The following is a 60948-nucleotide window of genomic DNA, read 5'->3' on the forward strand; positions in this document are numbered from 1 at the left end:
CTCCTTATGACCTCTTAACATCTCAGAGTCACTATCTACGGAGCCCCCCTAGTCCCACTTTGTCAAAAAAATTAATTATAACTATCTCGTGGCCTCAAGATAGTAACTCGTGGCCTCAAGATAGTAACTCGTGGCCTCAAGATAGTAACTCGTGGCCTCAAGATAGTATCTCGTGGCCTCAAGATAGTAACTCGTGGCCTCAAGATAGTAACTCGTGGCCTCAAGATAGTATCTCGTGGCCTCAAGATAGTAACTCGTGGCCTCAAGATAGTAACTTGTGGCCTCAAGATAGTAACTCGTGGCCTCAAGATAGTATCTTGTGGCCTCAAGATAGTAACTCGTGGCCTCAAGATAGTAACTCGTGGCCTCAAGATAGTAACTCGTGGCCTCAAGATAGTAACTCGTGGCCTCAAGATAGTATCTCGTGGCCTCAAGATAGTATCTCGTGGCCTCAAGATAGTAACTCGTGGCCTCAAGATACTATTTCGTGGCCTCAAGATAGTAACTCGTGGCCTCAAGATAGTAACTCGTGGCCTCAAGATACTATTTCGTGGCCTCAAGATACTATTTCGTGGCCTCAAGATAGTAACTCGTGGTTACTATCTTGAGGCCACGAAATAGTATCTTGAGGCCACGAGATAGTTATAATTAATTATTTTTTGACAAAGTGGGACTAGGGGGGCTCTGTAACTATCAATTCAGGTGAGGTAAGCATCAATATAAACATACATTGTATAACTATACAACTATAAGCATATTTTAAATGATTAAATATTGATTTTCCTGTATGAAAGTGTAGCATATGACTTTTTGATTTTCTAAAAGTGAGCTGTTTGTTTACAAATGTGATAATCTTAATATATCTACAAGTCAGCATGCAGAGAATGATCTCTTACTTTTGTAAATATGTTATACAAAAGGAATTTGGTGCCCCTGCTTAGGAAGAATAGATCAGTTTTGCAGATCGCTTTAAGAAAGAATTGTATTGGGTTGAAAGAAACTACTACTTAAGAGCTGATAAAATTTTATTCTAAATGTTTTCAGTAGAGATTTTGATTTAATTTACACCTATAATTAATAATACCTTGATTAACACTTAAGTAATTGTTTATTTATATAGCTCAAATGTAAAACACCACAATAATAAAAAAAAACCATAAGCACCACAATAACAGGAAAAGTTAAGGGAGAAAATGGTATAATTATACATCTTATACAATTGATATTTCATCATTAAACCTTCCTTCATTTCAGACATTGGTGCAGTTTGGAATCTGTCTGGTCCTTAGCCGCTCTCCAACCCCAAGGCCTCCTAAACACACACACACACACAAAACAGAAATTCACAGTAATTGCAACCAACAGGCAAGGGCAACTCTGGAATCAATGCTTTCCACCTCAGTGTCATGGGACCAGTCCTTGATTACTGTGAATCAAAAACACTCATAAGACAATCACATTCCCTGACAGCACAGTAATAAAAGTAGAATGAATGAATTGGGGTCCATCCACTGACCTCACGCTTACAAACAACAGATAGCCACAAAACAAGCATGTCTCTCTCCATGCTCCTTGAGCACCAAATCGCATCTTTATAAACATTAAAGTGACAGAAAAGGACTTAAAAGTATATTTGGTAACACTTTATTTTACAGTGTCCTTGTTACATATGTTACATGTACTTACCATAGTAATAACAGTAAATTATGTATAATTACACGCAACTAACCCTCAACCAAATCCTAATCCAACCCTAACCCTATAGTAAGTACATGTAGTTGCTTAATATTACTTAGTACTTAAATATATAATTACACTGTAACAATGACACCTTAAAATAAAGTGTAACCGTATATTTTTTAAAAACTGTATTTTCAGATGATATATTATAAATGAAATAAAAAAAGCCACTCAAGTGTACTTAAAGAGAGCACACTTTCATGACTGTTTCTGAACACACTTACAGTAAGTAAACTTTAAAAAAGTGCACTTTGTAATAATGTCAAGTACATTGTTTTAAACATTTATCATGCTTTAAAGAAGAACTCTTATTCTGATGTGTTGACTAACATACTAATGCATATGTAAAGTATTTGATTATAATTTTAACTGTAGTGTGTTATTTGATATTACATTTAAAGTTAATATAATTTAAATGTACTACATTGCAAATTCATCATTACAAATATGTAATTACAAATATGTTTAAATACATGACATTCAAGTTTCAATAGAAATTACATCAAAGTAAATTTTAGTGTCCAATAAATGCTTGTCAGTTCATTCGGCAGTACACTTTATCCATATTTTTTAAATAATTATGAAATTACTTTGGTGGGTCAAAAAGCACTCTTTAGCTTAACTAATTGTATTTAATATATGAAACAATAATACATTTTAATTTAATTGTAAATAAAATGCAATTAAGTGCCTGAAAATGTTACGTTGAGTTCACACAAAGTGAAGAAATACTCTTTTTAGAAGTATGCTAAAGTGTACTTTTTTTCCACAGATAGATTCCACAGAGTAGATAAATTTAACAACAACACAACAAAACCTAGAACAGTGCTGTCCAAACTCGGTCCTGGAGGGCCAGAGTTTGCCTCAACACACCTGCCTGGAAGTTTCAGGTGACTTTAATTAGGGTTGGAGCTGAACTCTGCAGGACAGTGGCCCTCCAGTAGCAATATTAGACATGACCTAGAACATGCGTTGTGTATGGTTTGATCACTTCACCTCACCTGGGTTTTGAGCCTCCAGCTCTTTCTCCATCAGTTCTCTCGAAGGTGGCAGATGGCTGAAGCTATTGTGTGTTCCAGTGTTCGTGGGAAACAGTGTGTGTGTGGTGTGTGTGCTGCATGACGTGAACGAAGCGGCTGTTGTACGTGTGCCGTTCTTCTCCTGTTCGACAGCACTGATCATCTCAGGCTCCTTCTCATGGGTATCCTCGGTCTCCACATGGATCCATGGGATTTTACTGAGCACACAGAACCAAAAGTAGTGTTGTGGAAAAAAACTGGATGCACTTTTTTGTTGCTAATCCAAGTAGAGGAAACTGTTACTGATGCCAATAAATTAAGGTGATGATCATTTGTCAGCATTGGCTGGTTTTGCCAGAGCATTTGAAAATAACAGTCCGCCATATGTATGCCTAGATTTGTTGAGCAGAATTGGAGGATTTGGGAGAGGTGAGGCTTACCGTTTGAATTTGTAGATGAAGAGAATGGCCAATCCCACCAGGCCCAGAGAAACCAGTAAAAGCATGGCAGAGCCACTGGGGAGAACACTGGAGTCCACCAGAGGCGCTGCAGGCAGACAGCATAACTTTAGTTAGTCTCAATGTCTCATCTCACAGTGTACTTGAAGTCTGTATATAATGCATATATATATATATATATATATATATATATATATATATATATATATTCATTATGTATAATCTATGAAAAATGCATTTTATGTACTTCATATTTAATTGCATGTTCTTGCAAAAAATGTATCATTTTAAATGAGTGATGGTTTCTTATAATTTGAATAGGTATTTTAGCATACAATGATGTATGCTTATTTGACGGATAGTGTTCTAAGGCCTCAATACTGTCCCCAAAAACCTTTTGTATACAATCTAACAACTTTCAATATAATTTCCAAAATGTCCTCCTTCATGTGACAATGCATATTATATTTATTTGTCAAGGAAAACTTGTCCGATTAACTATATGTAACTATGTAATTATTGATATTATAAAATGACTAATTACTTTGCTTAATCTTTCATACATTGGTTATATAGACTAATCATATTGAAACTGCTGTATCAAATACGATATGGCAAGTACTTGAATACATTTATTTCAAGAATTTTATATTTATATGTAATGCACATTTCATAATGTATTATGCCCATTAATGACAATCAAATCATTTAATCATTGCGTGAAAAAAAAAATCATTTTCTTTGAGATTTAACTGTTCTGACATTTTTAAAATCGCAGGGATTTTCACAATAACTCTTTCTAGCAAAGATTCTAAATCTTTCTTTTCTCAAAAATAATCTCTAAAAACAGAAATAAAAAAAGACAATGTGTATATGTTACTGCTATAACAACAACTGTGAAAACAAAAAAACTCGGTTGACCACAAATCTCTTTACTGTCTCTCAGAGCGTGTCCATTTCAGTAATTCTAAAAACTGTCTCACTCATTCACCACACACACACACATACACACACACGCGCACTGCAGTCCATCCTTCAGCCCTTTGAGGGTTGACGCATGATGATTGTGACCTTTCGGCAGAATGCAGGAGGCAATCTGAACCTTTTCCTGTTCGGAGCAATGAAGACAAATGGCCGTGTCTGAAAAGGGTAGAATTATATGTGGCAGAGAGACACTCTTTATGATCCTGTAATGTCATTTCCAACTCACTATATTGGTCATGCTCAGACAGGCTCCGTATTATCAATATTAATCTAAAGTCCAGGGTAGAGTATCTGTTCTCTAGGATTTCTAGCACCAAGAGAAGTTTGAAGGATTTGACACAATGGAGCGTAAGCAAAGTAATCATTTAGTGTACCTTATATAACCACAGAAGCGTAAAGTCACCTCACATAACCACAGGCAGCGCTGTAATTTACCACAATGAGGCTGCAATTAAATGCAGAACACAATGCGGTAGACAGTTTAATGTAATTCATAACAAAAGACAACAAGCTCTATAACCACAGACAGAACCAGTGAAATGCATTTTGTGTTCCTCTGGAAGGGTCATCTGAGAACATGGGTTGTCCTATTAAATCCTTAGGAACAGAAACTTGTGTTCAGGTCTTACCCAGTGTGAGCTGAGACAAAGACACAGTGACCCGCGTGTCAGGCTTCAGATCAAACTGGATCAGGTTCTGATTTAAAGCGTTCATGAAGACCTCCAACATCTGAAACAAGAGGAAGATGATGGTGGGTGATGATGATGATGAATAGGAGGGCTAAAATAGAGAAGTGCTAATTGAAACCTGTTATTTTTCTAAATGATCTATAATGAAAAGCCTTGTATTAATCGACCAGATCATTATATTAAATATTTAATACGCAATGTTACAACATTAAAGCAGTAAATGTGTGTAAATTATTACTAAATTGATTACTAAAATCACGGTCATTAATTGAACATACACTACCGTTCACAAGTCTGAGGTCGGCAAGTTTTTTAATGTTGTTGAAAGTCTCTTATGCTCACCAAGGCTGCAATATTATGAAATATTATTACAAATATTATTGAAATAACTGTTTTTTATTTTAATATATTTAAAAATGTTAATTTATTCCTGTGATGGCAAAGCTGAATTTTCAGCTTTTAATTTTCATTCCTCCAGTCTTCAGTCACATAATCCTTCAGAAATCATTCTAATATGCTGACATCTTATCATTATCAATGTTAAAAACAGCTAGACTAATATTTTTGTGTAAATCAGGATTCTTTGATGAATTGAACGCTTAAAGAACGACATTTATTTGAAATAGAAATCTTTTGTTATAACATTATAAATGTCTTTACTGTCATAAATGTATTCATTTCTGTCAGATTTTTTTTACAGATCCCAAACTTTTGAACGGCAGTCTATTTGTGTTGAGTTTATCAAAACAATATTTATAAAGGCTGCAAAAAGGCTTTATTTGTGAATATTAATCATTCGTAAGCCACTTAAAATGTCTTTAAATGATCATATAAAATTTTTCATTCAGAAAGCTGTACCCTGTAGGTCATCACCCTATATTAGCTGAAAATGCAATCAAAAAATAGTGCTTGTTTTAGCATAAATTTGAATTATTGTCAAGTATTAATTTGACAGGAGTTTTTATTTCCCTTTATGGTTGCTAGGCATTACAAATTCAGCCCATGACATTTTTAAAGTAAGTGCATGTATTTTTCAGCAGGTTTATTCGCTAGTAATAAAGCCTGTTTTTATTGCCACTATAATTTATTTAGCCATCAGAGAATCATAATAGGTTATTTTAACAGATTGTATCAATCATCAGACCTTGTCATTTGAGGAGATCATAGCAAAGCATTTTATTTTCAATATGTGTGTGTGTGTGTGTGTGTGTGGTTCTTACCTTATCAAGCTGCTCCTCTGTGTGTGATCTGAATGCCGACTGGTTCGTCTCAGGTAGGATGAAGAGCTCAGCGGCAGTTGGAGATCCAGGAAACACAGACACCAACAACTGGTCCTTAGGGAAGCCACAAACCTAGAAAACACACACCCACACACACATATATTTTTCATCCACTAATAAACATTACATTTATCAGCATGCAACATTCATGACGGGATCTAATTCATGCATAAAAGCTAGTCAATCATTTCATGCCCGTTTGCACATTAATAATATCTCAGTTAATGTTTGCAAATCATAAGTCATTCTAGTGAATCTCGAGATGGTTGTAATATTTATGATATGATGTTGTGTAACCATACTGAAAGCACTGTTCAAGTTGAAAATGCAGAGGTATTGGGAGACCATTATATTTGTGCTTGAGCGACTCATTGTAATGGAGTTCTGCGGAGCAGTTCTTTGGCTCTGTTCTTTAATTGGCTGACTGGCTTTAGAGTCTCTCAGTTGCCGCATCAATATTCACTCTGAACTCCTGTGATTCACTCTTGCCAGTAGCACTACATTACCCTATCTCTCGCTCTCAGACTGAGGGGAAATCAGATGGATGCGTGAGAGCACGTAAAGCCTCTCAGCCAAACACAAACCTCGCCAGAGAGCCCAGAAAGAGCCATCAGGCTTAAAACAAGCAGCGTTTGAGAGAAAGGAAAGAGAATAGCTAAAGAGAGAGGAAGCGTGGTGAGCTATCAGCAGCCTTTCAAGAAATTTCATGAGTTCTTTTCAGCGACATGAACAGAGCACTCTAACAGGAACTGATGATGGACTTTAAGCTCAGTATACCTGAGAGAGCGTTGCCCTGACAACTCGCCCCACGTCCTGTCTCCACTCGGTAACCGACGGGTTGTGCTCTTCCAGGTTAGAAGAGAACGACAGCAGTAAAGAACGGAAGAAGTCTAGGAATGAGAGAAACAAGATGGAGGGATAGGAACACGGTTTATTCTTTTGCAGAGAAGCTCTGCCTAAAATTTCAATTCTCAGTGAAGCTAAAAATATCACATTCTGTATCTCAAAGAACACTGCAGTGTTCATGACTACAGGAGGTCTTCACCTTTGACAGTGATGATTTTCACATCCTGTAGGACTGTGCCTCCTGCCGACACCTGTACGGTGACAGAGTTAGGTCCCTCTCGTGTGAATGTGTGTGAAACACTTCCTTCCAGTGTGATCAGTGGCTAAAAACACACACACACACACACACATGTGAGAAGTTCGGCTCAGATTTAGTTAGGCAGAGAAACAGGAAAGTAAATCACAACTCTGACTGATTTGTGAGTGGCAGAATCATTTATAGCAGAAACCAGTTACAGCCCTACATGACCAAACTCCCGCTGTGTTTCATGGTTCAGTAGTCATGCTTTTGATCTCGGGGTTTTCCGTAGATATATTGGTCTTGGAAATCTTCATGCTTTTTCGTAGTATTTCTTAACATGCCACTCCGTTTGTGAAATGTATTTGTAATAATATGGAGGGATTTGCTGATCTATTTTTGCATGTTCTGGAACATGATGTTGGGCAGCAGCACTAAAATAGAATGACATTTATAAATGGCTTTTTAATATTCACATTCATTCAAAACAACGCGGTAACACTTTAATGCTGCCTAGTATTCCATGAAAGTAGTGAATACAAAAACATTGTACTTTTAGTATATAATGGGTTAAGCTAATGCATTTACTTCACTTAAATTATTCACAAGTATATTCTTTTTTTAATATCCCTAACACACTGGAGGCTCTGCTTTTTGACTGGCTGCACTCTTTGGTGTATATTATTACTTTATTAAACATTAAATGCAACCACAAACAAAAACAACTGGCTTATAAAACAAATCTGGACTGCAAAACTGGGCAACATTTTGATGCTTTTCAATGGAACATCACTCTAAAACAATCCTGATAATCAAATAAAACGATGCATAACCATTAAAAGCTGCACTACCACTTTTTGTGTTTCATATTAGAAATGTTAAGTAGACCTGAACTGAATGATTAGAAACATAATTCAGTGATGTTTGAAAGCATAATTAAATAGTGATTCATATGCCAATAATAAATCTACCCTAATTCTGCATGAGACAAGAAACCAGAATAAAGTATGTGATAATCTTGAGAACATTAAGCAATAATTAAAACGGAGGCAAAAACTAAGTGCCAGCAATATTGACAATATATTCTACTGTACAAAAGTTTGGAGTCTGTAAGATGTTTTCATGTTTTTGTAAGAAGTCTCTTATGCTCACCACAGCTGCATTTATTTGATCAATACAGTGAAACAGTAATATTGTGAAATATTATTACATTTAAAATAATTGATTTCTTTTTCAATATATTTTCAAAAGTAATTTATTTCTGTGATCACAAAGCTGAATTTTCAGTAGACATTACTCCAGTCCTCAGTGTCACATGATCCTTCAGAAATCATTCTAGTATGCTGATTATGTGCTCAAAAACATTTCTTATTATTATTATTATCAGTTGAAAATGCTTGTGAAGCTTGATTCAGTGTGGAAACCGCAATAGTTCCCCCCCCCCCCCAGGACTCTTTAATGAACAAAGCTGGAAAGAACATTATTTATTTTAAATAGAAATATGTTGTAACATTATAAAAGTCTTTAGTCTAATCAATTTAATTTGTCCTTGCTGACTAAAAGTATCAATTGCTTAAAAAAAAAAGAAAAAAAGAATCTAAATCATAGACTCCAAATTTTGGAACGGTAGATTAAATGCCCAATAAAACGTTGCCTTATGACAAGAGATCTTAAAATTCTATCTGGGCTTTTTAACTGCATGGGAGCATTTTCCGCTTGTGTTTTCCCAACTATGCCTGTCATTCAACAAAAATTATTTTGACAGAGTTAGAATTTAGTTATTCTGTTTCTTTTGGTAGCAGGTGTTCTGCAAAGGGGAAAAACAGTGTACCTCCCCCACTTAAACGTGGCTTTGCTTTTTACTTATTTGACCTCAATCCGAATCCATCCTAAAACAGGTTTACCTCTCTGACCCTGGCAAGCACAATATCTTTTGCAGAGCCTTTGCTTTGTTAGAGGTCAAAAGTAATACTGGAATAGCTGCCTAACTGATCTGGGCCTCTGGGCCACATGTATACAAATACTCAGCGTTTGAACCTCTGTGCTGTTATTGAACCACCAGTAGAAGGTAGTGGTCTTGGGCTGACTGGGCCACAGCACTGCTGTCAGGTTGGCCTCTCTTCCTCTGATGACGACCACCGGTGTCGAAAGAAAGATACGCTCCACGGGACCTAACACGACACATCGGACGTGATATCTCATCAGACACAATATGAAGTCAATAACGATCACATTTAGCACCGTACACAACAGCAATTTCTGCTTCTACACATCCTTCATTGAGAGCTGGTTCAGAAATAGATTGTCTAGATGTGCAGTGAGTGGCATAGAGGTAATTTAGTGTGACAGCAGTCATTGTGACAGATAGTGTTTTTTTCTTTACAGTGATGGCAGTGGCTTCTTAAAGAAAATTCTAATTCTTAGAAATATATGAGTGTGATCATGTACATACTAGTGATGTGCAGATAGACAGAGCTGCTGTCAGACCCCTGACTGTTCTGAGCATGTGCGGTGACCCTGAATATCCCAGCGACCCTGTACGTGTGTGTGATGCTGTCACCAAGGCGACTTATATTGGAGTATGACACTGAGATGCCATCTCCAAAATCCACATGGAGACTTGTAGACAACGAGTCACCCTACAAAAAAACAAAAACAAGAAAAAAGCAGATATATTCTATGTTTTCGAGAGACATTGAGGCTAATTTAGTGGTGCACAAACTGTGGTCCGTGAGTTGATTGGCACATAAAAAAAATTAGACCTAAAAAAAAAAAAATAATAATAATAATAATAACTGACACTAAATAACACTGAATTAACCAGCTCATTACAATGAAATAAACCAGGTTCACTGTTAACATTTATTTTATGGTAAATTAATAATGTAAGTCACAGTTACTGTAGTCAAGTAAAAAAATTATAACACAATACACATTGTTTCAAAGCAGTTATGTTTATGTTCTGTCAATAATGCATTAGTGCTTTACCATAAATAAAGTTTTACACTACCGTTCACGTTTAGATTGACGTAAGATTCTGTAATGTTTTTGAAAGAAGTCTCTTATGCTCACTAAGGCTGCATTTATTTGATCCAAAATACAGAATGAATTTTCGGCATCATAACTCCAGACTTCAATGTCACATGATTCTTCAGAAATCATTACAATATGCTAATTTGCTGCTCAAGAACATTTCTAATTATTATCAATGTTGTGCTGCTCAATATTTTTCTGGAAACCGTAATGCATTTTTTCAGGATTCTTTGATGAGCACAAAGTTCAGCATTTAAGTGAAGTAGAAATCTTTTGTAACATTATAAATGTCTTTACAATCACTTTTGGTACATTTAATTCATCCTTGCTAATTAAAAGTATTAGTTTCTTTAAAAACAAAATTAGTTAATTAGTTAATAGTTCATTTAATTGAAAAAATAACAAAACAGCAGTCTAGCAAATTGTGGAATGGTGGCTCAAGACAAGACTGATGAATGAGACTCCTTTATGAGATTTAAGGTTTTGGTTTTACTCTTGAAGTGGTCTCTCACGTAAAAATGTTTGAGAACCATTAATGCAAAGCACAACACCGTACTAAATGAATTACTTTGTGTGTGCAGCTGCTAACTCACATTTTGCAAAGCTACTCTGAAGGTGATGTTTGTTCCCAGTACAGCAGTGAGCTGAGAGTTGATGGTGCTCAGTTGTAGGCCACTTGGTGCTATGGGTTTACACTGTTGCATCCTAGGACTCAGTGTATCCTTCAGACCTTCTCTACAGTTATTCAACAGCACTCTCCTGTACCTGCACCGCCATGCACAAATACTTTAGAAAACATCTCTGTTACCAGCAGAAACACAAAAAGGGACATGTAGTTGATACACAAACAAAAAAAGTTTTACTCAATCTTATGCAGGCTATATATGGTAATCTAGGGCAGGACTGGTATTACTTCATAAGCTAAACAGAAGATGTCACAAAGAGATTCATTTTGCATCTATGAATCATGCTGCAATGTGTGTGTGTGCCTGTGTATCTCTGTGTATCTGTGTGTGTGTGTGTTACCCTGTGCTGTTGCGGAAACGCTGTCCGTGGCTGCAGGTGTGTGCTGGTAAATTGACATCATACCAGAATGCAGGTGCACATTTTCCACTGGCCTGTCTCTCAAACCCATAATCACTGCAAGGAAATCATAAAAACACATAAATTATTCAGTTTGGTTAAGCTCCTCTCTATAAGGCCACAGCAGTCTATAGAGAGAAGTGGCTTGAATATATACTATACAGAATGTACTTTACATACACTGCAAAATAAAGATTTTTCAAGGTCTCTCTCATGCACCATAGGATTCACTAAAAACCTATTTTAAAATTTTCACTGTATTATTCGTGTTGTCTATATGAAAGCTTAAAAAAATATATTTTTTTTTATCTGATTTATCTGTTTATACCGCAGCAGTTTAAATCACTAAATTGCACTCGGAACAGCATAGTTTTTAGTATGAATTATATACTATTGTAGTATTTAATCATATTTTGAATTAGCTTTTATTTTTTTATATTTTTGATTTTGCCATTTGTATTCATTATTTAATATTTCTATTTTGGCTTTATTTTTAATTTTAGTATTTTTTGTAATTCAACACAACACAAACTTCAACTGTTATTTAAGTTTTTCATCTAATAGTTATATTTTATTTTATTTCAGCTATATTTCAATTCGAAAACTATTTTCAAAAGTTTTAGATACCAATAACAACACTGACTTGGAATCAGACTGTCAACCCTATTTTGGTATTTAATTGAAGTTATTATAGTAAATGTAGTGTAGAATATGGGAATAGAAAGCCTAAATTCAATCGGTTCATCATATAAAGTGATCGTGTCTCTTCAGAAAATTTGGTCTAAACCGCTTAATTAATATGGATTAGTTTTAAGATCTCTTTATGAACTTTTTGAAGCGTTTTTGTAGTTTGTAGTTGCTTAGAGACAGGAATCGCTCAGATTTCATCAAAAAAGTTTGTGATCCGAACATGAACGAAAGTCTTAGACTTGAGTTGCGGGTTTACAACATTTAAACTGCTGCTGCGGATCAGGGCTAAACTCAGTAACACCAGCTCCTTCAGGCTAATCAGATCACTGCCACATTTATCATCCATTTAAATATTCATTACTTATTCATTTGGAGATAATTAATCATTTGACATTATGCTAATTTTGCGCGCCTCTCATTCGTATGTGTAATTTGCCTAAGAGCAGACGACTCTAATGGAGCCTGTGTGCGGTACAAGAGAGATTTATGTCGTCGTTATGATCAGCGCAGGAGTGTCTCTCCATGTGCATCATGGTGGGCTTGTAAAGACATATCCATCAGTATTGCGATATGATTATGAAAGACCGATGTAAAACCAGGCTTTTACCTTGCCGCCTCAAGAGCAAACTAATTTAATGTAGCGACTGCAGCATTATCATAAGCTGGACTGAGCAGACGTTTGACGAAGGACAGATGAAGAGAAAAACCTTGTTTTTTTACATTCAAATACCACTTAATTAATCTGTATAATTGGTTGGATCCCTGCAGCTTTTGTTCTCTGCATGCAACACTGAGTCCTTTGATCCGCAAGAGTTACTGTCACTCATTTCCTCCATTGGAAAAGCAGCTGCTCTGCATTTCCGCGTGTGTGCACGTATGCATGCCTGTGACTCACCACTCAAAGTCATAGAGGGTGCAGATGCAGGGCTCAGCTGAAACGACTCGAGAATACTCCCGACCCAGAGTGCAGCGTGTGCCAGGCTTCCTCTTCATATACACCTGTCTCTCTCCCATCACACACACCTCGCCCTTAAATGCACATAAATATGTCACTTATTCACATGATTTCCTCCAAAATAGGCTCGCAGTTTTCCAGTTACATTAGATGTTACACTCCTTCTGCTTAGCTAGTTTGTATGAATTTTAAAAAGTGTATTGTGCTTTCCAGAAAACAGATTTGACATGCAATTTAGGCTGACTCGGTAAAAACACAAGTGAGAGTCAAAGCTGATGGACAACATGTCACCAACATTATGGTGGTGGCTACTGGCTAGATCTGTTGCAAATCCATTACGACCATTAATTTCCATTCTGCTTGGGCATGAAACCCCAGATATGAAAATAGTCTAATTACTAGCAAATTCAGTGCCAAAAGAAACTAATGTTGAATGTTGAGAGACCGAACAGCAAGGCTTGCTGATAAATGTGAGGTGACAACCTTGTTATGGAGGTGCCATGTCTGAAAGTCTCCGTCTGTGCATTTCCGCCCAAACAGGGAGCTGTAGTCAATCTTTATCAGCTGCCAGTCGGAGTGGTAACTAAAGTGCCCGAAGAATCTACGAGGACAGAGGTGCTTAAGTACAACAGGATCTGTTTACTTTTACATTCTTTACAGTTGCTAAGGGACCAAAAGGACACATTTTGCTATGGCAAATCTGTAAAGGACTAATAGGAAGTGTCAGTAAAACTACATTGCTGTCAGTACAAGTAAGTGTGCAGGATACTAGTCCAGACCTGCAAAAGAAAAGATTTAATCTGATAATAATGATCGCAATCAAGTGAGGGTTCATTACTGACACCTCCTGGACTATTTAGATACGTTTGTCTGAGAAGATGAGGTAAAATGATTCTTACGTAATGATGCGATTCTCAGTCTCTGGAGTCATCAAAACCCCGTCAACAAATAGAGGTGTAGATGAAAAGCTGAGTTTGTCCCACTGCCGGCCTTCATCCAAACTAATCCTAGACACACATACACAAATCTTTTTTCATTTAACTGACAAAGCACATTAGGTTCATATTCTGATTAATATAATGTACAGTGCACATTTGACAAAGACATAAAAATAGAAGATGCATTTGTTCAGCCATCTGAGAATATTTAGCAGATCCACAAAAACAAGTAATTGCGGAGTCGCTGCATTAACATTTAATGTGGGCTGCATCTGCATAATTACATTAAAATCAAATCTAATATATGCTCATTGAAAAATATCAAGACAAAATTATTCACCATACCCCACTTGTGTTTACATTACACTCTAATCATTATTAGTCATGTATAATGTATATTATGTCTCATTACACATTCAGTCCATTTTGCATTTCATTGTTCTGTTGCATCTCCTTATTCTGCTTTCCTTCTGTCCTTTGCATTACATTTATTATTTTGCTCTGTGTAAGTGCCTCTTCAGTGTGTTTTGTTTTCAGATCTTGTTCTTTCTATGAATATATTGTACTTTAAAGTCCCTGATTGTGTCAATGACATTTATTCTTGTGTGTTTAGAGCCCTCCTGTTTGTCCTATTTTCTGAGCGTTGAATGTTTAAACATTACACATTAGTTATGCGCTATTTGTGTTCTTGGGGATCTTTGTTTAGATCAAGTTAATTTAGGAGTAATTTGGTTATATACTTTCAATAACAAACTGCAACTACCTGGCATTGCCGAGTCTGCAGAAAGTGCATTTCTGCATTCATGCTTTTAATAGTTAACAACATCTATTGTTTATACACTCCATCATTCAAAATTTTGGAGTCAGATTTATTTTAATGAAAATAATACTTTTATTCAGCAAGGACACATCAAATTGATCAAAAGTGACAGTAAATATATTTATATGTGAAGATTTCCATTTCAAATAAATTCTGTTCTTTTTAACTTTATATTCATCAAAGAATTCTGGAAATTTGTATCACAGTTTCCACAGAAATATTAAGCTACACAAATGTTTTCAACATTGAGCACCAAATCAGCATATTAGAATGATTTAAGGATTAGAAGGCCATCACATGAATTAATGATATAATAGTAAATATATTTAAAATAGAAAAGTTATTTAAAAATCAAATAATATTTCATAAGATTGCTGTTTTTACTGTATTTTGGATCAAACAAATGCAGCCCGGGTGAGCATAAGAGACTTCTTTCAGAACTGTTGAACGATGTGCATATCTTCACTTCACAATGCTTTTAAAAGCTAACTGTTCTCTGTATTTTACTGTTCAACAGAGGTAACAGTCTCTTCATTATGGCATCTTGTAATGTAGAAAGGAAAGATTTTCTGGTGTGGTGTTTCTGTTGCTGTAGATATGGGTCAAAGTCACCCAAGTTGATGGCTGAACACCCGCACACACATCAGACTACTGTTCTAACATCAGCATCCCACAGGAGGATACAAATTATCTTCCGCAGCCTAATTGATCCTGACAACGTTTCAGAGCTTAGTACATCAAAGCCACGCGTGTGTGACGTGGCAGGAATAACATGTGAACGGAAGCCCACCGAATCCCACCTCTACTTCAAACCATAACCCTCCACAACATGAGCATAAAAGCCTTGGCAAACACAACCACCTGCACTACAAAGCCTTGACAGGCACTTTACGCTGAAAGGATTCCAAATGTTTGATATGATAAGACCTATCGCCTGCTGTTTATATCTACCAGTCCCCGTATAAAAGCTGACGTTTAAGCATGAGGGAACTTCAAAAACTTAGTCTGAATAAAAAATATCCAAAAAGATAGAGATGAACTGCAATGAACTCAAAAATGCATAATCTCTCTAGTGTTCTGTATAACATACATATAATTTGTGAAGGCGGTGCTTTTATTAATCTGTGTGTTTGTATGCATTCTATCTTACCATAAATGGCGTGTAGGTACAGCAGATTGTGTAACAGCTAATAAAGCCCCTCCGTGGTCCAAAAACCAGACACTGTGCTCCTCTTCAAAGATCTAAAGACAGTGTTTACAGAGTCAAAAACCTGCAAGGTAATTCAGCTTCCTGTCTCTTTGTGTTTCAGTTAATTTGACTGGTGATCAGAGACCAGATGCTTTTATCTTAAGACTACAATACAGTCAACAACTCTGAGCAGGTGAGCGGTTTACCTGTCTCCATGTGTTGCCGGCATCAGAGGAGATGAACATTCCTGTATTAGAGAAGGAAAGCTCGGGCCCAATGTTTCCTGAGAGGAAAAGTACTGCTGTAACTCTGACAGATGTATTATTATTAACCATACATATGCTGGAGGAGGAGATTTTATTCTTTTTCACATAATAGAATATAATAGGATTCCAACAGGTAAAAAAAAAAAACTGACACTGAAAAAGAGGTCTGTGATAATCCGCGTATTTGGGTAATTATGCAAACACAAGCAAAGAACATAAAGCTCTATACTGCACTACAAAGGCAAAACTGTTGAATTTTAATTCATACATTTTCTCACATTTGATCAGAAACTGAGCATAGATGATCCAAATTTGTCAGTCACAAGACAGTTCGTTGTCTAAGACAGAGGTTTTTTAATTCCTTGATGCCAAATACCCAAATATGACGTTGCCCACATTATATTGTGTGACACTGTAAAGACAAAAAATCAATTGTTTCCAAAATTAAATAATTTGCTTCTATATTGTCACTGTACTCATGCAAATGTATGTATTTTTGTTTACAGCATTTCTGAGATAAACACAATTTTTGTGATGCATTATATATTTCATTAGTTTCTTAAGTACCTCAACACATTTTTAAATCTCTTTTTCGCCAAATATTTTGAGCCCCCTTTGCCGTCCCCATGGGGGTCCTTGGACACCAGCTTGAAAACCCCATGGCCAACGAGACCTGATTTAAGTCATTTAGGTTAGCTCAATTGTGTAGATACATTTTACCTTTGCACAGCAGTATAATATTAAATAAATAATCTATGATGTCCTGGAGAATTCCTCATGCACATTGTCTGGTGGGGTTAATGCCAGTTGGGTATGAGTGCCCTGACAGACCACAATCTTCATGACGCCTGATGAAAAACATTTGGTAAAGCTGCTGGCATTGACAAAAAAAAAAAAAAAAAAAACCATATTTATAAACTCTGAGCATGGGAAAGTGATTGCGGAACAGCTGTCGGACATGACAGGCAATTATGAATGTGGAAGACACCGGTCATATTTTCTGCGTGATCTGCATGGCTAACTTTTTGAGCGTGCATCTATCTATACTCATGCAGGAAGCTATTTAGGCCTGAGTTTTGAAGATAACTTTATAATGAATCTGACAAGCAAAAGAACAGCGTGAAATGAATTTTTGTTCCAATCATGCCAAACTCTGCAGCTGCAAAACAGAAAGATGTAACAACTTGGAATCTACGATGTGGCCACTTAAACTACATCTGCATTTAAAAGCACGCACATTTATATGCCTTCTTCACTCGAATTTATCAGAAACACTTGGGGGACCGTACTCAAGATGCCACAAGCATAAAAAACAATAGAGGAAGTGGCACAGTTACACACACACCTGTGGCCACTATAATCCCTGGAGCGGAGTGTTTGGTGGAGATAGTGTCAGGTGTGTAGGGGTTTTCAGACATCTGCAGGTGAAGGTGCAGTGAGCACGACGGCTGAAAATTAGAACATTACACAGTATTAAATTATATCTCAATACATTTACATTTATCTACATAATCTCCCCTGCATCAACCGACTGTAGCATCAGCTTTCAAAAGCCGTGCAAATTAATCTGTTTCGGATCTCCGCGGCTTCTGTCCATATTTTTAGTATCCCTTACAATTAGTGTGACCCAGTTCTTGCGGAAACTAACAAAATCAAATATTTGATATTAGAGCTTCAAAAAATCATGATGTAATTACGCCAATTAGAATTCAGCATCAATACAGTGTCAAAAATGCAGTAAAACAAATGCAATCAACCCCCTAGTGATTCAAAACTATTTGCATATGCAAGTAAGCAGCAAACTATTGTTCTCACAAGTTGGCTGTGTGTACAAGCTTCTGAATTCTTGTTCTGAATTCTTCTTGGTTGTTTAAAGTTGGTAATAAGTCCCAAAATACCCAAAGCACAAGGACTGGAAAAAAAATTGTTTCATCTTGTGTTTCTAAAGAATGACAACACATGTGCAAACACAGAACCCACTGTCTTTTGGTGCAGCAGAAAAAAAAGAGTAATTAAGACTTTCTGAGATCTGCTGATAAATCAACTCCAGTTGTTCAATGTATGTCTTAATTGAAATCACCAATCTTCCAGAACAGTGTAAAACATCAGTGAAAGTCATTACAAAGATACAGAGAAGGTAGTGTGTCTTAATCAAACCATCAGAAAGCACTGACTTCAGAGCTATAGTTTGGTAACTGGTGGCCACCCTCATCTCACTGTGAGACTAAAAGAGATCCTCTTTACAGGGCTCCACTGTAAAAATGCATCAAACGTGAAACGTGCATCAACACTAATGTCTTGTTTTCGTCTGACCACAGTCAAGTAGGTGTGTCTGAGTATAATGCAATGTATATAGTGGGTGTATCTTCTTTTAATAAAAGTGGGAGTGGCTGTGGCTGCAGTGGTTGTGACACTGTACCAGGATCAGCATTATTAATGGCTGTTTTATGTTAAATAGTATTTGACATACTTTTATTTTGGTGATTTATGTCCCCTTTTTTGGCAACGTCTTCATGGAAACGTATACCTGCATAAATTTAGTCCAGCAGTTAGTAGTCTCACCAGGTTGCAGTTGATGTCATGTCCTGTAGTGTCTTTAGCCGGAGGCTGTAGTAATCTCCATGTCTGGCCTTTGCTGTAGGTAATATATGTTTTCATCTGCATGTCTTCTTTTTTATTGGCTATGATCAGCCCTCTAACACCTGCCACCTGTAGGACAGGAAAAATAATCGGAACTACTTAGATTTCCATTTCCATTTTCCGTGTTCAATATAATATGAATAAAATATAATAAAATATATATATATATAATAATTATTATTATTATTATTTACATTTACATATATTAGTTGGTGTTCTTTGGCTAGAAGCCAAAAGAGGAGAGCGAAAGGATATCAGGTTCTACATTATTACAGATAACCCTCCTTTCTCTTTGCATTTTTGCTTACACTACAGTTTCTGGATGTTTTCAGTTGCTCTCATTATCAGATTTTCTTCTTTCTTTGTATTTATAGTGTTTAATGTCGTAACTTCAAACATTGTTGTTTTGTGCTGCATTACACAGTTCCCTGTTCTACTTTAGAAAAATTCCTGGAGAAAGCCATGGTAATTGCAAAAGTTTTTCTAATTGCATACAATGGCCTGGTTTCATACACAGGGCATAGATTAACCCAGGATTAGGCCTTAGTTCAATTAGGACATTTACGTAGCTTTTATAAACATGCCATAGAACAAAACATTACTGGTGTGCGACAAAACAATGGCACTGATATATTTTAAGAAATGTCAGTTGCTTACAGTTAAAACAGTTCAAACATGCATTTTAATCTGGGACTAGGTTTAAACCTTGTCTGTGAAACTGGGGGAATATGTATTTGTGAACATTCAAGATGGTAAATTTCTTAATTAGCAAGCACCATCAGGCTACATATTCACTGACCTTGTAGACATCCACAATTAGGTTTCCTGCAAGACCGCGGGAGGTACGGAGGTTTGGGAGCGAGCGGGTGAAGTAGACTCCAGGTGTGTCAGAGATGTACAGACTGTAGGTGTCATTTTCGTTCCATTCCTGAACTGCTGCCAACACTTGCCCCTCATCTGTACTGACAATATGCATGTCCTGCATGGAGAACAGCTGTTAGAGCCACATACATTTCATCTGACAACTTTTTGTGACAGCTAGTGCTGTGTCATATGTCTTACTTTGGGTAGACAGTATTTAGGAAGCTGTATGGTCCTAAAGGGCCCTCGCTGATAGGACACAAAGTATGTAGTTCTTCCTGCTGTGGTTAGCTGATACACACAAACAAGTCACAGACAGCATTTACAAGGACTTACAACAGAGATCAGCATTTTACACCAGTCAGAACTCATGCTTGCTTGTCTATCATAGAAGTGACTTTCCATTGCTCATGATCCTGTCAGTGCCATTTGCTGTGAGCAACACGTTGTCACAGAAACAGCGGTTTTCTGCTTATGAATGCTAGAGGGTGAAAAATTATGACAAACGTATTGTAAAGTATAAGTAAAATAATTAAAATATATATAATAATATATATTTTTATTTTACAGTGCAGTTTACAAAATTACAATAGTAATACATTTTTGTTTTAGAAATATAATAATTGTATAATTATTATTATGCCCTTAAATTCCCCTTAATTTTGTAGGAATGTTTTCCTGTAGTATCGAAAATGTAACATCGATATTATTCAAGCTGTTGTATCAAAGTTAGAAATGCCAGTATTGTGACAACACTATCTCACGCAATCCTTTTTACTTTTTGAAATGTTTTAGTTTTATTATGTTTTTAAGCATATCTTTGTCACAGGTTACTTCAGGTTTCAAAACGAAGATTATTGGAGTACATCTTTTATCTTCAAAATTTCACATTCAAAGTGTTACTTGCCATTTCATTGTAATTATTTGAGAAATATACTAGCAATTTCTGAGTGAAAATTGTTTTTCCTGCGTATCCTTGTGGGGTTCTTTTACATGCACACTTATAATAAAGCTACAGCATTGTTGATTTTTTGACAATGCATAATTGCATATTTGAAGGATTAAATACATAGCTTTCTTTTAAGGCAAACACACAACGTTAATTGTAGTCAAATTGTTGGACGAAGTTGAGACAATTGCATTATCTAGGTCTTTTAGTCTTCACAACATTTTAAAAAAGCAATTTGGTAACAAAATCAAGCACCGCGTTAGTTCAAGCAGGCTATATAGTCAAGCTCGGTTATCAGCTGTCATTAGCCGACTGAAAAAAGAAAAAAAGAAAAAAACGCCCATATCAGCTGATTCAAATTCTAGGCACTCTATTGGCAACGCTCAAACAAGGCGCCTTACTTAAATGAAGCTCAGTCTGCTTGCTTGGCTTCTTTCACTGCATGCTGCGTGGCAACCCACGTCCTCCCCAGCTCCTCCTTTAACTTGTGTTTAACTTAATCAATGTCATTCTGTTGCCATTGATGCATGCTCTGTTCTCAATGGAGATTTTTGCTGAACTCCCAAATTAAAATTTGTTCCCAGTTACATTTTAAAACAAAAAATGTACCCAGAAGCAGCTGCTGTTCCCCGTCTCAGCTTTCACGGGGCTCATGAAAAGTACGGGGAATTTAGAACAGAGCCATACCGCCAAATGTTTTAAAAAATAGCTAAACGTGCAATAAAAATGTTGACTACAATTTTTGTCTTATGTATTTTTGCCTTGTGTATTTTTAGGACAAGTGGTTCTGACTGAACAATTGTTTTGGACAAACTTTTAAAGTGCATTTACTGAATGTTGGTGGACACAGACGTACATGTTTTATACACTCTTATCAAGTAGATAGTTCTTTTAGGTTGTAAACATTGCATTAGGGTCTAATGCTTCGATTGATCCAGTGTCAATATAGCTTAGATGTTCAAAGAATGAGGCAGTGCGTGTGTATGTGTGTGCGTGTCCACTTTTACAGGGTGAGGATGGTGCTACACTGTGTTTTTCCTGCGAGAGGTGTGGGGTGTCGGCCAGTCTCTTGTTCCTGTGCTTTTCGAATCAATATCCTCATTATTCTCTGTCAACTGAAATCCAACAGCTTCAAGCAACAAAAGTCAAAAGAAAGTCACTTGTATTGACAGAGGAGAGTCCAGGTTTGGGATTCTCACTCAAAAACCTGTCCTGTCCTCCCCTGGACCGATGTTAAAGATGGAGAGGCTGGTTTTAGTGGTTATAACTCACTTACACGTCACTGACAGAGATAAAAAGAGAGCTATAAAAAGAGTCACACAGAGATGACACACACACAGACACACACACACTTTTGGTATCTTCCACACCAGTCTAAATCACATACACTTACGGACTTTATGAAACGCACACACTTCTGTACCTGTAAGAAGATGTATTGGTCCTGCACTACGAGGGAGTTGGTGTCAATTCGGCCACTGAATGGATACTGCCTACTCTCCTCTGAACACTTTTGTGCTCGGCAGGTAATATACTGCATTTCTGTGAGACACACACAGATTTATCAACACAGGATACGCTTGTGCACAAGAACGCCTTGATCTACACCAAATAAAAAACAGATGATCAATATCTCTCACTCTCGCTGGCACACACACACCCACACAACAAACACAATCTAGAACCTACACACAAACTTCCCACACATCTCTATGTCTAGCCAAATTAATCAGTGCTCTCCATTATCAGTCTCTCTACTAGCGATCCATCCTCACTCAGAAGGGAGAAAAAGAGGGGGTGGGAGTAAAACTACAGAGAAACAAAGGAGAGAGCAAAGAGAGAAGGGAAAAAAGAGGCCCATACAGAAACAACAGATTAGGATTATTATCTTTTTTTCTGATTATGTATCACTGAACAAAAACCCTCAACATTGCGAGTTAATCACTTACAGGTCACACTTTATATTAGGTGTCTTTAACTTCTATGTACTTACATAAAAAAATAAATACAGTTCATGTTGTATAGCAGTTTTGGTTTGTTTCTTATGAAAAGCTTTGCACAAATTATTTGGACTACTTTTAAGGTGGCTTGACAGTGCCTGTTTTGACAAGATTTTGTGAGTATATTCTGGAACATTTCTTATTTCATGTTTCATGGAAGAAAGAAAGTAAATAATTACAGAATTTGATTTTTTGTTGAACCATTCATTTAACTGTCAGTAGCATGATGTAAAAATGACAACATCTCAAATGTGTAAAGTTTAATTTAAACCAGCGGTGCAAAACTCACAGCCCTTGACAGTTTAGCTTCAGCCCTAAATAAATGCACCTGATCAAACTCATCAAGTCCTTCAGGCTTATTTGAAAAATACAGGTATTTGTGCTTGAGCAGGGTTGGAACTAAACTCTGTGGGACTGTGGTCCTCCAGGAATTGAGCTTTGCACCCCAGATCTAAACCAACAAAGTCTCTGTTAATTGTGCTGTATTTCTCATCAATGCATTGCAACTTTTCTAGTTCAATAAATTAGAAAACTCCTTGGTTTGTAATAAAGATTGAGGTTACACAACTATAAATTATGTGAGCAACTAAAGATTCCATGTTTCACATGTGGAATTTAACTTCTTGGCAAAAATGCAACCAGTATTTCAGACAGTGTTCAGACACTTGAATTTGAATTTAAGTAGAAAATAGGATGCATAGTTCCAATTCAAATTTAAATGCAAGGAAGCCATTTGAAAGTTTAAAAGCCTTGAAGTTTAAAAGTTTATAGGCATACAGACTTCATTATATCATCAGATGTCAATAAATTACAGTGGAAGACGACTTCAGTTCCTAGAATGCATTACAATTGCAATTCACTAAATTCCTTTTCCTGTCATTCCAATTCAGCTTCCTGTGGGGTGTGGTGTGGCCAAATGAATTAAATTTGCAACTTATGAATTGAAAAGCCAATAATTCCACATGACGGCCTATTGTCAAGGCATGAACAGATAAATTGGCCCATTAAATATTTCTGCAGAACAGAGCTTGATTACTACTGGGTTATTTTGTGTCAACTCAACCAGAGGTTTTTGTAAAAAAAAAAAAAAAAAGAAGCAAATCTGAAGAAAGACTAGCATAAATAGTGATCAAATTTTTCACCTCAAATTTAAAGCCAAATTACAGAGGCGAGTAAATGACTTTAGAAAGATAGCAGCATTGTTATATTGGTAGGTCAATTAGTAAATTCTGTTCTTCGTTGCATTATATGCCAATGGAGAATGTTCAAAAATGTATGTGTCTGTAACTGAAGAAGAAATAAAAATATCTCAATATCATTTTAGATTCTGGACAACTTTTCTGGAGGTACCCAGAGTAAATAGACCTAAGTTTCATGTCTCTTATGGCAGTGTGGTTGCTTTCCCCAGGTCTATTAGCTCTTGGTAGCTCCAGAATCAGATAAAATAAATAAAAACCCTTCTTCCAAATTTCCCTTAAGCTGAATAAACTATTGAGAGAAAATGAATGTGCCTCATCTTGACCATTTCAGTGATTTTTTGGCTCTGAAATAGTTAAAATTGTCATGTTCTTTGATAGAAGGAAAAAATATACATTTCTAGGTCAACATTATTTGTTCTTAAGAAAAATTAACCATATTTGGTTTTCAATCACTGAAAATGATTCATTGCAGGAGAAGTTTCCAAAATTTGGCTGATTTGACACGGAATGACCCTGTCTGAAAACTAAAGAAGTTTTTGGCACCTTCTCCATTTGCCTGTGCTTCAAATTTAGTTTGGTATAACCACGGCATCACTCATAACACATTTAAATGTATTGTTGTTGTTAAACTGTCCGTAGCTTAGGGCCTGTTGTGTTGTGTCAGGCTCATATCAATATAGCTTAATGCACAACACTGTCCCAAAAGGATAAAACATAAGCACAAGAGTCTGCCAGAACGAAGCCAGAACCATTTACTATTGAATTTACTGTTGTCCACAATTCATCTGTTCATTTTTCACTGCGACACAGCAAAAAAAAAAAAAAGCATAGGAGGCTGGGGAAAGTAAGAAAGACAGGGAGAGAGAGCAAGGAAGGGAGGAAGAGAGAAACTGAGAAAGCAGGAGAAAGGAAGAAAATATTGTGAGGGGCAAAATAGGGAAACGAAAGAAAAGAAAGAGACTAACGTCCACTGTCAGTTCGCGCCTCGATGTGCACCAGGTCTGCCTCTTTATCCAGACCACTCAGAGCCCTGAAAATGAAAAAAGAAACAGACAGAAAACAAAAAAGAACAGAGGAGAGGAAAACAATCAGGAAGGGCTCCAGTGGAGAGGAGATGAAGAAGGAAGGAAAGAGAAGGAGGTGCCAGCAGGGGACGGACGGATGAGTACGGTAATAGCATGAGAGTGATGGAGTGATGGAAGAGGAGAGGGGAAGGATGGAGGGGTAGTGATGGACAGCATAATTCCACTGCTCCAGTAGGAGACAGTCTGTCTCCAGTGAATCCTTATTGTTGCTCAGATAGCAATTAATCACACACACACACTTTCATTTCTTACCTCTTTTCACCTGTAATGCACACACACATTCACTATCATATCCTCTTTCTGAGGTTTTTAATCATCTTAACGTCTTGTCTTTTGTTATCCATATTTTCTTCCAAGTCAGTTTGAACGCAGTCACAATCTGATATTAAATCATTCTTACAATCCAAAATTAAACCTTTCAGTAAAAATCTGATATTCCACCTTTACAGAGCCCTCGTTTGATATTAAGCCCCATTTACATTCTCAATCTCAGATTAATATTAATCTCAGTCTGAATTTGAACATCTCTCTCATTGCATGTCTCAAATTAAACCCCTTCTTCTAAACTTCTCCATCAGTTCCAAAAAGATTGTTTTCTTGAGATCACAATGTATTTTTCTCATGATCTCAACATAAACTCGTGGTGATCTTGACTTGAATGACTTGTTCAGCTGCAAACTGCAGAAGTCTCTGTCCCTCAAGTTGGCAGACAATGAAATTAAAGGTAAAATTGTAGCCTCAATCTCAAGAGTCAGACAGTGATTTGGAAGTGATCGATCACTGACAGACATTGAGCTATATCAGATATATATATGGAATGAGTTCTTGATCAAAGTAAGACCAATTCACTCATCTACGATGCAGAATTATATGAACACTACTGTTCAAAAGATTGGGATCAGTTTTTTAAAAGAAATTCATATTTTAATTCAGCAAGAATGCATTAAATTGATCAAAAGTGACAGTAAAGACAATTAGAATGAAAATATTTCTATTTGAAATAAATGCTGTTCTTTTGAATTTATCAAATAATCTATGCATTACACTAATATGATAAGCAACTCAACATTGATAATAGGTTTTTTTCAACATTGATTTCTTACTGATAATAAGAAATGTTTCTTGAGAAAATCATCATATTAGAATGGTTTCTGAAGGATCATGATACTGAAAACTGCATGGAGTAATATAGAGTTAAAATATATTAAAAAAGAAAAAGTAAATTCATCAACAATGAACAATCTGACCGACATTAACCCAGATTGGACAGGAAGAGGATATTGTTAATTACTGCTTAATGATACCTAATCAAGGCTGGATTAGTACCCCCAGGGGCCCCTGTGCACTGAAGCTCATGGGCCCCCCTCCCCTACCTGACAACCACACCCTCCAAAGAAACACACACACACACAGGTGGCCCACCAGGTGTGGGATTTAACATGCCAATCACTATTGATCAAAAGCTGAATGACTAGTTCACAAGACAATGATACAAAATATTTTTTTTTTCTGAAAAGTAGGGCTGCACGATTTAGGGAAAATGTCACAGTGATTATTGAGGTCAATATTGCGATATGCGATATAGTAAACAAATGGTTTCATGATTAACTTGCTTATTTCTCAAGCAAAATGCACACACAGATTAGTGATAATGCTGAAATTTGTAGCCTATTTCTCAACTGAAACTATAAACAACAACTAAATGCACTGTGTTTTCAAATTAAAATAATATTTTTTAAAAATTAAATATTGTTATTTGTCTCAATAATACAAGAGCTAAAAATAAATGTCATATTTACCTGTGCCTATAACAGGTAGACCTAGGACATATACCGAAATTGAATAAAGTTATCAAACTGCACTGCATAAATTATAAATTAAATATAGACTAATCCTTATTATAGCGCAAAAAAAAAAACAAAAAAAAAAAACCTTTAGTCACCAGCAGTGAGTCATTTTCTCTGTTCGTTTTGTTCTTTGATTAACTTTACTGACAGAAAGCTTTATTGGCTGCTGTCTCTTTAAGACCAGCTGACGGAGACGCTGATCTCACACGCGCCTCGTTCTCACACAACTCTTCACGTTCATCATAAGACAGCTCTTATGTTATGAAGATACTCGACAAAACAGACATTTTGGCATAATTGTGTGTGTTATTTATGTAAGGAATAATTGACGACAGGCCGTTGAATTATTAGAAAAATAATGCACACCCAAGGTGGTAATGCGGTCACGACGCGAAGCGGAGTGGCCGTTCACCTCGGGTGTGCATTATTTTTCTAATAATTCAACGGCCTGAAGTCAATTATTCCGCTTATACTACAGTTACCACACCTCGAAACATTGTTCAGATTATGTATTTCAAGACGTTTGTAAAGTTTTGTCATTAAAACGCTCTTGTATGTAGGACTAATTTCTTACGCATCTAATCCAATGTCTCCGTTGCTAATTCCAAAACGTCATTTTAGAGTTAGTAACGGAGGTTTGAGCCACTGATAGCAGACTAATGCTGGGACACACAATAGCTGACACATTCTCTGACTGTTTTCATCGACTGCAGCAGATTTTAAACACCGATTTTGAACACAGACTGAACGTGCGTTTGGGCATGATCAGTCATAAGTATCAAATTACATCATAACCGGCCTTAAAGTGTGTCCCCGACTTTATGCAGTTATTAGAGAGAGATGTTGCAATAATGAGACAGAAAAGCATGTGCGTCAATATTATTATTTATTTATTAATTCAATTCGTTATAATTAATTTGTTCATTCTTTTTTTATATTATTGACAGATGACAGTAGACTAGCAAAATAAATGAAACACAAAGTCATTTTAACAAGTAGGCCTATCAATAATTATTTATTTGTTATATATTATCTAAAAATCCGTGCTGCAGGACTATCCATTTATTTAGCCTATATTCAGTTTAATTTTCTATTGATTATAGATAGCCTAGGACTATATACTTTATATATTAAAATTAAACTGCATGTTTCCATTGATTGTGAAGCTAGACATTGAAAATTCCAGATCAAGCGCATGGGGCTGCATGTTTTTTCTTGTTTTGAATTGTATCCTATTTTCCGTTATTACAGTTGACTACGCGAAGTGATATGGAACTGTAATGCGGTCAAGACCTGCCTGGAACTACTTTAGCTGTGCGTTTCCCTGAAAATAATGCACACCTTAGAACGTTCTTCAACCAATCAGATTCAAGCATTCAACAGCCCTGTAGTATAATGTAAGTTCACGCACGAAAGATAACTGTATTCTGGCGTGCTGTCTGTACGCACGATACTGGCGCGCGTCTTTGTGTGTGTGTCACAGTCACACTTTTGTCTTGTCGCACATGAATTGTTTAAAAACATTTGCATGAATAAGAGATCATATAATGTGATATACACTTTTTTTATTCTGATTGGATAATTATCAAGATCGAGGCCAAGCCTTGTGTATACTATTTTTATGTAGCAGCACACGTGGCGAAAAAAAAAAAAAAAAAACTCCGATCACGGAGGGCCCCTCTCTGTGCAAGGGCCCCTGGGCACGTGCCCAGATTGCCCATATGGTAGATCCGGCCCTGTACCTAATGCATTAACTAATGTTAACAAATTGAAGCTTATTGAAAGTGTTCAAGTTTTACCAAAATATTACATATAAACAACTTCATTAATCTCAGTCAAAGTTTTAACCACTTCTCAATATCTCAGTCTGAGAAAAACACGTTTCAATTATCTGACCGAGATTAAACATCTCTTTCAATCCCAGACAGACATTTACTGTAACTCAGACTTAGATAATTAGAGGGCGTTAAACATTCATCTCAAACACAGTCTGATACTGAGACCCATAATAGTCCAATGCTAAACTTTTCCATTTTCCCCTTCTGCAGTCACCAAACCTGACACAGCAGGGCTTCAGTGACACAAACATAAGCAGAATAGTGCAAAAAACAGCAAAAACAAAAAAGATGCATTTTATATATATTTGAAGGGAGGAATGTGAGGGAGGAATAGAGGAATGTGTGTGTGTGTGTGTGTGTGTGTGTGTGTGTGTGTGTGTGTGTGTGTGTGTGCAGAGGGATGTTAAACCCAGGGGTGAAGACATGTTGTTGCCCATCTCCACAGCTCATCGAGCATGTGACAGGCAACCAGTTATTGCTATATGGGACTACACCCCACACAAACACACATATACACACGCAAGCTCACACTGATGGGATTAAAATATAAAACCTGATCAAAATTCCACACATATGATAACATGAAGCACGGGGGAGAGGGAAGTGACGTGACAGTAAGATAAATGGAGATAGATAGAGAAAGAGAGAGGGGAAAGAGTCATGGAAAGTGTGTGTGTAAGTTTATCAGTGTCAGTGTATTGGACGTGGAGAGTGGGTTTAATATTGGATTAATTTTCAGTATGTGATATTGTGTGTGTGTGTGTGTGTGTGTGGAGGGGGGGGGGGGGTATTCTTGCAGTCAGATTAATTTTCAGTGTGAAATTGTACTGTAGGCGTGTTATATGAGATTGATGATCAGTAAAAAAAAATTACTCTGTCTGTGTGTGTATGTGTGTAGGAGAGAGAGAGAGAGAGAGAGAGAGAGAGAGAGAGAGAGAGAGAGAGAGAGATAGAGAGAGAGAGAGAGAGAGAGAGAGAGAGAGAGTCTTACCAGTAGAATCGCCCCGGAGTTACTCTCTCATGAACAAGAATCCACTTTTTACCGAAGTCCACTGAGCTATACAGCTACAGCCAAAAGAGAAATAGACACATTCACTGTAAGATCCCTAACTACAGCCAACAAAGGTAATTATCTCGCTCACACATAATTATCCACATTATCTGCTTTTAATTGTTCAGTAGAACTAGACCCTCTCGAGGCTGTGCGAGCGTGTGTGTGTATGTGTGTGTGTGTGTGTGTGTGTGTGTGTGTGTGTGTGTGTGTGTGTGTGTGTGTGTGTGTGTGTGTATATATACCCTCTGATCATGGCTATAGGCCAGTATCCAATTCTCCTGCGTAGGGTGAAACAGAAGACTCATGATATAGAAGTTAATATTGAACTTTTGAAAAGTGGCTCCTTCATCAGAACTGATAAGTAAACTACTCTCCACCTCCGGATCAGATAAAATCAGGATCTAAGGAAGAGAGGGGAGTGGGAGCAAGAATTATATTAGCTGGATATTTTCTATCTGACAGTTTTATACATCCATATCTCTGATGCATTTGAACACACTTACCTTCCTCTTATTGGTGGGACAGACGTACAGATAGCTCAGCATGGTTCTTATCATCACTTTATCCGTCAGCTTCTCATATGTCGTCCCAAAATCTACTGACCTACAAATACATATACAAAAGGTCAATAATGTGATATTTTTATTTATTTAATTATTTAAAAATATGGTAACACTTTACAACAAGCTCCCATTAGACAATGTTAGTTAATGTGTCATTGACCCACACAGACATTTGATTTCACACAAAGCACAAGCCAAAGTGAAAACACAAAAGGAAGAGCTGAGGATTTCTTAATCTAACCTGTGTGACACAACAGGTTTCCTGTGTCATGTCATTTTTCTGCCCTCACTAAATGTAAAAATTGTAATATTGAATTTACATGTGAAGCAGGATTTTGGACCAATGAGATTTCACAAAAGACCCTGTTTCCCAGCGGAACAGAAATAGAAACCAAACGTCCAAAATGTCTTGTTGCGCATCCCTTGATGCCATCACAGCTGGTTAGGACAAAAACTCTAAATAATGTGGACACAGGCTTAAGGCTTTTTATATTAGACGGGTACAACATCATGGGCCATGTTAGATCCTGCATCACCCACATGAGCGCTATAACTCAACAGCACGGCACACCACAGCTGCAGTGAAGCTGAGATTTTCAAAAGTCATTGGCCTAATTAATTGAAGCTGTTGTGTATGCAAGCGTCTCCGTTCCATCGGAACTCATTAACACCGTCTCTTCTCCGGCAGGTACGACAGCAGACAGGAGAGTCTGCCGAACTCTTACAAGTATAATAATGTTAATGGTTTTAAGCCAGACAGTTGCACGATGCAGTGCTCGAGAAGCACACGTGTAGGTGTCGTCTGAAGCATTATCTCCTCGAGTGCTCATCTCTGAATGTGCTGAGAGTGCTCATACTCTGACACTTTTACCATCGGATGCAATTACACAGCCGTTCTGAGCTGTTCAGGTTATTTGGGTTGTGTAAGCTGTAGCAGCACAGGTGAAGAGGAAGATGGTTCTCTGAGCACCCTCAAACGATGCTGAGTGCCTGCCCTAAAACGCTTCTCTGATGTTTCTGGTCTGGTCAGACTCCTTCTCTCTCCTCTGGCAGATCTACCCTGTACTCAAGAGGACATTACTCCTCCTCTCAGGACAAATACGCCTGGGTACGTGTGTGTAATTTAGCAATTGCATGGGAAGGCTGGATACTTTTTAGAGCATGTATCTTTATTTTAAAACACACAAGAGTGTGATTAACTAGCTCCTCAGAATGAGCCGTGATTTGTCTTCATATTTTTTCTACCCTTTTATGCCGCCTACAGCAACATTCATTAATCATTCATTCTGTTATTACTGACATCATTTACTACAGCCTGCAAGCTGAGCTTTAGCATTCACCTCTTTTAATAACATGATGCCACATCCCCCCCCCCCCCCACTCCCCCACTGTCTATCTCTCTCTCTCTCTCTCTCTCTCTCTCTCTTTGTTCCTCATCTCTCGCTCATCGGCTTTCCCATTCCTTTACTTTCCTCTTCCTCATTTCCTGTTTATGCCATTTCTGTTTGTGGAAGTTGGGTAATGGCTTTCTGTTTTTCTCTCTGTAAACCCCCCAGATCACACCCCCCCCCCCCCCCCCCCCGTCTCTGAGTGACACTCACCAGGAGAGGAAATCTCATCAGGGCTTGCAGCCAAAAAGAAATTAAACAAAGGCTTCCTTCAAGGTGATTGCAGTGTGTGTATGTATGAGCGTTTGTGTGTATGTGCGGTTTTGCAGTGATGGTATGCTGATAAAGGATGATGTCATACTACATATCTCCCAAAACATATCAAGCATTCCTTTTAATTACTGCAATATTGTTTTCATTATTCTTTTAATTAAAAACGACAAAAGTCCAACCAAATATCAGCTGTACTGATGATGATCACTCAGCGCTTGTGGCTACAATTACTCTTTCGTTAAATTCCATTTACCTTCAGGTGGTATTTATAGAGTTTTGTGTAAATCACAGCTTTAATAAATGGATAAAGATCAAGCACATAACTATAATAAATACAGAGTACATTAAAACAATTACATTTAAGATGCAGAGAGGTGGTTATATTACAGTAATACTGATGATAACATGTTGTGTTATAATTCAGGCATTTTAGTTTTGTCCCAAAAACTTTAATAATTAATAATTAAATAAATGACTAAAATAAAAAAATTATCAGCTCAACATCTTTGAAGCTGAAATCCCAGTTGGAAGTTCCAATGTGACTGAACGATACAGTGCAGAAGCATAAAAGTAAAGGGATTATATTATTCCAGTAAGAACCAGTTAGCCATTCAAAAATGTAGGGTCTAGGGTTTTTAAATTTAATTAAAGGTACTTTAAATCGCAGTGAACTGTAGATTTCACTGGGAGCCATTTTAATGGATAAAATGGATGTGAGAAACACCCCAGTTGGGAAGGGAATTTTTCAGACCCTCTCAGACAGCCAGACAGAAATGCACTGCTGCAGTCTAATCTGAAACTTAAAAAAGCATACCAAAGTATGAAGAGCTTCTCACAACTTGTAAAAGGATAGAAAAAAAATGTCTTATGAATAGTGAAGGTTTATAAATGAGTAAACGATTGTTCTCTATGAAGTGAAGTAGAAATTAATGGGGGAAAAAAATCTAAACGTGAGGTGCCAGAATGTACAGTCAGTGCTTTCTTTCTCTATGGATAAGCCTGCCTTACACAGTTACCTTGCAATTCTTTTCTTTCCATTGTCTACACACTATGACAAAGAGAGAGAGAGAGAGCCGGGTCATGGTACAGAGCGTCCCAGGAGAAGACAAGGATTAAGTACTTTACCCAGGGGCATATCAGCAATGGTCAGTGAAAGTGCTTCTGAGCAGTATTTCATCACAGGTCTTTGCCATTCATATAGTCCAGTGTACTTGCCACTAACGCACTTGTGGGGCTAATGCAAGAATGTGTGTTGATTTGTAATGGGCCGGAAGAGTAATACTAATTCCACAGTGTTATCAGATTATTTAATTCAGGCTGGGTCAGCAGTGCTGCAGCAGTTGGAAGGTTCACCCCTATTTAAAGAATGCAAGCTTTGTGTTCCTGCCCTTTTCCTAGCACTGATATAAAATTTCCCCTGTGCTCTCATTATACAGTAAACTACGGAGTTAAAAAGGCTGAAAAAAAAGTAAAAACTTGCCACATACCCATGAGGAATGGCAAACTTTACACACGGTAGGTGTACAACACATGATTCTGTATTTCCATGCATTTATGATGAGCTGTTCCTTGTGTAAAAGAAGTGTGCTTGATTCTATTTAATGCGCACTTGTAGTGTACTTTAAATCTTTAAAGTGTATTTTTTTAAACTGTACCTTCAGATAATATAATATTAACTAAATAAAAGTCCACTCAAGCATGCTTGAGTACAATTTCACTTAAATACACTTTTAAAAAGTGCACTGTAATAATGTCAAAATTGTTTTAATAATAATTTGTCATTCTTTAAAGTAGTACACTTGGGGCCCTATTTTAACGGTCTGAAACGCAAGTATCAAGCGCAAAACGCAAGTAACTTTGTGGGCGGGTCTTAGGCGCTGTTGCTATTATACGATAAATGACTCTTGCGCCCGACGCAAATCTAAAATGGGTTGGTCTGAAGTAGCTTCATTATTCATAGGTGTGGTTTGGGCGTAACGTGAAATAAACCAATCAGAGCGACATCTCACATTCCCTTTAAGAGCAGGCGCGCTTGTTCTATAGCGGATTCCTATTATAACGGCTGATTTGCCAGGCGCACGAGGAGCGGTTCACAGCCGAGGAGACCGACGTTCTCGTCAGGGGCGTTGTGGATGGAGAAACACACCCAAATTAACTTCGGTTAAACAGGCGCATGATAATTTGGGTAAATGTGTAAGCTTGATGTATGCTTTTATAATAAACTGTCTATCTATCTATCTATCTATCTATCTATCTATCTATCTATCTATCTATCTATCTATCTATCTATCTATCTATCTTGCAAAAATGAAAACTGCTGCGTCTGTGTGTAGATGAGAGAATCAAAGTGTATGCGCGTTGTGCACACTCTACATTGATTATGGCCAAACATGCATCCTTAAAATAGCATATGAATAACATGCAGAACGCGCCACTGACTTTAAACTATTTTTTTTCGGTCAGTGGCGGAATTGTTTTCTAAACCTGCAAAATAGCATGAGGGAACGTTTGCGCCGGAACATGCCTCCTCTTTGCGCTGAACCGCCCCGGGGAGCGCAAGTGTATTTCTTAGTTAACTGACGTGCGTCTGTGGAGGGAAAAGTCCTCTGTGCGTCGGGTGCAAAATAGGAATGATACAGGCGTTGGTGTACAAAGTCAATTGCGCTGGGTGCAAGATAGGGCCCTTGATGTTTTGACTAACATACTAAAGCACAACTAGATTTTATAATTATATTATAATATATTGAACTGTCGTGAACATTTGATATTACATTTCAAGTTAATATATATTATATGTAGGCTACTGAACAGTTACTTGAAATGTACAATTAAAAATACATGTTAATTCATGACATACAAGTTTCAGTAGAAATGGCATTAAAGTATACTTCATTTAATTGCAATTAACATGCAAATAAGTGTCTAAAACATTAACTTTGTACTCAAGTATACTCTTTTAAAGTATATTATTATATTTACTTATTAGGTACTCTTATTAAAAGTATGCTAAAGTGTAGTTCATTTTTCATAAGGAGTACCAGAGCACTGATGGCCAAAGTACTCAGAGGAGTGAATAAACTCAGTATTTCCCTTCACAGAAAAGGCTTTACCTCCAGAGCGAACTCTCCGTCACGGTTCCCAGGTTAAAGTCGAACAGTTTTGTCAAAATCAGGATCACCTGAAAGAAAAACATGCAGACATTTAACAAATCACCAAGCAATCTCCATTTACACATTTCCCCAGCTACAGCACTCTTAATGTGCTACTTAAATGATAAAATGTCTGTCAGGCAGCCTCGCAGTGATGGATGAGAGTAAATATCAGGTGTGAATTTTATTATCTTGAGATGACAGCAGAATAAGAGGCAATGCACTCAGAGCCAGGACAGCCTGATGGAGGTAATGATGATCAGGGGAAGAGAAGAGCGAAAGAAAAAAACCATGATGCTGTACACATACGCTAAAAACACAAACACGCTCAAGCTGTCAAATGGCACGCTGAAACGTGGCAGGTAAAGCGCTTTGCTCTTCCCAACTGACAAAACATTCTGAGCACACACTCATAAACAACAGCGAACAAACAAGCATCTGTCTTTCCACTGTGAGTTTTTACCATAAAAAGAAAGGGATAGAGAGAGACTTTGAATCAAAAGAAGACAGTAAGTGGTCCCTTTGCGTCCGTGTCTGTGTGAGAACACAGTTTTCAGTATCGCGTCCACTCCACACACTAATGAATATTAGACTAAAAGGTCCAATATTTCATTTCACACTCCATGATTGTTCCCTAATGAGAGTTCAGTCAACAGGAGTATTGTCATTAACCTAAAAGAAAATCGAGTAATAATTCATGAAACGGATGCGGACGCAAACACGACTGTTATAGAAAAACCTATTACAGCCTACCGGTAGTCTGTGACTTTACTAACGCCGCTATACCGAGTCCTATGTTTGTGTATGCGTGTGTGAGCAACCTTCACTTTTCACGGCCCCACCTGTGACGGGACGGCTTCATCTCAGGTTAATTAACCAATCAGAAGAGGACAAACTATTAGCATATCCAAATACAGCATAACTGAAAGAGCAGGACCCCAGTCAAACTCACTCAGCTTCCTGAACCAGCAAAACCACCGTGATACTGGAACTAATTACATCTCTTTCTTGAAAGAGAGAGAGAGGGAGACCAGTGTCCATGGGGCTAAAAATGAATATTAATTTCAAAGTCGAGGTTTCTATTGTCCGTTTCTATGAGGTCAATAATATGTGCAGGGATGTTATGCAGATTTAATTACATTTGCATATAAATGGCGGGTTTGATCAGTTCATGTTCAAGCTAAGATCAGATTCAGTTTAAACATGAATGACTTACTGTCATATTACAGTCAATGTGCTGAGGTCTGTTCAGTCGCTTTATTCTTCTAACCTCAAATACATGAAAAAGCTTCACCATTACATTCATCTTTTGTTCCTCTACCTTCTGTTCTCTCTGAAATAAATGTTTCATTACATGCGAAACATGTCAACATTGTTGAAGACTCAACATTCCTGTCTTTTTTCAGCTAGAGCTGGCATGTCATAAAATCCGTATTACATGCTGAATCTTACAACTGAACATTTCCATTTCCATAATTCCCGTATCTATTTCATTTACTTTATTGCATTTTACCATGAAATATGATTATCTAAATTGCAGCTTATAGTGCTGTGTATGGCCATTTTGTTGTGCTCTGCGTGATACCATGGAAACAAGTCCTGCAAAGACCAATCAGTGTATCCACTGAAGGCTGCTCACTTGACAGTGACAACAAGTAGCAGTGAAATCAACAACAATAGTCGGAGTAAGAACATATGGTATTGTGCTACTAACTTAGCTGATGAATCTTCCAGAGGAAGCTGACAATACTTTTTACAGCTTTTGTGACTGAAATGGCAAGACATATCACTTTAAGAACTATTTTATTTCCCCAAAATGGATGTTTACTCTGTTGCCTATGAACATTAAAAAACAGTATGAATAAGGGGTGTAACAACATATCATGTCACAATATATTGCAATACAAAAATGCAACAATATGTATCGTGGATAGTGACAATCTGTATTGTGTATAGTTCACCCAAAATAAAAAAAATGACTGTGTGAGAAAACTATTCAAGTTTACAGAGTTTTAGTGTCAGTACTACATTAAACTACAATATACAATGTTGAATATAATGTATAATAATGCAATGGGGGAATATTTGTGGGTCCTCATAATGCCAAATGTCTTTTGTTTCTAGTAAAAAGTGGCCTACATTATTTTAAATATACTGTATCTAGTCAGTGACAGAGTGCAAGCATATTCGTCTAAAATAATTCTGTATTTTCAGCTTCAGAATCAAGAACATTTTTATTCTGGTGTCAGTATTGTCCTCTGCTTTGGGTTATCAACACTAAATCCAATCCAATATCATATCACGATTTGTTTCAGGAAAATCATGATTCACGTTTTTATCATGATTCTTTTTCATGTTGGTTTTACTATTTTGCAAGTGACTGAAAATTACAGCCAAACTAATGTCCCTCCCTATTTTAAAAACAAAGCCTTACAAGGTAACAAAATGTAAAATAAAAAAGAATGGCAGACATTTAGGCCAAAGTGGCGAAGAAAAAAATATTTAGACATTTTTTTTGTTATTAAAGATAAGAACAAAGATACACATTACATATACACAACAGTAGGTGCATTTAACAGAAGCCTTCAAGAAAGAAATTAAATGAACAAATATAAAAGTAAAACACTCCATAGTCTTCACTATATAAATTATACATTGATACTTATTAAAGCTACTATTAAAGTGTCTCAGACACCGGCACCGACATGAACACCGGGACGGACACAGGCACGGACACGGACATGGAAATGGCACAAACACCGGCACAGTCACCAACACCGGCACGGACATGGAAATGGCATGGAAATGGCACGGACACCGGCACGGACACCGGCACTGACACCGGCACGGTCACCGGCACGGACTCGGACATGGAAACGGCACGGACACCGGCTAAGGTCACCCAAAGATATATATACACAACATATACAAATGAAATAAACAGTGCTTTAGTTTTTCAGCTACAGTAGGTGAATTTAACAGAAGCATTCAAGAAAGAATTTAATTGAACAAATATAAAAATAAAACACTACATAGACTTCACTGTATAAATTATAAATTGATACTTATTAAAGCTACTATTAAAGTTCTCAGAGCAGTGAGTGGTTTTCTCTTTGTTTTTTGTTGTTTTATTAATAAGGATAGTTCCCCCAAAAATGAAAATTGTCATAATTTACTCGCTCAAGTTGTTTTAAACCCAAATAAGTTTCTTTCTTCTGTTGAAAATAAAAGTTATTTTATAGAATGTGGATAACCAAACAGTTGCTGGTCCCCAGTGACTTCCATAGTATATATTTTCCTACTGGGAGTCAATGGGGCTGCAAATGTTTGGTTTGCCACATTCTTCAAAATATCTTCTTTTGTGTTCTCAAATATTTGCTTTGACTTTAGACATAACCAAGTGTGATTATGTAAACCTTGTGTGTATTTGAGTGTATTAACCCAATAAGACTTGAAAGATAACTTAGTCCAGCAATCAGGCGCTGTTTGACAGGCTTTTAAGTGCATATGTGCGCTTCGGGTGTGTTAGAACAGCGCATCAGCGGGCGAATGAAATGTTTAACCGGCAAGGCTTTAAAGCAATGCAAATAATTAACTTTTGTGAATTGCAGTATCCCGTGAGTTTAATCGTCCACAATCAAAAATCGTGATATCGCTCACACCTATTTCCCCACCCCCCACTGTAATACCAAATTTAGCATTTTAATCAACAGTAAATTTTTTGTTAACCTTTTACCATATGTCTTGGAGTATCGCAATTATATCGTGAGTTTAGTCTCGTGATATGTATTGAATCGTGACATGAGGGTATATCGTTACACCTCTAGTATGTATATCTAAAAGTGTACTGTATGTATGTATATATTCATATTGCACAAAAGACATTAGATGTACATAGTAAAAAAAAAAACATGAACAACATGATCTAGTTTATTGTTTTGAATTGAATATTAACCACATTTTGCCTTTAAGTTGCCTGGAAGGTTATGAAGTCCACATTTTTAAACATTAAACACTAATAAACCTTTCATCTGGGGCCCAGTATTTTAAAATGTTTGAGTGAAATTACATGTGTGATTATATATTTAATTATAATAGAATAATTCAGTTTCATGTTTCAGTAGTATTCATTAAGATCTGAAATCCGTTCTGTTTATGTAATTTTCATTTAGCCAAAATAACATGTAGCCAGTGGACTGAATAACAATGATGCTTAATTGGTCATAACAGTCTTTTTAATCACAAGTAAATCGGTACAGAATCTGCGCCTGCAGAATTCCACAGAAACATTTGCAGATTTTTTGCAGAATTAAAACATACACGCATCGCATGCTCATTCATTAAAGACTCTGGCTAATTTGATGATTCTTTCAGAAACCAGTAAAAGTTCAGTACTTTATGGTCAATTGAACATATTTTACCATATTTTAATCATCTCATTAGAGATCTGAAAACTGCATGTTTCCCCGCAAATAAGTACAAAAATACATATTTGACCCATTAACCATAATATTCTTATTATTTACGGCAAAAACAACTGCACAACTAGCAGTAAAAGTGTTTCCCCATTGATTACAGTTTTCCAAGTGAGCACCCTACTAACATTATTCTGTTTTATTTATGTTGTTGTGGACCATGACATTTTGAAGAAGACTCAAGGCTATGCTCAAAGAGGACCAGAAGCCTTTTAAAATCCACTCGTGGGAAATCATGATACACTTGTAAACTTCAGCTTTTAAGCTGTAACTTTTTAAAAAATGAAATAATACATAGATTGGGACAGGTTGACATTTTAAATCAATTTGTTGACTGAAAGTCTTACTTTCTCCATCTTTCTTTTGTAGCCATAGAATGTGGTTTTCTTGTTTAGAATAAGGCCTAGAGGTTTTCTAGTTCCCTGTAACCACTGAACATAAAAACGCCAGACTATGACAACACTCTTGGTCTAACTACATGAACTGGGGGGTATGGCTGCATCAAAATACCAAAATGTTGGCTTCAGTACAATACCAGCCTCTGGCAACTCAACAAAATCAACATCTTAAGCATCGCATTAACAGCATCAGGCAACCAGTGAAATGAAACCAAGCTCTGACTGTCAAATATATTCAAGTCAATATTTCGTGAGATTCAGTGTCAAAAATGAATAAATAATCTCATAGTTTCACCCAAAAATTAAGTGTTAGTTCAAACACTAACCCCCCCACAGCATTTTCAGCCCTTGTCCCACACGTCGCATATTGAGAAAATGTCCACATTTTCATCAGTCTATTGATTTTTAATTATCATATTAAGAAAACGTGCATGCGTTCTTTTGTATTTTTAAGAAAGCATTTTATTTATTCTTTTTGAGGTGCAGTTTTTCACCTATATTTAACAACGCTTCATCAGAAGTACAAATACAACAGCCGTTTTTGAAATCCTATCCAATGGTTGAAAAGAAAGGAGTAAACACGATCACTAGTAGGTTGTGACGGCTGTCAATCAAAATGTGGAGCGGTGATTCGTTCCATGTGTTCCCTGTCAGAAAACAAATGGATAATTCGGTCAATTAAAATTTGAATTTAACAGAATTTATCAACTTGTTGCCTGCTGTGGTTGTTTTAATTCACATCCTTTCTAAAAATAGGAGTTTTTGGTTTAATATATTCTTAATATATAAGACTGTCAATGATCTAATTTCATGTTGTTTTATATTTTATTTGTTCATTGTTTATTTTGTTGGATTTTAGTTGAACTTGGTCAGAACTGTTTCAAAAATAGTTATCTGCATGATGCCTGCTGCCTTTGGGCTCAGTGATGTTGAATTTAAATGACATGTAAAATAAAGACATGTAATGTTACATTGTGATGTAATGGTGTTTTCTGGAAGGGACTAAAGAACAAAGAACTTTTATCAGCTGAAAGGCAGAATACAAATGTATTTTATTAAGTTAGATAGACATAACAGTTTCAGGTTATGTTTTAGTGTTGGTAATAGGGCTGGGCGATTTAAATCGTGAGATTGTTATGCGCATCTCGTCAGTAAAGCCGGTTCCTTGATTAGATGTAAATCACCATCACCTGCTTTCAGATGGAGCGGCATTTACTACAAAAAGCCGTAGTTAACTGACAAGCTGAGCCATATCGCATTAATTATCGCTGGCGATACGTCCGCGATTTTAATGCGATATGGCTCAGCTTGTCAGTTAACTACGGCACTGTGTTGTAAATGCGGCTCCATCTGAAAGCAGGTGATGGCGATTTACTACTAATCAAGGAACCGGCTTTACTGACGAGATGCGCATAACAATATCACGATTTAAATCGCCCAGCCCTAGTTGGTAACATGTCCCACATTGTCCCACACAAACTTATAATCTGTTACGAACTGCTCCGAGACGAGGGTTGAGAGCCAAACGCAGCTTTACTGTATGGGGCAATCCAGAGGAGTAATCCAATGTACAGGCAAGGGTCATACACAGGCAGGCATTCAAAACAAAGAAACAAACAAAACAGGCAGGGACCAGAGGCAAGAGAGTAATCCAGGAAACAGGGCAAGATATCCAAAACTAAGAGACAAGAAAACCAGAAGAATGCTCAGAAATGCAGTGTAACACTTAAACAAGACTTCACGGTGAGTGAATGAATGAACATGTATAAATAGACTGAGACTAACAGGATGATGAGACACAGGTGAATGCAATCAGTGAATGAGGTACAGGTGAATGTGATCAGTGATAAGTGATGATGAGTCCGGGCAGTGAGTTATGGGAAATGTAGTTTGTGAGTGATAATAGTCTTATGTGGAGTGGCCTCTGGTGGCTTAAGGGCACTCCAGTTGGTGACCGTTACATAATCGTCCCACATTTGGTTTGTTTAATGGTGGTACCCTAGATCCATGTCTTTTGTAAACAGAGTCGTAATCTACTTGCCTTCATTTTTCTATTTCTAAACTACAAAATGATAATGTCAGATTTGAAACACAAATGCGTTATAAAAAAAACCACATTTAATGAATCAAGTAACAATGGCTGAAATGCCAAACTATGCTAAAGAGCAGACCATTGTTGACTGAGCCAGGTAACAAAATGTGCTAAATTACTTTTTTAGTGCCAGTATAACAATCAACCCTATTGGAGAGTAAAACAGACTATAGAGGTTCATGATTCACCAGCAGGTTTTTTGAGGCAAATTTTTTTTTAAATAACCTAGCAATACCACCTGCATACCTGTGAGCAAACAGCGGCAATCTGGGGTTGCACACACAACAAATCAAGTAAACATGAAGACCCATTTTAAGTGGTAATTTTGATGAAGCCCATAATTAAAACCGTTTCCGAAACCCTAAACAACAAAATCACATTAACACGGGTAGATGATTAAAAAGTCTATATGTTCTGAGTCAGTTTTCGGTCAGAGACTTTGTTTTCAAACACTCAGATGAAATCAATTAAAATGGTGAAATGAAATGGAACTACCTGCTCATTGTTCCAATGGTATTCCTACAGCTCAATGCTCTCCGAGGAAAGCACTGAACATTCTACAGAACCCATAGAAAACACTGAATTCTCCATTGCAATACTTTTTCTCGGCAGAGCAAAGAGGCACTTTCATTGCCATTCTGCTCTCAAAGGAGTCATGCAGCACATTGTGACTTTTGTTTCTCTCTGGTGGACTTCACAGCTCATATCTCAGTATTTTTGGCACTAATTTGTTTCTGTGTACTGTAATACACCCGCGGAGTTAGTGCCAAACTGAAATTTATGCTCACAATTTAAATAAAAAACAAAGGACAGAGGAATCTTTATTCTCTCATAAATCCAGTGATCATGAACAGACTGGGGTATAATATATCAGTTTAGCTCTAGTGGAATTGAAACAATCAGTTTCAATGTGTTCTTGGAGTGTGCTGAATATCAATCCAACATTCCTTACTTTTTCATTTTACCCTCTCTTTTCATTCCCTTTCATGGTGTTTCCTCCTCAATTTGTCTTCTATTGCTCTCTGAGTATCGTGTTTAGAAGCTGCCATATGAATCAATAAACCTCAAGACATTAAAATATGTTGCAAAATGGAGGGAAGGGATGGAATGAAAAAGTAGAATTGATTTTTTAAATGGTTTATTATAAAAGACAGCTGTATTACTGTATGCTTCATATATCTGAATATAGTATAACAATAAAAAAGGTGGGGATGTTGAATGGAAGTATCATAAATTCAGCGGGAGTAATCAAATCTTAGTGCATGTTTGTGTTTGTGTCCAGGGGTTTATTTGGGGCTGTAGGGTCTCATACTCTAATGATAACCCATCAAGGTAAATGAAAGACTCTCTGTATTTTGTGTTTGCGACTATGTCAGAGTTCTCACAGCATCATTAGAACTGCAGACACTCTTAGCATGAAATAGAGTTTATGGGGATAATATACACAATAGATGAATTTCAAGAATGAGTTTGCGCTTTGGGGAGAGACGCATTTTCTCATCAGTCAAATAAGCGAAAGATGTGTGCTCTCACACACATACATACACACCTAGAAAAGGAGAATACTTATTCATATTTATGTTTTATTAATGCTCACTGCTTTGCCTTTGGAAAAACCACAAATCATTGCATAGCTCGATTCTGCCTCGCTGGAAATTTCAATCATTTTCACACACTTCTGGATCTTTTTTTGTGTTTATTCAACAGAAGGCCTGGGGGCCACACAGGACCATAATAAAACTCTGTACATTATCCCGCTCCTTAAACTTAATCCTCAAGTACACATCTGCATATGAATATACATGTATGAATATAAATGACCTTCATAGATATCCCTCAGAGATGATCCTCACTTAGAGCGCAAGCAGGTGCACATTTCCGCACACATTCATACACAACACACATACACACGTTGTGCACAAAGTTTCTGCTGAGGGCAGCAGCCTTCATAACGCTGGCAACAGCTGGGAGGTTTATTTTACTGCATGATATAAAAAGAAACCTTCATGTAAGCATACACATAAACACACACATATATAAATCTTTATGTGTAACCAAACTTAGACATTTTGTGCAGCTATACGGCTTTATATTGTATTCTTGTGCTTGTACTTTTTGCTTTGTTTATTTTTGAGTGTTTCTACAGCTTAGAGAACTGGGCAAGTGTTTTGGTTGCAAAACTCCTTGAATCTTAAGTCATGTTCCATGCTCCGTTTTTCAGACGAATTACTGGCATATGAGCTTCTGCCAACATACATACACATGCATAACCATAAAGCTCGTACTAGGGGTACTGTGTTTTGCTATACTTATGATAGTGTATTCACAGATGTCCTCTTAAAACTCATTTTTGAGAAAGGTATCACGTGAAATAAACATCCATATCTTAATTAAATTCAGAGCCGTTTCACTGTCAACAAACAACATACAGTGAGTTGAATTTCAATAAACATTAATACTAATGACAATGGTATTCCATATGCAAGGACTGCACGTGTGCATACTTTATGAAAAAAAGTACATAAATGTCAAGGGCAACCCATTATAGAAAACACATTAAACTGCCAGTAAGAACAAGTAAAAATTTCGTTGACAGCTAAATAAATGCTTTATGAAAATATCATCATCTAGCTGTCAAAAAAAAAAAAAAAACTATAACAAACACAAAGCTGAAAGGATTTTCCAAATGCGTGATTTACTAAGCAAGATAAATATAGTTTACCCAAGAAAGCTTAAGTAAACATATGAAAATACATCAATAATTCTCTAAATGTACTAACTTTAGACTAATGTGCAATGTTTCTAAACTAAAGCACGTGACAGGACTCACAGAACAGCTTGACTGAACAGGAATGTGTTTATTTCTTATACATTTAACCACCCATAAGAGCATTTTGATTATTGATGTATATACTGACAGACTTAAAATTAAATTTCTTTTTGTGGCATTTCTAACGAAACATAGTGGACTAATATTGAACCCAGAGATCTGGACTGGAGTTATTGGTTTGTCAAGACTAAATAAGAATTAAAATGTTTCAAAACTACGTGCCTATACTTCGTTCTTGGTGCATTTACTTTTTTTTTCTGCTATGGGCAGATAGCTTTGTTTGGAAGCCCAATTGAACAACATTGAAACAATGAAACAACCCTTTCTGCCAACAACTGAATATTTCTTTTGACAACAACTGTGACATGCGACTGATTACAACAGACAATAATGTAGACTTGTTCTCCTCAGTTAAAAAAAGTCTATATGGCAATCATACAGCATTGGAATTTAATTTGGAACATTAAAAATATACAATTCATCATGCTGTTTTTAAAACAATGTATTGTTAAAACACTTACATGTATAAGTGCTTAAACATGAATGCAGGTTTTACACTTCAGTGGAATGACCTAATTAGACTTTCATTGTAAGAGCATTACAATGCGTAAATAAATGCACAATTTAGTTTAACAGAGAGACAAGTCAAAATTATTTTCTTAAAACAATCCAATTTTAGTCCTTTAGTCTTCAGACTAATGCCTTCAGTGACCATTTGATGTATAGGGGGTGTATCTGCATGTAAAAGAAAAAAGCAGTAAATAGAATCTGCATTTAAAGAAGTAAGCCTTTTCTCCTTCACAAAATCAATGTGCTTTTGAGTGTTTCTTTGTCCACAATAATAGGACTGTCTGTCCTGTGAGACCATGTCACCTCAAAGATAATAAAACCACTGAAGAACCCTATGAGATACAGATCTCAACTATTCACCCATGCAGAGAAGGCCAATGCTAATCCTACACACAAGTAAGTGGTGCTGTCTTAAATGTCTCAACAAAAAAAAAACTGTAAACATTTCTAGTGACAAAAAAAAAAAAAAACCCTAAACCAAACTGATGCATGAGCCAAGATAATCAAATTATATTGATATTAAACTATGGTGTAGAGTTCTTCAGTAACACTTTGCAATAAGTTCCATTTGTTAACATTAGTTAACTACATTAATTAACATGAACTAACACTGAAAAATTATTCTAAAGCATTCATTGATCTTAGTTAATGTTAATATATATTACTAAAATTAAAAGTTGTATATTTTACCATTAATTAATGGACCTGAGGTGACATAAATGAACATCTGTATTTTTATTAACTTTAACAAGGGATAATAAATGCTGTAACAAATTAATTTCTCATTGTTAGTTAATGCATTAAAAAAACTGTTAACTAATGGGACCTTATTGTAGAGTTACCAGTTCTTCTATATTCAATTAAAAAATATATATTCCAAAAATACAAAACTATAGTAATAGATTTAACCTAAATTACATTTGAAATTACTTTTGAACAGGGTAAAAAAGGAAACCACTTTAACTGGCTACTTAATATTTAAGCAATGCTTTTCATATTTTAAGGCGTACAAAAGCTGAATTATAGACTGATATCATAATGCTCCTAATTTAATCAAGTGAAATTATTTATTTTAAGGAAAATCAAAGTAAACTGCACCCCCTAATGGTTTTGTACTAGTGTAGAGTTACTTGTGTAACAGAGCCTACATGTAATATTTATCTATAGAGCATTTTAGTTTGTTTAAACAACAACAAAAATTACAGAGTTAGACTGACAATTTCCTCTATAATGACTGCTTGCAGCACATCATATGAACAATGAGCAAAAACAAAAGTATTATTAATATTTTGCATTCTAATAAAAAGTCAGATGTTAAAAGGATAAACAATGAGCTGTTTAGCTCCCTGAACAACATGCTGTGAGATTATTGGCCCATATAAAGTGATAAATATTAATGGCTCCTCTCCACAAAATGTTAAACAGAGGTGTTAGTCATTTTTAAAAGGATGTAGCCTTTTAGAGGAGATTTCTTTTTCAGACCTGACACAGAGCATTAGCACAAGCTGTCACTGGGGTTAAAGGGCTAGAAATATGAGTGAAAGTTTTGCCACTGAGGTAAAAATAGATTGAACTGAGCTGTCATCTGAACAAAGTCAAAACAAAGAGAATGAGTAAAAAAAAAGTTGCGTCATTAGCATTAAAGACACCGAAGGGTTTTTACTTTGACTTGAACGTATCTCTGCTCCCTCTTAACACCGTTTCTGTGATGTCACTTCCTTTCTGTGGCAGAATTGGGTTATAATAGCCTGCTCTCTAAATTTTCTGTGACCTCTGTTATGCTTTTTTTTTTTTTTTTTTTGATCTGACTTCCTTTGTTTCTTTGGCTTCCTTTGCTCCTCTCCATGTCTTTCACAGCCGTTCTCCAGAGTCTGGATACCCACTCGACCTCCGCTGCCTCTGCCTTTAATTAAAAAGACAGAGAGACAAGCTGACTCTCTACAGACCAATAATTAGACACACACACACGGATACACACAGGTCTCAAAGACATTCACAGGCATACACACATCAGTGCCAAACACGTATACACACACACACACACACAATACCCAAGCACTCTTGCACACACAGAATCGCACACACACTCTCTAAAGACCAATGACAAATGCTCTCATCTCTCATCTCCAGGTCACTTCTGACACTTGCTCTCTACATCCCTGGAAAGTGTACAATGACCACAATTAATCTGCATGCTCATTAATATTCAGTACTGAGACAAAGCCTGGATGGCTCATAATGAATAAATCTGTCACTGCGAATCCCATTGGAAGGAAAAACAGGTCACTGGTCTGCATACATTTGAATGTGAAGGGTACATGGGCGCTTTCACGTATCTTATTATTATTGAGCACATTTTATTATTGAGATATACAGTGGCCCCAAAAATGTATTTGGACACTTAATCAACTCTATGTGTCGAAAACGTCTCTATATAATGGCGTTTATTTGAAAGAAATATAGTTCAAAAATTTTAAGCTTGTTAAATTTCAAATCAATAAAGATATAATTCAGAAAGAAGACCAAACTGACTTCATACATCCTCTAAAATTGACCCAAATTGAAACTCAGGGGCAAAATAAAATATAGCCTAGTTTATAAAATATATTGCATTCTTTATTCGTTAACTAACTATTTTCATAGTTTCACTATTTTATTTTTACTGTTACTTTAATGCATATTTAGTTATTTTGATTATAATCATAAAGCGCACTAAATTAAAGTCAAAGCATGCCAAGAAAATTAGAGTATATGGGAATGTGCCCTGTCAGCACATACAACTTCATCTGGGAAAAAGAAATCATAAATCTTACATGTAGTACATACATTTCCATCACTCTTTATAGTCTAATATTATTAGTATTGTATAATTATTAATATAGATAGAATGTTATAAAAAAAACACCACATGAGCATGATTTACCATTGAGTTACTCATGTTCACTTTGACAAATGAAAACAAAGAGAAGGGAGGTTATTTGAAGTCATTTAAGCTGTTTGTGCTTCATTTTCTTATCCATATATAATGTAAAATTTTCTAGTTATACTGTTTTTTTCTGGATTCTTTTGGGATTTGGGTTTATTGTGATTTTTGGTTGTAACTGCACCTGAGTTTTCATACATTTTGCACTTCTGTAGGCTCTATGCATGTCATGGCCTGTCACGGGTAAAAGGCTATAGAAAGACCAAGGACATATTTAGCACATTCAATATACAGATTTTATAAATCAGAAATATGATGTTCTTCCCACCTCTGAAAATCCATTTTTGGTCAACCTCGAATTTAAAGGGGTGGTTGAATAATTTCACTTTTCTAACTTTAGTTAGTGTGTAATGTTGCTGTTTGAGCATAAACAACATCTGCAAAGTTACAACGCTCAAAGTTCAAAGCAAAGGAAGATATTTTCTTTTTTAAAAATTGCTTTTTAAGGACTACAACAAACAGCTGGTAGGGAATACACAACATTCTTCCCGGGTTAGTGACATCACAAACCCCCCGGGAACGTGATTTATAGATTATCAAGACAGAATATGCTAATCAATGACTAGAAGATAACTAAGCTACATAAATTCATCAACTAACCATTGAGAAATGGTGTCTATATGTTGTCACTTCTTCTTGAGTCTCTCTATCTTTCTGACTCCGGTTTGAACATAAAAGGCTAAAAGTTTTTGAAATTTTCAGTGCATGTCTGAGTGAAGCAAAAGGACACAAGCTCTTGAAGCTCCGCCCTCTGTGCTGGGAGCAGCAGCTCATTTGCATTTAAAGGAACAGACAAAAACGGTGCGTTTTTACTCACCCTCAAAAATGGACAACTTTAACATGCTATATAAAATATATGTGGGGTATTTTGAGCTAAAACTTCACATACACACTCTGGGGACATTAAAGACTTATTTTACATCTAGTGAAAAGGGCATTATACCACCCCTTTAAAGAAGCAACATTTACAGATAAACAAAAACATAATCAGATTTAAATGACTGAATTGGCACAAAGTGTTGTACTGCAGTCCCCTTTACAGAAGTGACAGTCAGAAATTTGAGCTTGACTGAACTTACCATCACCACCACATTTGTGAGTTTCAGCAAATATTTGAGTGATGGAGTTTTGCAAATGTGTGCATATAGCAGGATAACCTGAAAAGAAGATCAAGAGTATCACACGTCTAATTATTTCGGTTTAAGGATGACTTTAAGGAACCATAATATTAAAAGATTGTCAAGCTTTACAACGATATTTTTTACAATGACAAAAGGAAGAATTTTTAATTGTAGATATTTATAATCCTTGGCTTCAGAAATGTTAAGAGTTGGGCTGTTTTTTCCACTTTCCCTTGAATTTGTCCATAAATCTCTGTGCTGAGCAAATGACAAATTATTTTAGCTTCAAATTTATATTGGTACTGGATATTCGTATACTTTGGAATGGCTGTGTCTCATAAATCATAGGATTTTAAAATGATTAGTAAGTGACACAATACATGAATCTGTAAAACATGGAGTTTAACAAAATATATTCGCATTGCTCTGGTAGATTCTAATAATGATTATGAGATTTCAGGGTTTGAGAGAATAAATCCTGAGGTTATGCAACCAGCTCAGCACATTAGGTGACAAATTAATGTGCAGATTCACTTGATCATATGATTCAGGTAAATGGATATGACTTGCTGTCTGTAAACAGTTGGACAGAAGCTGTAAAATCCCCACCTGGACTAGTAAGTTTTGGGAAGTTATGGCGGTGGCTAATATAAAACATATAGGTAGGCTAACTCTACCTTAGATTGCATGAGCATTCATTCAAGAATTTAATTTTAGTATTAAAGCATAGTTTGTTGAAACTTCTATCATTTTTCATCATCTTTGAACAAATGAAAGAAAAGGGAATATAAACATTTTTAATATACAGTTCAAAGGTTTGGGAACAGAAAGATGAATAATTTTGTTCAGCAAGGATGCATTAAATTGATAAAAATGGACAATAAAGATTTTTTATAATGTTACAAAATATATATATTTTTTATATATTAATGCTGTTCTTATGAACTTTCTATTCCATCCTGAAAGACAGCACAATGGTTTTCAACATTGATAATAATAAATGTTTCTTGAGCACCAAATCCGCATATTAGAATGATTTCTGAAGTATTCGGTCAGAATATATAAGTTTTAACAATATTTTATAATATTGTTTTACTTTATTCTTGGTAAAATAAATGCAGCCTTGGTGCACCAATGTTCTACATATTTTTTTAAACTATTGAAAAAAAAATAGTACTTTTTTAAATAAACTTTTTTGAAGTGCCAGCAGTGACTTGCCGCAAAACTAAAACATTGACTTCCTCTCAAACCACCCTAATATTGAAAAGTCCTTTAAAACTAACCAGGCTTGATGTGTCCCCGAGTCAGAGTGTGTACTGCTACAAGCTCAGCCACTCTGCTGCCCTGAGATAGATAGGACACAAAGACACACAGGTCTAGAACACACACACACACATACATACACACACACACACACACACACACTTTGGCTGTCACTCCAGAGTGAAATTGTTGGAGGATGTGTAGACATTTGGATGGACAGCCAAACTCAAGGACATCCCTCATGCTCTCCGCAGGCCATGTGTACTCGCATGAACACATGCGCACACACCCTTGCAAAATTTCACATGAACGCATGCACAAGCCCACACTTGGACATAGTTGACTGCTATCTTCCTGTAGGGCATCAACAGAGCATCAACATGAAACTTGAGCGCTACAGACAGGCAAACAAAATAAACCCTGTGCAACCTATGATTGTACAGCCATAATCTGCGATTCTCTCACAGCAGGCCGGAAAGTTTTTTTTAAACTCTAAAATCACTGCTTGATCGCAATCAAACTCCCATGGAGAGACTTCCCCTGGAGATGTGCTTCCTTAGCCACATTTGCATAAGATCCGTTTTGTCTAGACAACGAAATACACAAACCCCACCTTTACAATGATTTCTTGCTCTGCGGGGGCTCCTCTCAGAGAAAATGTCAACGTGGACTTTGGAGGGCAAACTATGGATCAGGACCCAAGGGCAGGCGTTGCAGGGCCAGCAAAATTATTCTCTTGCATTTCCATCATCTTTATGGATTTTCATTGATTGTTTTTACAATTGAGAAAGCGGCCAAACAGCCTCTCAGTTGTCGTGAATCAAAAGTGAAAGCTTTCAGCTTTCAGTGACATTAGGCCTAAGAGAGTATGCTTTCAGCAGAACACACAGTTTCTTGCACACACACACACACACACACTCACTCCTCTTCAGGAAAACTGCTGAACGATGTGGATCAATTTGGTCGCTAAAGCCACTAACATCAAAATAAAGCAAATCCTTGCATGCAAACGTTACTCTATTTGAAAGGCGTAAAACACGAGCCAAGTAAGTTGCCAAATGAGTACCATCATAAAATGCAGACTGTATCTGCGAATGGCAGGGTCCCTAATCTGTGTTCACTGCGTCCTACTCACCAAGTAGGGGATATCTATTGAAGTTCACTTCACTTCACAAAATTCATTCATTTGGTACACACTGCAAAATCATCACAAATAGATGAAATTTGAGTTTTGCATATTAGAGGAGTTTGTAAATAAATACAATAGAAATGACCATACTTACATTTAATATACATGTGCATATAATACACCTATTTATTTAAATACAAATATATTACTTTTTAATATCTGAAAGCGTTAGACTAAGTGATAAATGTATGTTGCATTGTTTAATATGAAATTAAATGTAATTTGGTTATGTTAAAATTGAAGAATCTGTTCATCATATAAAGCGATCATATTTCTTCACAAGGCTTGGATTAGACCGCTTCATATGGATTTGTTTCATGATGCATTTATTATCTTTTTGAGTTTCCGTTACCTGGACTTTTAATGGAGGGACAGAAACCTTTGAAGATTAACCAAAGTCTTATGGGTTTGGAACAACATAAGGGTGAGTACATTTTTGACAATTTTCATTTTTGTGTGAACTATCCCTTTAAGATTGCAGAATTAAGGCAGGCTGGGCTGTAACAGTAAAAAGTGTCATTATTATTATTGCCCAATGCATCCTTGTGTGCAAATAGAACTGTGTGTGTGTGTGTGTGTGTGTGTGTGTGTGTGTGTGTGTGTGTGTGTGTGTGTGTGTGTGTGTGTGTGTGTGTGTGTGTGTGTGTGTGTGTGTGTGTGTGTGTGTGTGTGTGTGTGTGTGTGTGTGTGTCAGGGATTGAGTGAGGTCCAACAGAGGTGTGAAAGGCCAGACATTAGCTTTATCACTTGTGTGGTAATAAGACAGAGTGTCTACAGGAAGCAAAAGGAAAGGTTTCACATTTGATGAAAACTGGCATGACAGAGGGCTTCATTTGTTGCTTGCCGCTGAGAGGCTACCGGTGTCATCTCTTCTCATGCTAACATCATTTCCTAAACGGATCTTTTCAAACAACCATATGGGCCTCATTTTTCATTTAACGTCATGATTGTGTATGATGTTTTTTAACATATTATTGAGTGCGTTATCCTTTAAACAATTTGGTGGTTCATTATGGATAGCAGTGTCAAATGTGCCAAATCAATACAACAAATGTCTATGTGCAATGCATAAATGTGTATATGTCAGGGTGAGATAGTGACACACAGGAAGAAAGAGTTTGTGTGGATGCTATCTTTTCTCTGACGTTCAGTTTGCATCTGTGGCGTCGCAAAAACATCACTCATGCGGTTTGGTAAAAGATACACCGATGGCATCAGCAGAAGGCAGAAACGCACACACACACACATACATAAATTCTGCAGGTATTACCCTGCCAATCTAAAAAGTATGCTGACAGAGTCAGTCATTTATATTTCAGATGAGGCACAGAAATTGTGAAGGAAAAGGAATGAGTTCGGGTTACCAAAGATATAAAAAAAAAGGCGTCACTCAAACCACAGCAGCATATGGAGAAATACAAGCAGAGGACCCAGGGTGCTAGAGATGTAGGTCTCTAGCAGATGCAGCAAAATAGATTATTGATGAAAGAAATTGATTGTTAATAAAGTAAAGTGTAGCAGCCAGGCAAATAAATGACAGTCATATTAAAGTAATATTAATTCATTCTTCTGAATTGTACACTGTGTTCACTTAAACTGCATTTCTGGCAGGTTCATCTGAAACATCTGCATCCCAGAACAGATGCCCTAATGAAGAAGACAACAAACACCAAAGAGGATGATCTGGCAAATCAGACTAAAGCTGTGTCCGAAATCCTGTACTTTTTCAGTATGCAGTATATCATCTTTATCTGATGATAAAGAAAAAAACTGCATCTTTATACTTCATCCACCATGTTGACATTGTCTTTTGACCTATGATTTAACAACACCCGCAAAACACAAGGTGTTAAATATGAACAATTTAGCCACAAGAAACAACTTTCTTATCTACAGCACTTGGCTCACAATTCTGAGACAATTTATTGTAATATTTCTACTTCTCTCAGCTCCTGTGGACTTATGGGTCAGAAAAGTGTCCACTAGCTGCACACTTCAGTATCTAAGCAGATGCAGTAGGTCATCCGGGTATTGCTTGCCTACAGTTTCATAAATACTACACATTCTGGCATCCTACTCTTTTTGCATAGTAAGGAAGTAAACATAACGGTTAATCGGGTGTAGGGGCAAATGTCTATGTTAGGGGAGACTAAAAACAAAATTATTGTATTGTTTATCACATGAAATCATAAGGCACAGTAATGCAAATGCTTTCCATGCAAAACTTCAAATCTGCCATTTAAATAAAGAGTTTCAGAGAAAGTATAATGACAAGCAAAATTAGGCTATTATGATCATACTTTAATTCATTAAATAATAGAAAAATTAATGGACGGGTGTTAAATGAGAACTAGTGGCTTCCAATAATCAATATAATTATTTATGGAAAATAGACATTCATTAAAGAAATGAATGCTAAGGGGAGACAGATTGACTTTGATTGATTTCATTCATGGATTAATTCGTGGTCTGTCAAATGCACGCGGAATTTGCACCGACTCTTTGGATGATACGGCTTGGTTGCAGTCTCTGTCCGTAAACACACAAGAGAGGGTTTTCTTTTTCTTTTTTTCCTCTTCTTTTTTTTTTTTTTTTTTTTTTTTTTTTTTACAATAAAGAAAGAGCGGTGTTGAAAGAAATGGTGACGCGTGCACGGTTTTGCAGCTGCCACGCACCAGTCGTGTGCGTGAACTACAGTCCATCACAATAAAACAACAGATAAAATGACCCAGTTGCTCAGTTTTAACTTTACAAGTAGCCTATATCATAATTATGGCTCTCTAAAATGTGATGCATGGATAAAGTCTAAACTCACGCTGCTGTTGTGTCCGGACCACAGCACCATGGCCTGGTTATGAACAGAATCTCCAGACAACGCAAAGGTGGACGTAATCAGGTGTGGTTCATTCTGCCTCGGACTCTTCCCGGAACCGTCAACTCCTCCGGTACGCCTGAACTCGAACCGAGAACCGGCCGCGCTGTCAGACGGAAACAGACTGCGCTTTTCCCTACTGTTTACTTTGATTTCCTCAGGAAACCTTGTTGGATAAACTTTTCCGTCTTTTTCCTCAGCTGGGCTCGTCCGTTCCGCTTGGGATACGTGCAAGTTCTCCGGTGTCTCTCTCCAGGACACAGAAGGAGACTTTATGTGCGCTTCAGGGGAAAGTTGAGCTCCATCAATTCCCCACTTCCAGTTTTTATCAGTGCTGCCGTCCGGTACACTTCCAAAATCACGGCTGACAAAAGCCGTTGTCTGCACTTGTGCCTCATTTCGGCGTATTGGAGCTAAGCACGAGGTGCAAGTGATATCTGCGCGCGCTGGGAGCGGCACTAGAGCGCCGAGAAAAAACAGCGTCCAGTACGTCCAGCTACACTCCGTCATCTTAATCGTCCTCACTCTCATTTTCACCTTTTACACCCTACCAAGTCCACGTAAGTTCCCTCAAAATCCCAACAAAAACACCTAAGATAACTTTTTGCCACGGTAGTGACGTTGAGGGGATACCTGTATAACGGTGAACGTCTCTGATGTGCGGGTTCGGTCGGATGTGAGCTGGGTGTAGTTACCGGAGGGGTGGAGCTGCTGAGTGACACGCGCTCACTCACTCGCTCCGGCTTGGACCGAGCTCGGGAGCAGAGTGTGTGACAGGTGCGCGCGCGGGGTATAACGATGGCCCCGAGGGTATCCGCGAGCAGAGACATCTGGAGCAGTCGAGACGGCATCTTTTCATATTAATATGTAAGCAGGAAAACAGATAACCTCGTCTGCTGTCACATCACCGAGAGGCAGATTTTAAATACAGAAACAGCAAAATGAAAACCACTGATAAGTCTTCATTTTAAAGTAGAAGTCAAATTGATTTACTGTGAAACTGATCGTCCTTAAAGAAGCTTTTGTTATTATTTACTCACCCTCATGTCCTTCTGTGGAACATATCTTATGAAGAATCTGTATAGGCTATATGCACCTCTTTTCCATACAATGGCAGTTTATTGTAACCACATCGGTCAAGCTCCAAAAATGAATAAAAAATGCCATAAAAGTTGTCCATATTAGGCTATACTTTTGAGGCCATATGATGAAAATTAAGATTATTTCCTTCTACTGCAGTTATCTAATTTCACTGTTCTGAATATTCAAAGTGGAGACTCAAGAGTTACTTTTTCAACACACAAGCAATGGTATTTGGCGTAAATGATGTAAAAAAATTAGGTGAATTTAAATGTAAAAAAATGTTAAATGTGTATACAAATGAGATTTCAAAGCTTCGGTGGAGCAAATCATTTTTAACAGCTTACATTTTGGTTCCTCACAGTTTTAAAAGACTTGGGGTGTGTTTCAAACAACTCAGTCAACATTCACATTCATATGTCCACAATGTCAAAATGTCCACAATGCACCAAAAATAAACATTGTGCTATTTTATTTAGTTTGCTTAATATGTTCACTTAGAAATGTTGTCAGGTTTATGCTTACTGGTGCCCAAATTAATGTTTACCATAGACCGATTGACAACATAAGGATCTAGAATGAATCACATCAGAATGTATAAGTCATGTGGATTTTTTTTTTTTATTTAGTTTTTTGTAGCCATTATAAAAACTGTCATTGTAAGGAAAAATGTTTGTGTGTTTCATTGAATAGATAACACCACAGGTTTGTATAGAAGCCAGTTTCTGCCTCATAAATTAACATATTAAATTGTGATAAAGTTTAAAATAAGAAATAAAGTCACATATATAAGAGAGAGATACATTTAAAGTGTACATCGAGATATATGTGGCTTTCATACACTATAAGAAAAAAAAAAAATCCAGCAAAAAAAAAAAGAAAAAAAAAAAGGTACTGGTCATTTTCTGCCAGGACATAACCTGTTAAGTTTACAGACATTTACTTTAACCCTAAAATACAATGCAATACGTAATTCAAAAGAAGGGTAAAATACCTGCAAAAATCAATGTGGAAAATTCCTATATACTGTAACACAGTACATTGGGCCCTATTGAAACTTTTCTAATGTGTATGTTTGGAATGACATCAGAGTGAGCATTTTTATTTTTAAGGAAGGAAAGCATGACGAAAATTTGCATTCATGATTAATTTAAAACCTGTCAATAGCATGATTAGAGAGAGAAACAGACATTAAGGGAGAGAGAGAGAGGAAAGGCAAAATATGTCTTTCATCTGTGTTGCGTGTTTTTGAAGCAGGAGGTAAGGAAAGCTCTTTATGCAGTTGAGTTAAAATATGCAGACACACACACACACACACACACATATATATATACTGCACAAACATGCATGTTCAGCCTGACATGAGGAAGGTCAGAAATATCTGGTCTTTTTTCTTTTTACCATGATTAAGACGTTCTGGACATTATTCTGTCCATCACAGAAAACCCAGAGGATTTACGTAAGCTCCATAGCTTTATTTTCCAGCCCTCTCAGCTGAACTCTGACCCTTGCTAACAGCTAAAAGATTTATTGAACTGTATTGCAGTTCACTGTCTTAACTCATCAACTTACCTACCTGTTCAGTCGACCTGATTTAACTTAGCACATTCAAGGTGAATTTTATATACTATATTGAAAGTTATATAACTTTTGGGAAATAGCATATTTGCTGATTATTGCCTGAGTTTTCAGTATGGTTACCACCCCGTTTCACAATCTGGCTTTGTACCTCTTAGCACAGAAAATCCTCTGTCTAAAACAGAACATTTTAAATGTGCTAAAGGTGTGTGTCATTTTGCATGAATAATTGCAGCATCAGCATTTTTAATGTGATTCCTTCCGCTTGTTGTCTTCATAAATCATTTGTTTGTGTTTTAAAAGCGAGCTTTTTCCTGGCGGAATGCCCGGTGTATTCGTAATGTGAAGGTGACTGACAGGAATGTTTTGCATGTATTGGATAATTGGCATTTCACTAATCACTTATTGCTTTGTCAGATTTTCAAGGGAAATAAATCAGTAACCTCTTCTTCTGTGACATTTTTACTTTAGGGCAGCCTCTGTCAGGATTATGATTCCAGATTTCCAGCCTTGAATACTCCACTCGTTCGCCAGCAACAATGGTATTACTATTTTGTTTTTAATCATATGCGACTCATAGCTCTTAGTCCTCTCACATCCTCAGTATATCACACTTCTGTCATACTCAAACACAAACAGACACAGTGTTCTCTACAGTTTACAATATACTGCTGCAAAATATAGACGCTTAATGTCACATTCTTCAGATTGACGTATGTTCGTGTACATTCAAACGCATGTGTATGCAAAGACTAGCAACCTCCAGGCAGTGTCCCATTTGCAGTGTTCTCAGTCCATGCAGGAGCTTGTTAGCTCTGACACTCCGTATGAGATCTGACAGACACTGAAATGGTCTCCTCCTGCACAGAGACACACACACACACACACACACAGACAAACACGCACACACACACGCACACACTTATGCAGACATGTGAAACCCAGGTGAAAAAGACGTAGTATTAAATGTATTCATTGTAGTATGTTTATAATACATTTGTATTCCCAACATGCTTATTTGAAGTGCATTACAATTATACTGAATTGCATTTTAATATATTTAAAAAAAAGTATACTAGAAGTACATTGTTAATAAATATATGCTTAGTTACACTTTTACTGTAAGAAATATGCTAAACACAAGCATACTTATAGTATACGAAATATAGTATTTAGTATATACTAGTATATACTAGTCTAGTATATACTAGTATTAGAAATACACTCACCTAAAGGATTATTAGGAACACCATACTAATACTGTGTTTGACCCCCTTTCTCCTTCAGAACTGCCTTAATTCTACGTGGCATTGATTCAACAAGGTGCTGAAAGCATTCTTTAGAAATGTTGGCCCATATTGATAGGATAGCATCTTGCAGTTGATGGAGATTTGTGGGATGCACATCCAGGGCACGAAGCTCCCGTTCCACCACATCCCAAAGACGCTCTATTGGGTTGAGATCTGGTGACTGTGGGGGCCATTTTAGTACAGTGAACTCATTGTCATGTTCAAGAAACCAATTTGAAATGATTCGAGCTTTGTGACATGGTGCATTATCCTGCTGGAAGTAGCCATCAGAGGATGGGTACATGGTGGTCATAAAGGGATGGACATGGTCAGAAACAATGCTCAGGTAGGCCGTGGCATTTAAACGATGCCCAATTGGCACTAAGGGGCCTAAAGTGTGCCAAGAAAACATCCCCCACACCATTACACCACCACCACCAGCCTGCACAGTGGTAACAAGGCATGATGGATCCATGTTCTCATTCTGTTTACGCCAAATTCTGACTCTACCATCTGAATGTCTCAACAGAAATCGAGACTCATCAGACCAGGCAACATTTTTCCAGTCTTCAACTGTCCAATTTTGGTGAGCTCGTGCAAATTGTAGCCTCTTTTTCCTATTTGTAGTGGAGATGAGTGGTACCCGGTGGGGTCTTCTGCTGTTGTAGCCCATCCGCCTCAAGGTTGTGCGTGTTGTGGCTTCACAAATGCTTTGCTGCATACCTCGGTTGTAACGAGTGGTTATTTCAGTCAAAGTTGCTCTTCTATCAGCTTGAATCAGTCGGCCCATTCTCCTCTGACCTCTAGCATCAACAAGGCATTTTCGCCCACAGGACTGCCACGTACTGGATGTTTTTCCCTTTTCACACCATTCTTTGTAAACCCTAGAAATGGTTGTGCGTGAAAATCCCAGTAACTGAGCAGATTGTGAAATACTCAGACTGGCCCGTCTGGCACCAACAACCATGCCACGCTCAAAATTGCTTAAAGGAACACTTCGACTTTTTGGGACTTTAGCTTATTCACCGTATCCCTCAGAGTTAGATTAGTCCATACATATCTTTTTCATCTCTGTGCGTGCTTTAAGTCTGTTTGACGCACCCATCGCTAGCCTAGCTTAGCACAAAGACTGGATGTAAATGGCTACAGCTAGCATAATAATCCCAATAAGTGACAAAATAACGCCAACATTTTCCTATTTACATGTTGTAATTTGTATAGTCACAGTGTGTACAAATAACAAGGTAATATGAGACACAGACATTTTTTAAACGTTTAAATACTGGGAACTATTTTCTCAGAAGGCGAAGCACTGCTACTTGGGCGGAGTGATGAGCGCAGCACCCGAGAAGCGCCGTGGTGAGGAGCAGCGAGTTCGCTCAGAGTTGGAGTAATAGAGTCAGCAATTACTAGATAGTAAATGCAAAGTTAACAATCATGGGTGTTGCTGTATTGTAAAGAGCTGCGACAATAAACAGGGGAATTCCAACCAAAAACGCTGACCTGATGAATCAATGGCTACTTGCTCTGGATACAGATCCAAACACACCTGTATACATCATCAAGGACTATCGCATTTGCTCGGAACATTTCACGGAGGACGACTATTTTGAAAAAATTGAATTTGCCACACGGAGCATGAAACGTGTGCTGAAGGATAACGTTACGGCCATCCCATCGATAGTAAAGACAGGACAAAGTGGATCACCTGCGGCTGCGGTAAGTGTTCCGTTATGTTTTTGAGTATCATCAGTAGATGAGTAGCCTACTGTTACAGTGCCATTAGCTAACGTTAGATGTAATGTAACCTTCGTGACACTATTACATGAATAGGGTGCTCACTATATATTACAGTTGTTCCCGGGCTCCATGTATCCCCTGTAATGTTAGTATTGTGTTGTCACAAACGCGCTCTATCGCCCCAGTAACAAATAAGCGGCGCTAAAGATAACTTTCAGGACTGAAGCCTTCAACTTGCTAATGAATTGGAGGGTGGGATGGGCAGTTTTCATTTTTGAGAAACAGTGACCTTGTTTGTGAAATAGTAGGCTAAATTACTCCCGTTCTGATTCTCCCCTCGACCTCAGTCTGTTCGGCATTGTCTATCAGCTTCAAAAGTTTGTAACTCCTCGTC

General features: G+C 37.0%; 1 protein-coding gene across 1 annotated transcript; it reads right to left on the minus strand.

Moving 5' to 3' along the window:
- Positions 1 to 1143: 1143 nt before the first annotated feature.
- Positions 1144 to 55746, minus strand: sorcs3b (sortilin related VPS10 domain containing receptor 3b). The gene is made up of 27 exons (XM_079852639.1): positions 54811 to 55746; positions 35036 to 35103; positions 30205 to 30304; positions 29944 to 30102; positions 29639 to 29712; positions 24843 to 24907; positions 22102 to 22220; positions 19931 to 20020; positions 19668 to 19847; positions 18791 to 18937; positions 17574 to 17676; positions 16169 to 16245; positions 15924 to 16015; positions 13915 to 14022; positions 13499 to 13616; positions 12956 to 13089; positions 11314 to 11427; positions 10881 to 11052; positions 9707 to 9893; positions 9292 to 9425; positions 7216 to 7339; positions 6948 to 7060; positions 6111 to 6242; positions 4831 to 4930; positions 3200 to 3305; positions 2742 to 2977; positions 1144 to 1312 (listed from the first exon to the last, which is right to left on the minus strand). Exons 1-27 carry the CDS (start codon positions 55396 to 55398, stop codon positions 1251 to 1253), a joined length of 3702 nt encoding a protein of 1233 aa, XP_079708765.1. The 5' UTR covers positions 55399 to 55746; the 3' UTR covers positions 1144 to 1250.
- Positions 55747 to 60948: the final 5202 nt, after the last annotated feature.

The sequence above is a fragment of the Squalius cephalus genome, assembly GCF_949319135.1.
Source record: "Squalius cephalus genome assembly, chromosome: 20".
Classification (NCBI taxonomy): domain Eukaryota; kingdom Metazoa; phylum Chordata; class Actinopteri; order Cypriniformes; family Leuciscidae; genus Squalius; species Squalius cephalus.

Excerpts from the sequence above, each read along its gene's own strand:
- sorcs3b (XM_079852639.1), bottom strand. The coding sequence starts at position 55,398 with ATGAGAGTGAGGACGATTAAGATGACGGAGTGTAGCTGGACGTACTGG. Across the intron at positions 16,016-16,168 it reads CCGGCAACACATGGAGACAG|ATCTTTGAAGAGGAGCACAG; the intron begins GTAAACCGCTCA and ends CACTGTCTTTAG. Across the intron at positions 13,617-13,914 it reads ACTGAGAATCGCATCATTAC|ATTCTTCGGGCACTTTAGTT; the intron begins GTAAGAATCATT and ends CTGTCCTCGTAG.